Source organism: Balearica regulorum, chromosome 2 (genome assembly GCF_011004875.1).
Source record: "Balearica regulorum gibbericeps isolate bBalReg1 chromosome 2, bBalReg1.pri, whole genome shotgun sequence".
NCBI classification, from domain to species: domain Eukaryota; kingdom Metazoa; phylum Chordata; class Aves; order Gruiformes; family Gruidae; genus Balearica; species Balearica regulorum.
Genome location: NC_046185.1, coordinates 15,939,619 through 16,011,707, shown reverse-complemented (window position 1 = coordinate 16,011,707; position 72,089 = coordinate 15,939,619). Strand labels below are relative to the sequence as shown.

The 72,089-nt window shown below is 42.2% G+C and overlaps 2 protein-coding genes across 2 annotated transcripts in view; one reads left to right on the top strand and one right to left on the bottom strand.

Moving 5' to 3' along the window:
* The window catches only part of UTP23 (UTP23 small subunit processome component), a 3,437-nt gene extending 3,180 nt beyond the window's left edge, over nt 1-257 (top strand). Inside the window, exon 3 of the mRNA XM_075743449.1 lies at nt 1-257. This exon is cut by the window's left edge and continues 244 nt beyond it. Coding sequence (XP_075599564.1) covers nt 1-143 — 143 coding nt within the window. The 3' untranslated portion in view covers nt 144-257.
* Nucleotides 258-34,156: 33,899 nt separating this feature from the next.
* On the bottom strand, nt 34,157-59,271 carry RAD21 (RAD21 cohesin complex component). Its single transcript, XM_075743450.1, has 14 exons — nt 59,061-59,271; nt 51,766-51,939; nt 49,750-49,879; nt 47,450-47,549; nt 46,352-46,458; nt 45,253-45,456; nt 44,471-44,596; nt 44,167-44,289; nt 42,767-42,990; nt 42,277-42,442; nt 41,751-41,902; nt 40,562-40,711; nt 39,047-39,130; nt 34,157-35,976 (listed from the first exon to the last, which is right to left on the bottom strand). The coding sequence occupies exons 2-14, from the start codon at nt 51,907-51,909 to the stop codon at nt 35,785-35,787; spliced, it is 1,902 nt and encodes a 633-aa protein (XP_075599565.1). The 5' UTR covers nt 51,910-51,939; nt 59,061-59,271; the 3' UTR covers nt 34,157-35,784.
* Nucleotides 59,272-72,089: the final 12,818 nt, after the last annotated feature.

The following is a 72,089-nucleotide window of genomic DNA, read 5'->3' as shown; positions in this document are numbered from 1 at the left end:
CCCTCAGCTGTCTGAAGAAGAAAAAGAAGACGACACAGGAGGGTCAGGAGCCTTCTGCTGAAAAGAAGAAAAGAAGAAAAAGGAAGCGAAATAGGGTTAAAGCAGAAGCTCTGCAGTCGATGCAGAAAAATGAAGAAGAATAAACCCATCTTTGTAAACAATGCAGGACTTGAACATTGTTTGAACTTTGCAAAAAGAAAGATTAATATGCAGTCATGTGAAATCAAGTTGTTAATAATAAAACTTATTTTTATGAGGTGGTACTGCTTATTACTGCATCTCAACATTTGCAGGTTATTGTCCTCATAATTTATTCTGTTGTTTAGTAATTGGTGTTTGTGACAAAATATTCAGGAACCCTCACATTTCGTTATTCTCTCCAGCATCTCAATTCATGCCAGAGAGTTCACGTGATCAGTAGCAATTTTTTAGAAGTGCTTCTTGGGTTTCATCTGGGTTTTGGTGGGATACTAGACTTCTTTCTAAATCTAGGTTGCTATTCGTACTAAGACTAGTTTTGGCAGTTGTTCTGTTACAGAATGTGGAATTGACCTAAAAGAGCATCGTATCTTACTTATTTGTATTATATGAACACAGAAGTTAACTCTTTTGCAAAGTGACCGGACACCCTCAAGAAGTCCCTTCCAGCCTAAATTATGCTGTAAACTCCATGTGAGCTGATACATCTGTTGTTCATGATCTTTCTTTATTAAGAAGATTGAAGGCCATGTGATTGTGTTGGTATTCCTGGCTTTATAATGGCATCTCTAGTGTGTTTGTATCTCTAGTTTATTCTTCCTTTTCAAATAGGAAGAAGGCAACTTGAAAACGCCGAATCACGGCACTGACTGACACCTCGTGCCATCACAGTATGGCACAACTGTGGAGGAGTCCTGAAATACAGCCAGCTCTCGGTGATGGGACTCGGACCCTGTTGCAGTTGTTGCACTGTGCTGGAAGGTTGTGAACGGGCTAGAACTGGGTTGGAGCAGGGAGCTGCCAGAGATTTTTCAAGGACCTGATTTTCTGTAGTAGCTCTTTCTGTACCTTGCATGTTTGGGGGCATTAGGACACAGCAGTGAGTGGCTGAGGTGACATAATGCAGGGGTGTGCAGTCTAGTACGTGCTGTGGCATTGGTGTGCTGTAACAGTGTTCCCAGTCATCTCTTCCCAGACTTTTAACTTTTCTCGGTACATTTCTTAACCAAGATGTAATTCTTAAAAGGAAACCTTTCTGTTTCTTTACCTACATGAGTTTAAGCTATGTTTTTTTAAACAATCCTTCAACCTATGTATCATACGTTTGCAAAGTAGTTGTCATATGTGCATTGTCTGCACAGGTTCTTGACCAACTGGAGTACGTACACACCTGTCCTGCCTGGTGCTTTCTGTTGGGTTTTCAAATTCTAAGGAAAGTTGTTTCATGGAGTTTGAGAAAACAGCTTGAGTGATGGGAATTGGCCAATCTTAGTGGAAGCTGCAGAGTCTTTCCCTAGAATCTGCAGACATTTCCTCCGGCCAGCACAGGAGAGGTGCCCCCCGTGTGCTCTGTGCTGGCAGCACGCTGCGCTGCCGCTCTACCCCAGGTCAGAGCCATCCTCGCAACACAGCTGTTGGGAGTGGACTTCGTTGTTCCGTATGAGAGACCTCACGCACCTTGGGAACTGACTGCAAGAGATGGAATCAGCAAGGAAGGGTGCTGTATTCGAGGTGAAAGCTTTAATTAAAAATTAAAAACAGTCAGGCTCATCGTGGTATTGTTCATACATTGATTGCTAATAGTGAGTCCTCACGAGAAATTTAATAACTCCTCAAAATTCCTTAATGCAGCATATTTGTTCAATGTTTATTACCTTTCTCAAGCTGTCATACTCCCTTCTTCTTCACTTCGGCACAGTGCCGTGTTAATGTAGTTTTGCTTCCCATTCCCCCTTAAATACTGCTTGTATTTCTTCCCCCACCCCAAGCCCACCTGCAGAAACCACTGCTATAAGTAAAGCTTGGAGAGGACAGCAGAGATGGTTCATCTTCAAGATCTCATTCTGAGTCAAAAGTGCATTAAAAGCCAGGAACTTTACTATAAAGACACACCCTAATTATTTACAATAGCCCCTTCCAGTGCTGTTGAAACACAGAGCTTAAACACACTGTTTTTTTGAAGACTATAGAAAGACAAAACCATAATTACTGCAAAACAAAAAGAATATTTTAACAGCCCTTTAATGACTCCCACCTGAAGAATTTAAAACAATATTTATCGGTGTTTCCTTAGTATTTTGTTAACACAAACTGAGTCATGGTGTTGCTATTGGGAAGAACTGGAATGAAAAGAGAGTGAGCTCTTGGGAGAAAAGCTGTAAAATTTGTCTGCAGCATAGCTGCAGCTCTCCTCCAGCGAGGTGAGTAACTTGCCATTCAGCTTTGGAACAGAGCTCCTGCCCAGGCAGTAAGCAGAAGCAATCGGACCATGTGATGTTAACATTTTGAAATTTGGGGAAAAAAAACAAAAAACAACACCCTGATTTCCAAGTAAAACCAGCCCACCAGCCAAAGCTGAGAAGCTGTATTTATATCATTAGATCAGTTAGGCTGAGACCAGCCCAGCTGGCACGGACCAGCTCTGTCCAGGCTGAGCTCCTAGTGCCCACTGCCGTGGCTGCCTGCGGACAGCCCCCGTCCTGGTTGTCAGCTGGGATAGTTTTCACAAGAAGATGGGAGGGAGCACAGCCAGGACAGCTGACCTAAACTAGCCAAAGGGGTATTCCATACCATGACGTCATGCTCCAGATATAAGGGGGGGAGCTGGCCAGGGACAGGCTAGGCATCGGGCTCCAGGTGGTGAGCAAATTGAGTTGTGTATCATGCGCTTTGTATATTCTAAGTCCTGCTGTTGTTATTTCCCTTTCCCTTTGCTGTCCCAGTAAACTGTTCTTATCCTAACTCGTGGGGTTTGCCTTTGTCTTCCCATTCTCCTCCCCATCCCACTGGGGGAGGGGGGGGGGGTGAGCAAGCAGCCACCTGGTGCTCAGCTGCTGGCTGGGGCTGAACCACAACAGTCCTTTCTGGCGCCCAACATGGGGCACAAAGGGTTGAGATAACGACAGATAACAAGCATGTTAAAACAAAGTTGTTATGTGCACTTATATTAGTTAAATAGTTGCTGGTCACAATGGTGTTTTGTTTGTTCACGTGGTTGACTTATGTAAACCTGTACTCACTGTATGTATTCCCTGTGGCACTGTTTATCACCTCTAGGAGAGGGGTCAGGATTCTCATTTTGCTGTACTGTGTAATATCAATTTATGATAACATCAGTGGTCATGAGATTAAGCTGGTATTTGTATGTGGCATTGCTGTTATGCCCGTACCTCAGACAACATCTCAGAATTGATTAATAATTGCACCCAATCTATGGGGAAGACAGGTGGGGATACTTTCTCCTGCTCTTTCACCTCCCCTTTTTCCCTCAGGCTGGTTACAACAGCTTTTGAGAATTTTGAATACTCTTGGGATGTTCAAGCCAGCATGTTCCTATTGCTCTGTCTCCTGAATGTGTTTCAGGTCTTGTTGAGGGTTACAAAAAGTTGTTTTAAGAATACCACCCAGATATCTGCCCCAAGGCTGGATAGACATGGGTGGCATGGCATGTGGGAGAGTATGGGCAAGTATCTAGAGACCTTCTCACCTCCAATGGTTTGGAACTTCACTCCCAAACAAACAACTACAAGACCCTGATAAAGGGATAGAATATTCGAAAGTAAAATGCTGTGGCTATTCCAAGGAGGCAGAACTTACCACTTTGGGTGGGCCCTGGCCAGTATCTACCAAACACTGCTGGATATTAGGCAGCACCCTCAGGGAGAAGAGAGGGAAAACAGAGCGACAGGCACTGTGGCTACCCTGACTCCAGTGACAGGCACTGTGGCTACTCAAACCCTGGTGACAGACACTGCAGCCAAACAAAAAAATGAACCTATGTCAGTATCAGTCACCCCTATACAGAAGAAGAAATACACAGAAAAAATCAGTTCACTTAGTAAGGCATGATGATTGCCCCATCCCTGGAATTGTTCAAGGCCAGATTGAATGGAGCTTTGGGTAACCTGATCTAGTGGAAGGTGTCCCTGCCCATGGCAGGGGGTTTGGAATTAGATGATCTTTAAGGTCCCTTCCAAGCCAAACCATTCTATGATTCTGTGATGAACCAGGACCATCACGAGACCAGGAGGAAGAGGCAGAACCAGAGGTAATCACCCAATTGCTGTCCCTGGGTGATCTGCAAGATGTGCAAAAAGATTTCAGCTGCCATCCAGGTGAGCACATCATTACCTGGCTGCTCCAATGCTGGGATAATGCAGCCGGTAGCTTGGAATTAGAGGGTAGGGAAGCCAAGCAGTTGGGATCCCTGTCTAAGGAAGGGGGCATTGACAAAACGATTGGAAAAAAAGACACAAGTCCTCGTCGCTGGAAGCAACTTCTCTCAGGTGTGAGGGAAAGGTATCCTTTCAGTGAAGATGTTATATGTCATCCAGGTAAGTGGACCACCATGGAGCAAGGTATCCAATACCTGAGGGAATTAGCCATGCTGAAGATGATTTATTATGACCTGGACAATGCTCAGTTATCCACAGATCCTGATGAAGTCCAATGTACTCAACCCATGTGGTGCAAGTTTGTACGGAGCGCACCATCATCATATGCCAACTCACCGGCAGTAATGGACTGGAAAGGTGAAGAGGCACCAACAGTGAAAGAAGTGGCTGGCTGACTCTGGCAATATGAAGAAAGCCTCTCTTCCTCCCTCATGTCCGCTGTGGAGAAGCCTGTACAGACCAGTATCTCAGCTATTAGGAGTAAGCATTCTTCTGCTCAGGAGAGAGGACATAGAGGCACCCTGTGACTTTACCTGCAGGACTATGGAGAGGACATGAGGAAGCGGGATGGAAAATCTACCTCAGCCCTAGAGGCACGGGTATGTGAGCTGCAAGGAAAAACAATCACAAAAAGGGATTCTTCCAGGAAAAATGCCACTCCAGTTTCCCACGGGCAGTTCCCCAGACTGAGTGGCAGGCCTGATTATACTTAAGATTTTCTTGAAGGGACTTATAAAACATTTTTACAAGAAGTGGGTAGCAAATACAATGAGCAGGATTAGAGAGGCCCTGCATCCAGCCAGGTGGAGGACAAGGACAGCTGGGTTTATTGGACTGTGTGGGTCCAATGGCCTGTGTAAGGGACGAGCCCCAAGTGACTGTACTGTGAGCCTGGACAATGCCCCGATAGAAGGACGAAAGGGAAGACATGGGGAGGGGCCTGGTGCCACTTCTCTTGATTTGCCCTAGAAGGTCACCTTATGCCTTCCATGCCATGGAAAAGTACTGTGTCTCAACCACTCCTAGAACTGGGGCCAATGAAGAGGGACACGTACAAATCTGTGGGGGAACTCACTCTGCACCGACTACCCCCGTCAGCAGGTCCAACGGGGGGTCGGATCTCTTTTCCTCTCTATCTCTTTCTCCTTTCCCTCAAAGCTGCTAAGTAGCGCAAGGCCTACCTTGATTTCCCATAAAGCCACATAGCTTAGATAGATGTAACTGTGAGAGTGTCAACATTAACAGAATATTTGTTCTCTCTCTCTGAGTGTTATCTCACCTTAATCCATACCGAGGGGATTTGCGAATCTTAGTCACTCCCCCTTCCCCACAGATGGGACCTGACAGCCTGGCACATAAGAGCCGCAGGAGTACGAGGCTGTAGTGGACACTGGTGCACAGTGTACCCTAATGCCATCGAGCCATGAAGGGGCAGAACCCATCTGTATTTCTAGAGTGACAGGGGATCCCAACAGCTAACTGTACTGGAGGCCGAAGTGACTCTAACTGGGAATGACTGGGAAAAGCACCTCATTGTGGCTGGACCAGAGGCTCCGTACATCCTTGGCATACACTACCTCTGGAGAGGGTGTTTCAAGGACCCAAAAGGCTACCGGTGGGCTTTTAGCATAACTGCCTTGGAGTCAGAGGAAATTAAACAGCTGTCTGACTTGCCCAGTCTCTTGGAGGACCTTTCTGTTGTGAGGTTGCTCGGGGTCAAAGAACAGCAGATGTGATCACTATCACAATGGTGCACTGACGGCAATACCGCAGACTCCAACCAGAAGAAGGGTTTCAAATGGGGCTCTAAGTAACGACAAGCCTTTGAACAAATTAAATGGGAAATTGTTCACGCGGTAGCCCTTGGGCCAGCCTGGGCAGGACCAGATGTTGAAAATGTCCTCTACACCACAGCTGAGGAGAACGGCCCTACCTGGAGTCTCTGGCAGAAAGTACCAGGGGAGACTCGAGGCCGACCCCTGGGGTTTTGGAGTCAGGGAGATGGAGGATCTGAGGCCCGCTACACTCCAACTGAAAAAGAGATATTGGCAGCATATGAAGGAGTTCGATCTGCTTCAGAAGTGATTGGTACTGAAGCACAGCTCCTCCTGGCACCCCAACTGCTGGAGCTGGGCTGGATGTTCAAAGAGAGGGCCCCCTCTACACACCATGCAACTGATGCTACGTGGAGTAAGTGGGTCACACTGATCACACAGTGGGCTCAAATAGGAAACCCCAATCGCCCAGGAATTCTGGAAGTGATCACGGACTGGACAGAAGGCAAAGATTTCAGAATGTTGCCAGAGGAGGAGGTGACACATGCTGAAGAGGCCCCACTGTATAATAAACTAACAGAAGATGGGAAGCCATTTGACCTGTTCACTGATGCGTCCTGTCACATTGTGGGAAAGCATCGGATGTGGAAGGCTGCTGTACGGAGTCCTACACAACAGGTCACAGAAGCTGCTGAAGAAGGTGAATTGAGTCAGTTTGCAGAGGTGAAAGCCATCCAGCAGGCTTTAGACATTGCTGAGCGAGAAAAGTGGCATATGCCCTACCGCTATACTGACTCCTGGATGGTGGCCAGTGCCCTGTGGGGGTAATTACAGCAGTGGAAGCAGAGCAATGCAGAGGCAAACCCATCTTTGCCAAATTATGCTGCCCAGTTAGAGAAGCTGGTTGTGAACGTATGTCACGTAGATGCCCACGTACCAAATAGTCGGGCCACTGAGGAACATCAGAACCACCAGCAGGTGGATCAGGCTGCTAAGATTGAAGTGGCTCAGGTAGATCTGGACTGGCAATGTAAAAGTGAATTATTTATAGCTCGGTGAGCCCATGACACCTCTGGCCATCAAGGAAGACATGCCAAATATCTCACCTGGCTTAGACAGGTGCACTCTTCACTGGGTAAAAAACTGGCTGGAAGGCTGAGCCCAGAGAGTTGTGGTGAACAGAGTTAAATCCAGTTGGCGGCTGGTCACAAGCAGTGTTCCCCAGGGCTCAGTTTTGGGGCCAGTCTTGTTTAATATCTTTATTAATGATCTGGACGAGGGGATTGAGTGCACCCTCAGTAAGTTTGCAGATGACACCAAATTGGGTGGGAGTGTCGATCTGCTTGAGGGTAGGAAGGCTCTGCGGAGGGATCTGGACAGGCTGGATTGATGGGGTGAGACCAATTGTGTGAGGTTTAACAAGTCCAAGTGCTGAGTCCTGCACTTTGGTCACAACAACCCCATGCAATGCTACAGGCTTGGGGAAGAGTGGCTGGAAAGCTGCCTGGCGGAAAAGGACCTGGGCGTGCTGGTTGACAACCGGCTGAACATGAGCCAGCAGTGTGCCCAGGTGGCCAAGAAGGCCAACAGCATCCTGGCTTGTGTCAGAAATTGTGTGGCCAGCAGGACTAGGGAAGTGATCGTCTCCTTATACTCTGGCACTGGTGAGGCCGCACCTTGAGCACTGTGTTCAGTTTTGGGCCCCTCTAGTACAAGAAGGGCACTGGGGTGCTGCAGCATGTCCAGAGAAGGGCAACGAAGCCAGTAAAGGGACTAGAGCACAAGTCTTATGAGGAGTGTCTGAGGGAACTGAGGTTGTTTAGCCTGGAGAAGAGGAGGCTGAGGGGTCTCTCTACAACTCTCTACAACTACCTCAAAGGAGGTTGTAGTGAGATGGGTGTTGGTCTCTTCTCCCAAGTAACTAGTGAAAGGACAAGAGGAAATGGCATCAAGTTGCGTCAGGGGAGATTTAGATTAAATATTAGGAAAAATGTCTTCACCAAAAGAGTTGTCAGGCATTGGAACAGGCTGCCCAGAGAGGTGGTGGAGTCACCATCCCTGGCGGTGTTCAAAAAACATGTAGATGTAGCACTTCGGGACATGGTCTAGTAGACATGGTGGTGTTCGGTCAACGGTTGGATTTGATGATCCTAGAGGTCTTTTCCAACCTTAAGATTCTATGATTGTACGATTTAGATGGGCTCATGATCAAGGGGTGGACTTGACCATGGATGCTATTGCACAGATCATCCATGAATGTGAAACATGCACTAGAAACAATCAAGCCAAGTGGTTAGTGCCTCTCTGGTATGGGGGACGATGGCTGAAATATAAATATGGGAAGACCTTGCAGACTGATTATATCATGCTCCCACAATCCTGCCAAGGCAAGTGCCATGTGCTTACAATGGTGGAAGCAACCACTAGATGGCTGGAAACATATCCCATGCCCCATGCCACTGCCCGGAACACTATCCTGGGCCTTGAAAAGCAAGTCCTGTAGTGACATGGCACCCCAGAAAGAATTGAGTCAGACAACGGGACTCATTTCTGGAACAACCTCATAGACAGCTGGACCAAAGAGCATGGCATTGAGTGGTGTATCACATCCCCTGTCATGCACCAGCCTCCAGGAAAATCCAATGATACAATGGACTGCTGAAGACTACACTGAAAGCAATGGGTGGCGGGACCCTCAAACATTGGGATACACATTTAGCAAAAGCCACTTGGTTAGTTAATACTATGAGGTCTGCCAGTCGAGCTGGCCCTGCCCAATCAAAACTTCCATGTACTGTAGAAGAGGATGAAGTCCCCATAGTATGCATGAAGAATATGTTGAGGAAGACAGTCTGGGTTAGCCATGCTTCTGGCAAAGGCAAACCCATCCATGGGATTGCTTTTGCTCAAGGACCTGGGTGCACTTGGTGAGTGATGCAGAAGGATGGGGAAGTCCATCCAATGTGTACCTCAAGAGAACTTGATTTGGGGTGAAAATACCAATAAATTCAATTGTATGATGTTAATTGCTACATAACTGCCATTGTACGTCATCACTACTACAATTGCTATATGCTGTATCATGGTATTACAATAAGAATCACCCAAATTAATGAAGGATGAACTCTAATGAAACCGAGCAAAGTGCAGCGATGATGGAACTAGGACTGACTGCAGCAACTGGCACCCAGCAACTTCCTCTATATTGTTATCTTCAACCCACAGACCATGGGCATGGACCACACCAGATGCACCACAACACCACGAGCTCCGGCTGCAGCATGCAACAATCCAACATCACACACTATTGTTCCTGCCCTGAGAGACTGTTATGACAGATGGAGCCCAAAGTCATGGACTAAATGAACTCAGCTGACATTTTAGAGGGATGGCCCATAAACTAAGGGAATGATAACTGTGTGTATATATATTTACCTCAAAGACAGGAAAAGAGGTGGTGATTAATTGGACAGTGTAGGATCTGGGCATGACATAGATGGTATAGACTAAGGGGTGGCTAATATGATAGAATTAATTTTCACAAGAAGCTGGGAGGGACAAGTATATAAAGGGGGCTGGCCAGGGAGGAGGGGTCACTGCTCAGAGACCAGGGACTGGCTGGGCATCGGTTCTGGGTGGTGACCAAATTGCATTGTGCATCACCTGCTTTGTATATTCTTTTATAAGTATTGTTGTTGTTATTTTCCTCTCCCTTTGCTGTCCTAGTAAACTGTCCTTATCCCAACCCATAAGTTTTACCTTTTTCTTCTGATTCTCCTCCCCATCCCACCGGGGGAGGGAAGGAGTGAGCGAGGGGCCAATGGTGCTGAGCTGCTCGCTGGGGCTGAACCACAACAGCCCCGAGTGGATGCTCCCTGCTCTCTGGCTGTGCTGCCTCTTCCTGCCAGGATTTGCAGGAGGTTTAGCTGGCCCAGGCTAGAAACCATTCCGGGGTCCCTCTAATAATTCAGCAATATGAGCCACTGGGAGCATCCCTAGGCATTGTGTAAAACACCGCTGTGGAAGTACCTGTAGTGCTAACTCTGCCGTTGTAGGTGTTCAGCTCCATGTTCTGCCCAAAGCCATGGTGGCCAGACCCACTCCCTTATTTATCAACAAATGGTCTGGAGATCTGCCCACGTCTCTAGTACAGACAGGGTGCCCAATGTGACTTTTCTAATAAAGTTTAGGATCGTCTTGCTGTAGCGTGTTGGAGGGACTGGTTTTGGTTTTGAAACTGCAGAAAGCCAGAGGTAAATAAAAAGGAGCATGAACGAAAACTTCTTTGGAGCTATTGATTTCCTCTTTTCTCAGACAGGATAAATGTATACCCCGAATCCTCTGCAGTACCACACTAAATCTTCTTTTTAAAAAAAGAGGGAAATAACTAGTTTTGTACAGTACAATGTATGCGACGTGCAGAGTAATAGAAGAAGAAAACAATAATCCTTCAGCCACAGTCTGCAGAGCATTAATGCTGAATTTAGGACAGAGTCTCATCTACCAGTGGCAGAAGGTATTTACCCAGACTGCCTGCCAATTCAATTGGCTGGATTTATACGTTGGTGTGATCCGGTATTGTACAATAAATCACTCCCTGAGCATCTGTTAACGACACTAAATAGATGAGTTAATTAGAAGCTTCTGGAACCTGGGATGTTTATGAATCATTAAAGTAAATATGAATATGGTATGACTTGAAGAATAAATATGTTCTGGTGGTGAGAGGAAAATAGGATGTCCGGAGCAGACCTGCTCATTTGTTTTCACCTGCACTGATACGGTGTGAATGGCTTCTCTATCAGCTTTAGAGCGTTCCTGTAGTTTCTTGAGCATGTTCTGTCAGATACTAGATGAAGAACGTCAGAACAGTACCATTATTTATACTCATTGCATCTTTCATATAGACGCTTCACAAGCAGCTACTGTATTTTTCATACCTCTGTGTGGGCGTAATATCTCACACAGGGAGCAGCCAGAGATACGGGGAATGAACAAATAAGAGCCCCAGCAGGTCTTATCATTTACAATTTTGTGGAAAAAGATTGCAGTGTATCAAGAGAGAATGACAGAAAGCAAAAGTTTTTGTGCCCAGAGAGTCAGGAGTGAGAGAGAGACTGCACTTTGTGATTTAGGAATGGCCTAACTAATGCCAGGGGAGGAGGTTGTGATGTATTTCTGGTAATTATTAAGTCTGTACACTCTGAGCCCCAAATTTGTCTTGGAGAGCTCAGCTGTCTGCCCACGGAAGCAGTCATTTTGCAAAAGTTGCTTCAGCTTGTTACAGAAGAGACAGTCTGGGCTCTCTTGGGGAAACTTTATTTTCTGATTTCTTCTGCAGTTGAGAGGGAGAGCATGCAGCTGCGCTCTGTGTATGGATACAGGGAAACAACGAAGCTGTTAACAAGGGTCCAATCAAAAACAACCCAGAGCCAAGAGCTGGGAGGAAGAAAAGAGACAGTAGATTAGTCACTGGAATTTAAAAGAAACCAAGGAAGAAAGAAAAATATATATGAGGGTTTCTGGGTGTTAACTGGTGGAAAGAATCAGTCAGTGGTGAAAGGTGAACCAGAAATGGCTTAGCTGTCAAGGAGAGTAGGGAACAGAGTAATAAACCATAAACAAATAATAATAAAAAAAATATCTCTAATTCCCTTAAGAAAACTTCATTGCCCTTTCTGACTCAGTTTCTGCCTTTTCAAAACCCGCTCACAGATCCTGCGTTGATAGCCCGAGACTTCCCGCAGAATGTAGGTCTCATGATGCCAAACACTGCTTGTCTTTATGGTTTTGCAATACTACACACATTGCAGCACTGGCAGGTTTGCAGCCAAATCCTTCTTCTGTAGAGCTCGCCTGACATTGCACGTGGCTCACTGCCCAGCACGCAGATACTACATCCAGGAGCAACCTTATTCATGCCATTATTGATAGGGTGAATCCGTGTAGTTAATTGCTCCTGAGGGTACTCACAGCAATAGCCTGGGATAGACTCAGGCTCTTCTGGTTGTGGAAATCATGACCCAAAGCATGGTATGGTTTTTTTTAGTCTAATCTCCTTCCAGGAGCTCAGCGGGGGACTTTAAAGTTTCTTGTTGCAGTCTTGACTTCTAATTGATCCAGAATGATCTTTTTGCCATGTTCTTTCCTCTGGGGCCAAAGATGCTACTGATTTGACTCTTCAGGGCGGTTACTCTTTCAGACTGTCTTGGAGAAACACTAAGAAAATTTTTCACTTTGTGAATTGGCACCCATTTCGACAGGCAGGTTTTCAGGAAAAATGAAGAGAGCAGTTTTCTAGAATTCCTGGCTCCTTCTTTCCACCCCTGACCTCTCTGTCAGCTCCCAAGAATACAAGCAGGGCTGTTCCAGGATGGTCCAAAAATCTGTCTAGCCCAGCGTCACGCCTCCAATAGTGGCTGAAAGCCGTTCCTCAGGAATAGGAAGAAAATAGATAAAATATTTTTTTGGTACTTCCCCAGATGACTTTCCAACTTTCTGACAATTTTTTAGGGAGTTCCTGACCCAGGAAAAATATTTTGTTTTTAATAGCACACAATGATTTTCTGTTTCACTAATTTGTCCAGTCTGTCCTTGAGACCGTGTAAACTCGAAACCTCTAATTTTCTGTGGTAAGGAGTTGCACAATTTGAACACATCTTATGAAAAATACTTTCATGTGTCTGTTTTGAATGTAGTACCTACCAGCTAGCCCTTGTAATGGATGAAACATTAGGCAGTCATTCCTTAGTCATCCCTCCAATGCCACTTGTGACTGCATAGCCCTCTGTGATATTTCCCCTCATTCCTCTCTTTTCCAGGTTGAAGTGTCTTCTGCAGCACTTAACAGCAGCAGCTAAGAGGAAAGCAGATTTCAACTTATTCAAGCCCACTTGAGAAGACCAGAACGTCTCCACTTTCTGCTGGATGTTCTTTGAGGAAGAGTGTGGACAAGAAGAGTCTTGTGAGAAAAGGCGCAGGACAGGAACTCTACATTCAGATCTTGGTTTGTCACCCACTCCTCAGGTGCCTGAGCTAAATGCCATTGCCCTTGGATGTGTCTTGGCTTCTCGCCTGTGAAATGATGGTGTTAATACTTCCCTGAGCTCCCAAGCTCTTCAGGGGTTGGGATCACTATCATGCATAAGCCAACTGGCTACTGCACTGACACTATTGTTAAGAGTCTTTGCCCAATATAAGATACGCCCTAAATAAAAGTCAGCTGTACAGAAGACTACAGTTGTAACCTTGTACCCTAAAATTAAGATGTAACTGATAATTTGAATAGAATAGAATCATAGAATAGCCCAGTTTGGAAGGGACCTCAAAAGATCATTTCATCCAACCTTTCATGGGAAAGGGAGCCTGGATGAGATTGTCTAGCACCCCGTTCAATCACATCTTGAAAACCTCCGGTTATGGGGATTCCACCACGTCCCTGGGGAGGTCATTCCACTTATTGATTGTTATTGCTGTAAAAATTTTGTTTCTTACATTGATGTGAAACCTCTGCTAGTGCAACTTGTTCCTGTTGCCCCTTGTCTTCTCCAGGTGGCTCCTTGTGAAGCAAGAGTCTCTGTTCTCTTTGTAGCACCCTTTAAATACTGGAATACAGTGATGAGGTCCCCATGAGCCTTCTCTTCTCCACGTTGAAAAGACCTAACTCCTTCAGTCTTCCCTCACAGGGCAGGTTCTCCAGCCCTGTGATCATCTTCGTTTCTCTCCTTTGGACCTTCCCCAGTCTGTCCTCATCTTTCTTGAATTGTGGGGGCCAGAACCAAACACAGTACTCCAGGTGTGGCATGACAAGCACTGAGTAGAGTGGGATGATCATGTCTCTACCACTGCTAGTAATGCTTCTGCAGATGCAGCCCAGGATCCACCTTGCCTTCATTGCTGCAGCAGCACACTGCTGACTCATGGTCGGCTTGTTGTCCAGCAGGACCCCCAGGTCCCTTTCAGTGATGCTACTCCACAGCCACATAGATCCTAGTCTGTACTGGGCTCTTTGGCTATGGCATCCCAGGTGCAGGACGTTGCACTTGTTTTTGTTAAACTTCATACAGTTCTTGCTAGCCTGCTCTGCCAGCCTGTCAAAGTCTCTCTGTAAGATGGCTCTGCCTTCTGATCTGTCCACTTTGGTGTCATCAGCAAACTTGGTAATCCCATCATCCAGATCATTTATGAAGATGTAGAAGAGCGTGAGACCCAGTATCAATCCATAGGGGACACCACTTGTGACAGGCTGCCAGCCTGAGTGAAAACCATCGATCGCCACCCTCTGAGTGCAGCCTGTAAGCCAATTGTCTACCCATCTCACAGACCACCCACCCAATCTGTATCTTGTCAGTGTGTCCTGGAGAAGACTGTGGGAAATGGCGTTGAACATTTTGCTGAAGTCCAGGCGAACAACATCTACTGCTTTCCCATGTCGAGAGAAGATGTTATTTTGTTATAGAAGGTGATTAGACTAATCTGGCATCATTTGCCTTTGGTAAATCTGTGCTGGCTTTTCCCAATCACCTGCTTCATTTGATCAGTGATACTTTTGAGGAGGACTTGTTCCATTACTTTCCCAGGCATTGAAGTAAGACTAATGGGCCTGTAGTTTCCCGGGTCCTCTTTTGGGTCTTTCTTGTGAATGGGTATGACATTTGCTGTCTTCCAGTCCACAGGAACATCCCCTAATCTCCACGACTTTTCAAATACTGTAGACAGTGGCCTTGCACTGAGAAGTAACTGGTTTCCCTGCCCTGTTTAGCAATGGTCCTATGTTTTCCCTGTGCTTCTGCTTACTGCTCACGTATTTCTTCTTGTTCTTGACATCTTTGGCCAGTTTCAGTTCTAGCCAAGCCTTAGTCTTCCTGACTGCCTCTCTGCATGCCCAAGCAAGGTTCTTGTAGTCCTCAGTAGATATATGGCTGCATTTCCATAGCCAGACTCTTCCCCCAAGTCATCTGACTGTATTTCTATCCCACTTTTAGACCTCGCCTGTCAATATCCACAATGATTTTTCACAATGAGAGTTGCTTGTTTACATTATTATTTTTTAATTAGATGATAACCTGAATATTTAAAAAATTATATAAGGTTTCTGCATCATCATTAGAATCCTTACAGAACTGCAGTATTTGCTTTTGAATTGTGTAGAAAAGAATTCAGATATATTGGTGCCATAAACAAGAATAATACCATTGATGTCAAGCTTGAATCAGAGAGAAATTTGCACAAAAAAATCCAAGATCGGTGCTATCAGAACCCAGGCAGACCTGCCAAGCTTCTGAGCTGAAGACAGTAAAATTAAAATGGGGATATGGCATTCATACAAATCACTGCTCTATGCCCATCAGTGGACTTTTTTTCCATTTATCTAGCTTTTTGTGATGTCTGGGGGACTTGATTTCAAGTCTGTATTTATTTCTTAATGCTAGTGAGGACTAGAACATTGTTATATATGCTTGACCATATCAAAATGGCAGACAATTAGCTTCAGTTATATAGAATATCTGAGGGATGTTTAATTTATTAGAATTTTAATTGGTCTCTGTGTGTAATGGACTAGGAAAAGGTAAGAAATAAGGCTGCATAATTAATCTGAAAAAAATCTTGTTTCCTCCCCTCATTCCTTCCTTTTCAACTATTGAGATTTTTTTAAATTTGTTGTTGTTATTTATAACTTATTTAATTATCTGCTTTGGAATAATTTTTGGTGGGTACTTGCCAGTTTACTAATATTCACTGCCCACTACCTGATGGTGTCACAAACACACCATCTGTTCACTTGAGCCTTCCAAAAGTCTCTGAAGTAGCTAGCTGACTCAAACTGCAGGTGGTAGAATTGCTCAAAAGATATAATCACCCAACTTTGAAATAACAAAACTTTTCTTTCATGTGTGCTTCCTTTAAACTACATTTGACTAAGGCTTTCTCAGCTACCCTCCTGTTATATACAAGCTTACTGCCACCACAAACAAAGCTGGTACCATTATGCTGAAGAAGACTAATGCCTTGCTTTCACATTTTTTTATTTCTGAAGGATTTCTCAGCATTTTTTTCCATGATTAGGCCAAAAGGGTGTGTCCCAGTCCTGGACACATTTCTCTTGATACTCTACTCACCTGCCTAGTGGTAAGCACCACTTGTTTGGTATATTTGAGAGTGACACAAACACCACTTATCTTTGCTGTACCCCCGCACCAGCATCCCTGCATCAAAGCCAGATCCCACCAGCCTTTACATCTCAGTTCTCCTCTCACTCGTCCATCTCTTTCCGAGTTCCCTCCTCTCTGAAAGCCACAGAAAATCCTGTGGTGTTTAGGTGCGTCAGTCTTCTGCATGGGCATACGAGGTGTATGGACAGTGAATTGAACAGAGCTGCCGCTTACCAGGTGGAGAACAGGAGTTTGGGGATGCATTTACATGTATGTGTACATTGGGTCCAGAAAAGAAAACCTAACCTAAAAAAGGAATCAATAACACTAACAGTTACTAAATTTAAGTATATTTAAATTACTAAGTTCACTTTAAGTAAAAATTTAAGACTGGAAATTCTGCTCTTCAGTTGAGAGCAGAGGAACAGCTGAAAAATGTAGAGTCCTGAAAATATTTACTCATCACTAATGCCCTTGGTTTTATGCCTGTCCTTATTGACTGTCTTGCTGGTAAACCTTTCCAGCAATGGGTTTATGATCAGCATCTCCCCGTAGAATCACATGAGAGTTTCCCAGTTGCCCCTGGGAAACTACCCGGTATGTTATCTAGAACAAGCTCCCCGCCAGTGTTCAGCAAGTAACTCACACCAAAGTACTTAAGCACATTAAATGACTTTTTAAAACTCGATCTTGATTCATCCTTCTGCCAGACAATGGCTGGGAGAGCGGATCCGAGAGCCAGGAGCACTGCGTCAGCCTCCTGCTTGTGCAGGACAGTGCTTGTGGCTCGGCTGTTTTTTGGCTGCTGTGCACTTTCCTTCAGTTACTAATGAATTAATCCCTGTTAAAACATTTTCAAATAAGAACTCTCAGTAGGTTACAAGAATAATAATATAATCCTTTTAAAAGGAAAAATAAAGCAATATTTTTGGTGGGATAGTGGATATCTCTACAGGCTTAAACTCTGTGAAACAGCCAGTGTTATTTCTGCAACTGAAGATTAATTTCTGTGCCATTATCAAATGTAACCCTCGAGGAATTAATTGCATTTGTATCTCATATCAAAGTCCTATTTATATAATCAAGCAATCTGGAATAGATAAGCCCCTTCTTGGGAAACCTCTGCAGCTCGACAATATTTGACTTTGCCTCAGACAGGTTATGGCCCGCTGGGAGCTGAGGAGCTCACTAAAACACCATTTGTAATGCAACGTGACAAATCCCGGAGCCAGGGCGATAATCTCTGCAAACTCTGTACAAACAGTCCCTCTGTCGCAGCAAAGGTGATTAATGGGCTCTGCAGAATCAGCATATGGCCCTCTGTATTAATTACTTCAGAGGGCCGCTAAATGGAAACCCCAAAGCCTGCAAAGACTCCGGGGAAGGCTGGGGAATTTGCGAGGCCAGGCTGGACACGGGGCCCCACGCTCTGGCTGCGGTGGGAGGGGTGTGAGGCAGCCTGAGCTCCCCCCGGCAGCCCCGGGGACGGCTGCAGAGGCGGCGTGGGGTGCGCGGGGTGCAGCTCCCAGGGAGCCCTAACTTTGGCCGTGCTCAGCGAGCGGGATCACGTCGGCTGGTCCGGGGTGGGCATGCGGGCACTGAGCTGCTTCGGGCTGCAGCTCTGCTCCTCCGGGCACTTCTTGTCCCCAGGTCAGAACCAGCGTGCTGGTGGGTGAGAAAACCTCCGCTGAGCCTGGTTTTAAAGTGAAGACAGGGGAGCAGTCAGGTGGGGACCGGGAGCTGGAAGGGATGTGGTCATTCAGAAGGGACTGTGGTTTGCAATATTCTCTCTGTCTTTGCCATAACTGACGTGATTTAAAATGCATAGGCCCTTTGTAAATTATTGCAGCTCTACTGCAACGAGTGAAACCGTGCCAATTTATCTCCAGGGAAGATCTAAGCCTAAATGTTTTACAGAGAAAGAAAGGAGATGAGGAGAGAAGTGTGCATTTATCTTTCCAGTACGTTCTCTGGGCCTCATCCAAGGGGAAAACTTCTACATCTTGTCTCAGAACCTTTAAATCCCGGCTGTGGGACTCTGGTTAGAGACCCCCATGGAAAAGTCTTAATGAATTTACCATGGATTTTTTTCTAATTCATTAAAAATATGTCAAATCCAGTAAAGCACACTATCCTGCCTGCCTATTTTTCACTTGTCCCATAGAAGTCTATGGCAGGGATATCATTGCCTGCCCATCTCTCTAGAGTTACCGGGTGATGGCACAACCCCAGCGGCTCTGCCAGATGTGATGTATTTATGCCCAGCAGGCTGACCTCCCAGTCGTTACACCGTAAAAGCGATTTCAGCTGGAAGAAATCATTTGGTTATTCTAACTGCTCGATGTGATCCGGTGACCACACAGGACTTCGCTGCGCTCAGACAGGAATTATATCGATTATTGATAGTACTACATCAGGTGTGGAGCCACCCTGACTAAGAAAGATTTGACTCTCTCTCCCATGTAATAGCCTGTGCCTGTGACGATGGACGTCAGCAAAAGAGGGGCACAGTTCCCTCCCCTGTGTTATACACAAGGAAACAAAGGCAGAAATAACTTTTCCAGTTTATATGCAAGGGGTAAAAATAACAGCATTTTGGCTTCCTTGTCTTGTGCTTACCATAATGTTGTAATCCATTCTTAAAGAGTGTGTTCATCTGACGGTCAGCCTCTTAACTGAAGCAATGCACCAAAATGGATAAACATAGGAAAAGATCCCTGCCGGGGCACTTTGCACAGGAGGGTGCTTAGTACTGGGGCGGGGCGGGGGGGGGGGGATGTTAAGCGTAGGGAAATGACTAGAACAAATTTTCACTTGCTCAAAGCACCCACTCATTAGGCATTACACCTGATTTCTAAAGGCACTGATCTGAGTGAGAGTTAGAAACTCAAAATCTTACAAATCAGCTGTAAAGACAGTAGTAAAAATCCTACAAGTTATCTGTCAGGATCTTCAAGCATCTTTAAAAATGGAGCTCTTGAAACTTCACCAGTGAAGCCTAAACTAAATCTCCACAGGTAAAAGCTCACTGTGTTCCTTGCACTACTCTGTCTTGAGAAGAAAATGCACAAAATGTTTGGAAAATAGCATAGCATTTAGCTTTACAGAGTATCTTCCCCTGAAATTGCCTGCATAGAGGCAGGGCAGCAAGAAAGCCGCAGCAAGGAGGCTGAGGCCTCTCTTCTGAGAAACAAGACAGCTTGAATTTTAAAGGGACTTTAAATAAAAAAAGCAGTAAAATAAAATAATGATTCCAAACTGTTCTGAAGTCTTGCCACTTATTTGGCTGATTAGTGGGCAGGGAGGGCAGGGAGGGCAATCCGTGTAGGGGCACTTAGCCCAGAAGGTCTGGAGGGAGGATGCATCCTTGTGGGATACGAGGGACATCCACACGAGGGGCTTTCTGTGTGCCATAAACAATTTAATGGACATTTTATACTGGAATAACAAATTCAGAGTTGTGGATATATTAAAAAGAAAAGTGTCCCGTGGAATAGGGGAATAGCCTTTCCCCAAGGCAGACAGGTCAGGGGAGCAGCACCTGGCGGTTTGGTGATTGGAACAAGTGCTTGGGGAAGGGAAACAGGAGTTGGTCTGGGGGCAGCGGGGTCCTCTCTGTATCACTTCTTCTGTACCTCATGGAAGGAGTCTTTATTCTTCTCTGGGAAGTTTCTAGCTTTTGTGGTATTCGGAGAGAACGGTTAACCCGTAACCGCTGGCAGCAGCCAAGCACGAAGAGGCCATGTTAAAGAGGAACCGCTGAGAACTCTCTAAATTGCATTTCCTCAAAATGAAACAGGATGGGATTACAGCATCTTCTTGGCATGGGCCTAAAACCAAAATGATTCTTCAATGGCTAAATAATTTCATGCGCTGGTTAAGCTACAGCCTGCAGCCTCAGATGGAAGGGAAGCTGGCTTTTCCTTAAATTCTGTCCCTTGCTCTCACGAGAGCTTGAAACACGACTACCACAAAATAATTCCTTCCATTGCCAACCTCGGACTCCAGTTTGATTACTCGCTGCATTAATTTAGTGATTCCGTGATTTGAACCCATTGGTTTATTGATTTAGTCTTAATAGGAACCCTGATGCAATCATAGGATTGTTCCATTTTTAATTAACTTAGCAAAATTGTAGCAGATTAACCCTCGCTGCCTTAGAGTAAACTCCCTTGCCTATTCTTTTCAATAAAACCCATTTCAATAAAATCCACCACACCAGTTTATTCTATCAGACTGCTCCATGGGTCAGAAGCCCAAGTGCTCATCTAATTTAGAATAAGGTATTTCCAGGCCACTTGATTCTTCCTTCAGATTAGTATGAATCCCTCATATAATACATGGAGAGTGAGAGCGGCACAGAAGGGAGCATGGAAAACAAAGCTGAACAGGGGAAAAAGACCTGTTTTCTCATACTACTTATTTTTCCAGAAACATGCTATTGAATCACATAATTATTTCTAACTTAACTACTGACAGGTAGAAAAGATTCAGAAATACAATTTAGGCATGGACAAAATAACTGTTCTTACTGGTAGATGGATTTCCAGTTGTCGAACTATTCAGTAGGGCGGCTTTAAATAATGGTCATAGTTCATATTTGTAGGGTACCCTACAGTCTGCTCTGCTTTCTGTCACATTTGATAAGGAAATAGTCCACTTACTGTATTGAAATTTCAACTGCAAGCCTCTGAGGAGAGTAATCATACATTTTTAGGGCATTTTTCATTCTGGCTATCTGGTGCTATTACTGAACTTTTCAACTAGTTGCCCATGCTTTTTGCAGCACGATCAAACCTTTTATTTCTTCCTCAGCACTCTTTGTGTTAGCTGTTACTCACAGAAATCTCCAACACTGGATGCCCAGAACAAAGCGAGGCTGCACAGTCCAGGCCTGTGGACCTCTTTTCTTACTGTCACCGCATCTTAAACAGGGAGCTCCTACACTTACTGTCTGCATCCGCCCGGCGCTGTCAGAAAGGTGCTGGTTTTCTCCTTCAGTTTCCCTGGCCATACAAGTATTATATTTACACCTGGTACTCTTGTTTGTATGAACCGGAGCCGAAAGAACTCACCGCAGGCTGAACACATGCATTTGTAGATGAAAAGCTCGATGAGTTGGTTCTCAGATTTGATTTTCTGAATCAACCAATGCAGAGCAAGAAAGAGGATAATGGGTGTATTGTTTGCCTAGAAAAAGTATGATGTCTATAAATGAAAAGTTGGGTAAGAAACAACCAGAAATTACCAGCATGTTGATGCAACTCCATTTCAATTTCCAAAACTACAAACAAGAAAATGAACTGCATCTCAATGACTTGTAAAAGAAACTGGGACATTGACTACAATGAGCTTGAAGCTGCTCTAATGAAATCATTCCATCAGATGCGTGCAAACAGCCGGAAGAGGAAAACAGCTGGTGTAAAGGCCCTGGGATAATTTGCTCACCAAAGTAACAGAAACTGCAGAAATATGTCAAATTCATGAAGTTTCAAGGAGAAAAGACAGCTGCTGACCGCACTAGTGCAAAGGAAGAAGTGGCTGCCAAAAAACCCCAAAGGTTATGAGCCATGAAACGTCCACAGTGTCAACAAAACAGCTCCTCTCTTCTCAGCAGCTCTCGCCAGGACTTTTGCCACTTCTGGGAGCTCGCAGAATGGAGGCAGACCGGTGGCTGGAGGTTTCACCGAGCTGGTCCTGCACGTTCACGGAGACGGGAGCCTGCACTGATGAGACGGCTGCTCCAGGCCAGCCCCTGCTGGTCCTGTTCTTGTGGCTGGGATGCACTGGGGACTGCTGGGACCTGCCCTGGGACTCTGCTGGGACAGCGGATGATGGGGAGGAAAGGTGGCTTTGGTCGGCCCAAGGCATGGTTTGCCAGGAGCCGGTGCAGCAGCCCCAAGGCTTTTGTTTTCCTGGATTTGATGTATTATTGTAATGTTGTCAATATTTGAGCTAATTTTTGATGCAGAATGAGTCCATCTGCTCCCTGCTAATGGAAATATTTCATTTATCGTCACGCTTTTTCCAGTTTTCAAACTTAGGCTGCTGAGAGAGTTCAAAGGTAATCCTGTGCATCTTGTGAGTGGGATAGAGCAAACAGAGAGGCCACAGCCCTGCTAGCTCACCCACTCATCCCTTCACAAATCCACAAATCCGTGCTTTCCTGATAAAGTGCTTCACAAACGAATGTTGTACACCAAAAAGATTAAGCTTTTGAAATGAAGGAAGCAGCTGGGTCACAGCTTGATGTGCAGTGGATGAAGAGTAACTGGAAGAAAGAAGCCTGTTTAATATCAAATACAATGGGAACTTTACAGCATGTTGTAGGAGACACTTGGTTATTTTAAATCTTGTACAATGGACCACTCTCACTCTATTCACACACACAAGTAAATTAGATGATACTTAATTTTCTGTATCTCCCATGGAAGAGCGAGAGGCTGGGTCACCTCAGCCAGAAGAAACATGATTCCCACGAGTCCCCACAGTTTCAGTTCAAAGCTCAGATCAATAAGGTATCCCTGTGCCTTAGAATAAAAACTTGTAAATATGTACTTGCCACCTGATTCTCTTTGTAATATAACCAGGGGGTATGTCTCAACAAGTGATAATTGGAAAACAACCACATGTGAGAAATCACCTTCCTTCAGAAAGGAGACAGCCAAAAATAGAACTGAGCAGATCACAGCCCTGGGCGCTCCAGGATCTTTCCACATGAATGAGAGCGAGTGGAAATGAAATGGCAAAATCAGAGCTGATGACAGCCTGCCCGCCTGCTAGATGTGACCTGCAAATGGATTTTAAAACATTTCCAACTACTGTCACAATTCAGGCTGCATATCCTTGTTACCTGTGCACAGAGGGACATTTTAGAGGGAAACGGGTGGCTTTTTTTCTGGCTGTACCTCTTAGTAGGTATGAGGTATCCCCGAAGTCCTTGGCTTGGTCTGTGGTATCTGCTATGCATCTTTCTGTTCCAAGCAGTCCTACTTCAAGTTCAGCAAATCATTTTAGGAATAATTAAAATTGCCATTTCCATCAGATGTGAGTGCTGTGCCAGCCTTGGCTTGGTGCTAGGAAGCAAGATCTGTTGTGCAGGTTGGAGCTTGGCAGAAGGAAGTGGGCAGGATGGGTTTCAAGACAGTAGTGGGGTTTAAGAGCAGGAGACCAAATCCAGGGTCTATTCAGTCTCATGCCCTGCTTTCAACAACAGCCAGGTAGGCCAAGATATCCCAGATAGCTGGGAGTCTTCTTCCAGTAATGTGTCTGGTCACCAGACTGACCACTACACAGTCAGGTGTCTGAATATCAGGGCAGCTTATTCAGCCTCCAGAATGTTTTCTTTTTGCTTCTGACAAAGTGGGGGGAGAATGAGATACACTCAGAGGGGATCAGAGAGCCCCACCGTGCCTGGGTTGTTGTCATATCTGGATGGAAGCATTGTCCAAGGAAGATGCAATTTTGTCTAAGGAAGGATTGAACATCCCATCTGAATTCTTGCTGTTTGACAGCAACTACAACCATTTCCTACAAGAGTTTTTTTAAGGTACCTGTTGAGCAGCACAACCTGATTAGAAGAAATCCAAATTGCAGGATTCAAGGACAAGCTTCTGTTACGGCACATGCCCTCCTCGCCTGCCATCACCACACCAAACACCTTGAGAGGAGAGTGACCGTGAAGATTTTAGCTGAGCATGGAAAGAACTAGCAGACAACAGCTACACTGGGACAACCAAACAGGAAAAGAAAGTAACAGTGATCAGTATTGAACCATGACATTCACCTGGCGACCGATCCTCTGCCTTACTCCCTTTGGCCAGCGAGCAGCTTGTGCCGAGACAGGCGGTTTGCCCACGTCTCGCTTGAACCCCAAAAGACACCATCGCTTCCATCTATCTTGTTCAACCTGCAAAAAATTAGGGGGCTATCTTCCTTCTCATACATCACAGGGATGTTTTCTCTAAATGAGCGAAGTATACGGCAAGCTGCCCTTACAGTTACGTGCACATACGGGAGTAAAATACTTTGTCATAATTTTTGCCAGAACTTTCCGAGTATGCTAAGAACACTAGGAGATTTTTTTTTTCTGATTCCATTTACTGTAGGAACATTCTTTTCCCCCTGTTTTATAATAACCCTGCTCTGAAGGTAGGACATCAGTTGGATTCATTGTACTTCATTTATCAAGTTTGCAAAGATACACAGAAGACATCTCTTGAGAGATGGGAAGTTCTGACACTCAGAGAAATAAAATTTAATATCTACTTTGCTGGTGTAATGGAAAATTTTATTACTTTCAGAAATATATTTCAAGTTGGGAGACAAAGGTTTTAGGCAGATCTTTCAGACAAAATTGTGTTTTATTGAAAATGGATATAGAAGTAGATTAAGTCTCTTCCATACATTAATGCAACGTACTTTGGTCTGCTTCAAGAAGTCTGACTCTGTCCAGCTTGTGAAAAATGAGCTTGTATAACTGATAGTCAAGTTTATCAGGGGACATCCTACAGGTGTAAGGCCAGTGTTTATGTTAAAGCAGCCTGAACACTGGGAATTGTCTGCGAAACCAGACAAAAGAAAACAAAACTAGACCATTACAAAATCCATAGTAACTGGAAAAAAACCCCAAACATATGACAAACGCCTGGGCAAAAATCTCAAAAGCTGTAAAATAATGCAGCAGCAGTAGCTTCAGCAGACAAAGTGGAACTGATGTCTTGGAGACATAAGCACGGTTTTGTCTTCTGCTCTTCTGGTAATGCCTGTATAGTCAGCTAAGATTTGATACCATTGCCTGAAAATTAGTTCATGTTTCAGAGTAAAATGCCATCCGCTGGTGTTAACGCTCTTCTTACTTGCCAGTAGACTTGCAATGCAGAGCGGGCAGGACGTCATCAGTGAACTTTAGCTGTGGTGAGTCTGTTACTTAGATGGGACTCTCATCACCAAGAGGGTCTGAGATAGCCATCTCAGTGCCACGACAGATTGCAAAGGTAGGTGCAGCACAACCCTGTGGTGGGCTGTAATTGGCACCGCTGCTAAGGAGATTGGCTGCCCCAGATGCTGCTCTGCGACAGTGACAAAGTGCATCAGACCTGCCTGAGCCTCCAGTAACAAACAGGTTGAGAAATGACAGCCTCCAGAAACAGAAAATAACCTCTTTCTAAAGGATATCAGGGAGTGATGCTGTTGTTAATCTGGTACCATCAAAAAAAAAAAAAAAAAAAGTCTAAGAAGCTCCTTGACTTCGTGCATGGCCAGTGCATGAATGACTCCTTGCCCAGAAGGTGTCCTGACACAACTGTCTTGAAGTGAACTATCTTCCTTCCTGCTGGTTCTCTTAGGGCCAGAAGCACTAGGCTCTTCCCTACGTCCCTACGTTCTAGCCAACTGATAGTGTTTTGTATCATGGGCCTAGATTGGCAAGCAACAGTCATGTACACTTTCAACTTGATGGACAATTGAAGAGGATTCTGAAAAACTGGAATGTCATTTGAGCACTGCTTCCATTGCATCTACAAGAGAAAACAAGAAACAATGTGATTCATATGGGGAAAAAGCAGGAGGGAACTCTTTTATGCTACTGGAGCTAGGTTTGTGGTGCTTCGCTAAGCTAAGCCTTGCTGTTGATAGCAGATCTGTGCCAGAAGTGCCCTGGGATGGGAATTTATGGGAGTGGAGAGAGAGTAATTGCCAGAAAGGGTGGAAATAATAGTCCTCCAATGACTTTCTTGTAAAGAACATTCCCTGCTGGGCTGTTTCCTAACTGGATAATTTTAAATGAGATGTTATATTCTCTGTCCAGGATATTTAGCTCTTATGGGTTGTTTATATCAGTTGAGTAGTTTGGGTGATTGCCTTTGCTAGCTGTGATTATCTGCAGGGGAAATTTATACTCCAGTGCTGATCTCCTAGCTACCTCGAGCCTCCTAAAACCTTCTGAAACCTCCCCTTGCTCAGGAGCAGGCCTTCCCCGTCTTGCCTGGCTGTAAACACCACCCTGAGAAGCACAGATCCTTCAATAGGAAGCTGGTGGCTCTTATTGCCTGCAGTTGCCACCACTTTTTGACCTTGGCCTCTGGGATTTCAAATGAAGGCTCCAAATAAGCTAATTAACTTAGATTCAAATCAAGAAGGAATAGGACAATTACTTTCAAAGTTTTGCCACATATCTAAATCACATGAGAGCATTTTTAAGATGTAATCTGGTTCTAACTAGCAGGGTGAAGGGATCCGAGAAGCCTCTTCTGACTAGAAGACCTTTCAGATTTGAGCATAGAAGAGGAAGGGAGTAGAAAGTGTCTCAAAATCTGTTTTCTATACAACTAAACTTCTCCATGGCAAAGAAAGCATATGGTATGAATGCAGAAACTCATTAGTGCAGACCTTTGGGAGACACCACGATTAAGCAAAACAGAGCCAGATGAACATTTGAGAGAAACAACAAATTGCCAATGCTGGAGAAAAATAACTGAGAGCCAAGTGACTACAGTTGCAGACTCATGAAAAGAATATTCAGGAATGTGATTTCTGAGAAAGATTTTTTCCGAGAAAGGTTTCTGGCTCCGTGAGACCAATCCAGGCACGGAGGGAATAGGTTAGCTCAGTCCGCAGTGGTGGTGCAGACAGATATTTAGGTTGGTAGCAGATAGCTGACGACGTTTTTCTGTGGACCATCTCCAGCTCATGTTATTTTAAATATTTCAAGAATTTAAGATCCTTGCCTAGACTGTTTAGATTCTTGGTCCTTCTTTTACAGTGAGGTCCTCTAGAATTAAAATATCAGTGCAGAAATGCCATGAAGACAAGTTTCATTCCCCTTCCAGAAGGAAATATGGAGTCACGATGGAAGATAAATACATGTGACCTCACACACATCCTTCAGTCAGCAGGAAATTAACTCCTTTAAATCTTCTTTTCTTGGCCTTTTGCCCACTGTTACATGGCTTTCATCAAGAACTCATACCTACCAGACTATATTGTGCTTCTAAACCCTAAGCCTGAAAAAGAAGATCTAATTTAGATGATTGGAGGAAAAAAAATATGAGAAACTGCAGTTTTTAAGGGATTATTTTAAATGTTAGCTACCTCTACTGCATTTAACGGGTATCTAGAAGCTGGTTATAGGAGTGTGTGTTTTAAACACGTGCAGACTATGTATTGTAGTGATGATTTGTCAAATTATGAGCCAATTAGTTCTGCAATCGACCTTCACAAACGTAGCGCCTCATTGCTACCTGTATCTTCTGGTTAAGCTGGATTTCTCTATCCTGTGTTCGGAACAGAATTATTTTGGACAGCATTAATTAGAAGCTGAAATTTTCAAATAATATACAGTTTTTGTAGCAAGCCAGTCCAATGACCTTAAAACATTAATTTTTGCTTTAACTGTCAGTCCCAGATTTACTGTAACATTTTAAGTTACCTCTTTGGTTTTAAAACCTGGTGCTAACTTGGTACTTCTCCATTGGAGTAGGTGGAAGAGTCATAGATGAGAATTCCATTACTCACATCTGTGTAATGTACAGATGAAACCAGATGATTTCTGCTTAAAAGTTGCATTGTTTTCACATTCCTGCTATAAAGCATAAAGACATCTTTTTTTGCCCATCGCCATGGGCCGTGTCCTGGTATTCTAGCGTAGGTCTTACCCAAGTGATGGAGACCTAACTGTACATCAGTGACTTTGGTGCAAGGACTCTGTCCTAACTGTGAGGCTCCTGGTGAGAGATGCTCTCTTCATCTTACTCCTCATCTCTGCCTGTGGCAGGCCATGCTGGGACGGGGAACAGAGTATTGGCTTTCCTGTGCAGCTGTGACACGCTTGAAGTGGCGAGATGTAGAAGTGAAAGGGCGGGGCACACTCTTTAGCCATCTGTACAAGGTTTTCTCACATGAGCTTCACCCTGGTTGGCCATCATCGGGCTTTCTAGTAGGACAGGCTGGGAAATTGCTGTGCTGGAGAGGAAGGAGAGCGGGCGCTTCGTAGTCTTGGTGACTTGTCAAGTGGAGGACTTGTTCATGGAGGAGTGTTTACACACATGTCCTTGCACAGCGCATCCCTTGTCAGCTCCTATACATGGAGCAGGCAAACCCCAAGTCCAAGGCTGTCAGGGAACTCTTGGCAGCTCACAGTTGAGTACCAGGTTTGGGTCTGCCCCATAAGAGCATCCATTTTCCCTTTGGGCCAAGGTTTTTACCTGCGTACTCAGAAATGATGTGTGAGCTGGTCGTGACACTACAGGAATCCAACACCTTCTCGAATAAAGCTGTCTCCCTCAACCAGACACAAAAAGTGATACCACATGGGTGCCTATTTTCTTCAGAGATGACAAGTTATAAACCACACATGCTGCATTGCCATGTATCCAGGCATTTTGCAGCCCAGCTCTTCTTACCATAAGGAAAAAAGCGTCAGGTTCCAAAAATTGCTGTTGTGTAGTTGTTAACTAAAACCACTCATGTTAATACAAAACCAGAAGTACCACACTTAGGGAGTAGGACCATGTAACCAGGAAAATCTAAAGAGTAAGAGCAGTCTCGTCTTTCCATCCAGTATGGTAAGCATGTTTTGGTTGTGTTTTTCCCCTGATGATGCCTCATTTGCAGGTGAGGTAAAGGTGTGCTTCGCTTTCCAATACAGAATGAGCACAGGTAGCCTTGGTTCCAGAAAGCTGGTCCTTTGACGGAAAAAGTCTTGACCCTAAAATTAAGGAGAAAACTCTGTTACAGCTAAAAAACTGGGCCTCAGGGACCATGGAAGCGGAGAGGGGTTTTGAAGAAAGACTGCAGAGATGGCGTGTGCATGTTTGTACCCGTGGAGCTTTTGAGCAGGCGGGTAACTTTGTCATGCCCTTGTCCTGGCAGCTGGGCTGCAGACCCTGGCTGTCACCCTGCTGACTGCACCTCCACAGCTGGCAGACCTTAAGCTTCCACCTCGATTGCGATGAAAACCCACAGTCCTCTCGTTTTTAGTCCAGCCTCAGGGCTGCAGAGTCCTACGGCTCAGCTATACGTAAGCCTGGCACATCTGGCTGGATTTGGTACCCGCTGTATTTCCCTTGGGGCGTGAACGATCTGCACATCCCCCTGAGCCATAGGGCCTTTTCCTAACAGAAACAGCACTTACTGAGTCATAAGAACAAAGTCTGCCATAAATGCAAAATAAGTTTAGGTGAGGTTATATGCGTGCCTATCTAGCTAGACCTAACGCTCCTCTCAGGCAGGCTCAGCCTACTTCTCCCTGGGCTCCGTGTGTTGGCAGCAACCTGCGTCAGCCCGCAGGGGAAGAGCTCCTGGTGACCAGGACAGGGAATATGAGCTGCACCGAAGACTTCTCCGCAGTTGTGTGCCCCAGAGACTGGTGCAGCCATTTCACCCCTGCCAAGGGAACAGCGCAAGTGGGACAGGGGAATGACGGTGGCTTTGCTGCTGACGTGAAGGACAGGTTAAATATTCCTGATGCATTCTTCTCACAGGCGGCGGGTCTGCTCTTCTCAGGCTTGGTTTTAAATCTTTTTAGTATTAGGACTATCTGCTCAGCTCGGAACAGAGCCTTGCTGTAATTCCACAGGCTCGGTGGCAAAGGCAACAGAGATCCCAGCCCCAAATCACACCGCGGGGAGCAGCTTGCCACAATTAACGAACTGGAACTACTTCTGACAGATGTGAAGATGAAACTTAGCACTGGAAGGACCCGGCGTCTTCTGCACTTATTTCAGTCTTGAGAAATGATCAAGGAAAACCTGCAGCTTGCGTTGCTAAGTAGCTGCCACCATAACAAACCTTTTCATGCCTTTTCTGGCTCATTGCTGCCTCCCTCAGCATCATCAAGACTAGCTACAAGTTTGCACTCATGTAATTACAAAACACAAAATGGTACATTTAGGTTATTTTCAGGGTCTCTCATCAGTTATTTGACCAATCAGAGAAACATTCCTAAGTTAAGCATCAAATTTGGCTTTTGAATCCAAATGCTAAGCTGCTTCTCCTTCTATTTTTTCTCACAACATTGACTGTGGTTTCTTATTCCTTAAACATCAGCATTTCTTTTGTTTCGGAGATTAGTCCCATAGTCAAGGAATATGAGAAGCAGCTTAATTTGTACAAAAACAATTTTAGCTGAACTTTTCTGCAAAAATGTTCAGCAGTGGAACGGTTTATTGTATCCTGATCCCTTCGTTTCAGAGGTAACAATCCGCTGCGATGTGTGGTACACGCTGCCGGTGAAGTGCATGTTGACTCTAATTCTGGCTTAGTCTCCAGTAACGGGAGGACTGGTTATATTAACTTTCACAAAACGAGCAGAAAGCTAGTGCAGACACATCCTCTGGCAGAGGCTGAACTTGAGGTCTGTCATAGAAATACCCGATTTGAGGGAGAACGTTCAACTTTTGCCTTGGAAAAGCAGAGTATTAACACTGGTGCGCCAGCTGATGGTAAACATGCCAATCCACCAGTTTTAGCCAGTGCTGGGACTCCTGAATTCAAGCAGTATTATTGTGAATAATTTTTCTTAGACTGATTTAACACACATGCAAAGTTGGCACAGCCATCCAAAAAAGCAATCCTCACCCCTTCCCTTCTCTGTTCTCCTGCCTGGTGCTTCTTGCGTTATGCTGGCACAAGTTTCTGTATGGCTGCCCAGCGCGCAGGATGTAGGAATTGATCCAGCTGGAGAAAAAACCATGTTTCTTTTGGTGGGTTTTACCCTGATTCAGTTCCCACCATCCCCAAACTTAGCTAACTAAATTGTACAAATAATTGCCAGCGCTACCTGGGCACTGCAAGGCAGGGAAGGGGAAAGTATTCCAAGGAAGCAGGTAGCAGAACAGTTTAATTTAGAGAGGAGTCCTTGCGTGGAGAACACGAGTGGCTTTAACCCCCCATCTGCTCTAGAAGGATGCGAAGTGTCACGAGCAAATCCTCCTTTCTCATCGCGTGCATTCTTGATCACCGTCAAACAACATTTATAAACATCCTTGATTAAAGGTCAACCACACAGCCCTCAATTATTTAGTGTTAGTTTCAGGCTATGTTACAGTGTTTAATGCTTTATTGAAAACAAAAGTTGGGCAAACAAGAAGAGCAGGGGACTGGGGAGGGGAGAACATGTAGAGACTGAGCTCACGACAGCCAAACTGCTTCTCGTATCCGTCCTGGCTGCTGGGGAATAGTGAGGGCCAAATGAAATGGGAGGGTGTGTTCTCCCAGAAAGGTTCTGGCACTTTATTCTACTTATAACACAACATTAACATTAATGTTTGGCTAATATGAATATTTTCTCCTAGCTGAATTTTTGGGGGTTTTTTGGACTCTGCATGGAAATATTTTGAAATAAAACAAATGTAAAAACTGCTCCTGTGAGAATAATGAGGGAAAAACCTTCCCTTTTTCTACCTCCTCCTCCTCTTGTCTCCCAGTGGCTGTATCAGACATTTCGAGGGTGGCAAGAAATGTAGAGAGAAGCGTCCTTTTTTCCTTGTGTGTTGAGACAATCTATGTCCCGGTCCCTTAGCTTTTCTCTTTTCATATTGCAGAAGTTCACAGTATATAGCCTAGCCAATTCTTGTAGGTATAAGAAAAGAAAAATCTTTAAAATACGAGAAGCAGGAACATGATAACAACTTGAAGAAATATCTTCCACAAGTAGTGGACACTTGAGAGATTTGGAAACAGAAAAACTTACCAGAACCCCACTCCCTCCCAAAAAACCATCATCTGTTATGTTCTACCAGACACATGTGTGGCAGTGGGATGACAACAGGGAGTGGAAAATAACCCTTTGAAGTTTTACTTCCAGAAAAGGCAATCTAGTGTCTGCAGAAGATGGGTACAGCTCAACATCCCTAAGACCATACACTTGACCATCCAACAAAGTCCCTGAAGCAAAGTAACACATGACAGCCACCACTTCGAACAGGTTGCCAACCAAGTTGGTTTAAAATCCTGAAGTCTAGGTTCCAGTGATACCTTCAGCCAATACTTTTAGCTGAGTTAGAATCTGCCTTACAAAATGTCTTGTGAATTAAAAAAGGGTCCTCTACTCATATGCTTCCCAGAAGCAGAGCACTATTTAACCTAAAGATGTAGGGAACAGTACCTGCCCAACTTCTCCCTCCCACCCAGTTGGGAGGAGACCAGCGCTTTCTGCAGGGACAGCTGCAGCAGGATGGCTTCAAGATGGTCAGACATGCAGGGCAGAACTCATTCAACAACTGCATCTCCTTGCAGGAATATTTCCTTAGATTCATGAACTGTTCTCCTTTTCACCCACCAAAAAGGAGTAATTTGGAAAGGAGCAGTCACTGATGTAAATACTTAAGATTTGCAGACAGACCAAACCTGCTGCCAGCGGGGAAAAGGGAGCAGTGAGAGGAATTCGGAGCAGCGAGTTCCCTCACTAGCGTGGTGCAATGCTACAGCCAGACACACCAGAGACATTCCAGCCCGAATGGTAAAGCAGCACAGAATATAAAGTTATCGATCAAATCTAAATCCCTGAACTCACTGAACTGCTAGGAAAATGGCTTCTTATCTAGTAAAAACTAACTGAATGCTTATGGTTAATTCTTTTAAAACTGTTTAGACATTTATTTGAAGAGAAACTGTAATAAAATACAGATGCTGTACTTTTTTTTTTAAGTACTCCAGTATCTTTATAAAGAACAGCAGTCATAAGGCAGACAGAATAAATGCTGTGCAGCAATAGCCTTTCTGCAGCTCATCTGTCTGCACAGAAAGAGTAGGGCTCACGTAGATAGAGGAGAGAGAGCAAACACTGTCCATCACCACCCCTTAGACCTCATTCAACAGCTGATCAGCGTGTTACTGCGAACGCGCTTTCCAAGGCACCTGACAAGTCTGTCAGTATGACTTGCAGGCCACGTTCAAACTGAGCAACAAGTCCTGCACATTATAAAGCAGAGCTTGCATCCATCGCCTCAGATTAGTGTAATCGGGAATATTAATTTGTGCATAATCAGCTTGTCAGGAGTGTTGATCACAGTGGTGTAACAAAGAGCAAAACTGATGATAAAAGTGTCTTAGATGACTGATGTAAGAGAAGGAAGAGGCAGAAAAGCTACCTTTCATTCTAGTCTGAGTACCTGAGTTTGCATACTTCTCTCCCTTACAGAGTTTCAACCAAAGGAATGAAAAATCCAGCCCTCATTGTCTGGTGCAGGTACATTGTACACACGCTCACACACTCGAGCTAGCCCAACGCAGGCCAGCCTGCATCCCGCGAGACTCACAGCACAAACAGCACCAGCCCGACTGCTCCCACAGGGAGCCCGAAAGCGGCGCAGCCACCTGCACAGAGCCCACGTTAAGTTGTATTGGACACAGGCTGGTTTGTCAGCTTCCAGACAGCTCGCGTTGACAGAACTCCTGACCCTGGGCTCTGTGAAAGCTCTGCCTGTAACAGAGCGATTCCACGGTAGACGCGCTGCTTCTGCGGGATCTACCAAGAGCACAGAACTTCAGAAGCACTGAGGTACCCAGCAGAGGCAGTTCTAGAAGCAACGGAACAGCAGAGCTAAAAGAATTCAAGCTGGATATGTTCTGGCATTCCGAAGGGACTGGCATGGAGATGAATCACATTTTATAGACAGTCTCCCCTAATTTTCCACACAGACATTCCTAGCATAGAACGCTTGAACTAAACCACAGTATGGCCAGTGGAATAACCCTTCCTAATGGCAAGAAATCTATTTACATATTCAGGCTTTAAATCTCTCAAAGAGCTAAAATCGTTATACTTCCACTCCTAAAACCAAAACAAGCAACCCCTAACCGCTAGGTCCCTACTACATAACTGAAAGGTGTTCAAACAAGATACAGAGCTAATTCATAACAGCTTATAACACAACTTTTATTAGAAAAGTTATACATAACAGCATCAACTATTTTCAAGAATATTAACCTTGAAAAGCAACAAAAACAGACTAAAAATGTGTAACAAGAAACTAATGACCTTTTCTATAATTAAACATTCAAGTTATCTACAATGTCTCTTTTTACAAAGGGGAAAATCATGGTTTTACAGGCACATCATGTTGAAAATAAAGCTGCAGTAACTTTATACAATTAAGTTTTTCAAGGACTATTAAAACATGGTCATCATGTAGTCTCAGATTTTTTAAACATTCACATAATTTTACAGTTGAGTATACACTGAAATTTCAGAGTCCCAAAGTTATTTCACAAAAGTGCCAACATTAAAACCAGAACCTTCAGTGTGAATAATTTTGCCCTAAAAAAAGTTAAGACAGGTTTCCATAATCAACATATTCACATAATTTCTGGTGCTACCTGGTCTAACAGTAAAGCTTCATTCTTTTAAGTAAAATCAAATGGGACTTCTTTTGCAAAACTGATAAAATGTTTTGAACACAGGAGTGTGCATTATTGGGAGAATCGATACTAAAACCATAAATATATCCAAAAAGCCATTAATACACTACACAATTAAGTGGAACTGTGCCCGTCTGTACTGTATATTGAAGCCTGTTGCCCTTTCAGTACAGGTGGTATATGAATTTAGCATCTTTACAACAGCAATCTGTTCAACTTCTCTTATTCTTATCTTCATATGTCTGCTTAATAAAAATCAGATAATTTACAATCTAGAAGTCCGTTTTAAAAAGTCTGGAGTTTATATACAGCTCTAACAAACCTAAAGCATTTTGATATCTTAAAGGTTTAAATGAAATGACCAGAGTTTTCATTTGATGCTTATTAACAGTAATTAGCCATTATCAGTAGTGGACCGTAATGAGGTGATAAGTGAAAAGGAATGTTTCGTCTAAAATGCTTAACACATGTTCCGTCCTTTCATGTACGTAATAGTATCACATAGAGGAAGTGCTTTCCACAGACACCCGTTTCCCCTTAGCATCAAGGGCTACAAAAATCTGACTGCAAAAACGCAGTGACAAAGCAAGCCAGCGATATCAGGCACTACCTTTCATATTGGCAGCTGTAAGAGACCCACTGTATGCACAAAGATCTAGGGAAGGGGACGAAAACTACTATGAGAAGCAGACTGAACATTTTAGACGAGTTTGGCAAAGTTTTTAATCAGAAAATAGGTTGGCCATTCAGGTTTACTTGTAGAGGTTAAAAATATCACTATTGAATCGACTAGTCAAATTATTGTAAGACATTTTCATTGATACTCAACATTACATGCACCAATATTGCACACATCTGCTCTGAGTTGTTAAAACAATCTTCATCTGGGTCCTTGAGCTGTCTGGTTTCTGCAGTTGGAACTCAAGCCACCCACCCAGCAGTTTCACTAAAGATTTAAAGTGGTAAATTTAAAATACAAAAACCAAAAATACCCAAAAAGAAAACCAAGGACTTTATACAGACAATAAAATCTAAATTTTCTGCAATGGTCTTGTGGGCCCTACAGATGGGGCAATACATGTACGCACTAGTGAAACGAACACTAGCTCTGCTGCAGCTAACCATTCAAATAATATGAAATCTGGGACCAGGTGTCGCAATGATGTCACTGTAAGGCTCCTCCTGTGTCAGCTCTATAGCTTGCTGTTTTTTAAGTACCAGGAAACTGTAGAATTTTGCAGCTGCTTGTTTTCTATTCGTATTTCTGCACAGCTCAAGCAAACTGATAGATTCTGCTCCAGTCTTGGCAAGAGCTCTCTGAAAAACACAAACATTGATACCACAAATTAAATAGAGAACTACATTTCACCAAGAATGTCCATCAGCAAGATTCTGTTTGTTGTCACCCCCAGGACACTGCAAGGGACTAGGATGGACTCAACACGTACATAAAAATATTTCTATATGGATCTTATCTAAATGAAACCAAGTAGGCTTCCCAGAGATGTGTGAAAAATCAATCTTGAATCCATGCAAGTCACATATTCCAGAAACACTGTAGTATAGCACAGGATTTTCTCTCTGCACCAACAGCTAGCAGTCTCTTTTGACTATGGGACAAATTTTTAAATAGGAACAAAAACCCCTGTTTTATTTCTCAAAAGAAAAATAAGCAAGATTTATTGTTTAAAACAAAATTTCAAGAGCTAAGGTTCTTTAAAAGATATGGAATTTTCCCAAGAAGAAAGCCTGCTTATTTCTAAAAATGCTGTTTGTCTGAAACTAAGTACCCAAAGTCGCTTACAGTTTTTTCAGTCTTGGCCAGAATATAAAAAAAAATAATCAGAAAAATACATCTGTTTGCTGGCTGGAACAACAACTGACGTCTTCAATTTAAAACAGAACTGTCTGCTCTGGAATATCTACTAGATGAAAAGATATTAGGCTGGCCAAACCAAATTACTTTATATTAAACAGATCTTAACTTCAAATCTCATTACAGACTTAATGTTTCAGCCATCCAGTGTGATGCTCTTTTGGGCATATGGGAGAAAGAATTGGGAAAAAAAAAAGCTAGATAGAGTCCAAAGAAAATTCTGAAGCTCTTTTCAGAAACCGTGATGATTTTCAGAGAGAAAAACATTATGCAACATTACTGACTAAACATCTGTATACTTTAAAAATTATTTTTCAGCAACAATTGTACTGCTTTGGGCTGGGACAGAGTTAATCATCTTCACAGTAGCTCACATTGTGCTATGGTTTGGATGGGAGCAAACGTTTTTGTTTTGGAGCAAATAGGCTGGGGGTGCACAAGGAGTTGGGAGGGGACACAGCCAGGACAGCTGACCCCAACTGACCAAAGGGATACTCCATACCATATGACGTCATGCTCAGTAATAAAAGCTGGGGGAAAGATGGGTACGTGCACATTCGGGTTAGGACATTTGTCTTCCCAAGTCACCGTTAGGCATGATGGAGCCCTGCTTTCCTGGAGCTGGCTGAACACCTGCCTGCCCATGGGAAGTGGGGAATGAATTCCTTGTTTTGCTTTGGTTGCCTGCGTGGCTTTTGCTTTACTTGTTAAACTGTCTTTATCTCAACCCACGAGTTTTCTTGCTTTCACCCTTCCAATTCTCCTCATCCCACCAGGGGGTAGGTGGGAGCACGGCTATGTCATTACTGATTACTAGGGTTAAACCACAACAACGCTTTAAAACAATCTTACTTAAACTAGCAGAGTTCTTGCAGATGTGCAAAAGAACTAACTTAAATCACATTAGTTTACAATGTAACCTTTAATTAAATTTAAGTGTATTTAAGTGTCATAAAGGCTATTTATGAGTTTAAAATTAAGGTTTCATTGTTTAGAAGTGTAAGCAGGAAATTCTTAAGATAACTCTAGTATTTTCCAGAAATGTAAAGCTTTTTCTTGATTATATCATTTTTGAGAAACTTAACAGAACACAAAATACTACAAAATCTCAATTTACTGAACACTCAGCTGCATTTCTCCCACCCCAATCCACTATACAGGAGTTCAGAGATACAATAATGACAATGAGCTTTTATCAGCAGAGACAGAGCCTATTAATTTCACAGAAAAATGAGGACAACTTTGCAAAACAAAAACAGTTTAGAGAATGGAACTGAAACAGTTCAGTGACACTAGAATCTCAGGAGCTGCCAAAACATTTAAGGGAAGAAAGGTGTAGGAACCACAAACTAGACTGAAAGGCAAAGGTAGTCCAAGAATATATGAAATACACACACAGAGACCTACATGCAAACAGACAGCAGTTTGCACTGAAGTTCAAGTGTATACTAGGCATGTTCAATTATCTTATAAAAAAAAAGGGCCATGAAGCTGATCAGAGGGCTGGAGCACCTCTCCTATGAGGACAGGCTGAGAGAGTGGGGATTGTTCAGCCTGGAGAAAAAAGGCGGCTCCAGGGAGATCTAATTGCAGCTTTGCAGTACCTGAAGGGGCCTGCAGGAAAGCTGGTGAGGGACTGTTTATCAGGGAGTGTAGTGACAGGACAAGGGGGAATGGGTTTAAGCTGAAGGAGGGTCGATTTAGATTAGATGTTAGAAAGAAATTCTTTACTGTTAGAGTGGTGAGGCACTGGAAGAGGTTGCCCAGAGAGGGTGTGGATGCCCCATCCCTGGAAGTGTTTAAGACCAGGTTGGATGGGGCTTTGGGCAACGTGGTCTAGTGGAGGGTGTCCCTGCCCGCAGCAGTGGGGTTGGAACTAGATGATCTTTAAGATCTCTTCCAACCCAAACCATTCTGTGATTCTATGATTCTATGAAAAAAGCTCTTTAGTTCTAGCAAGCAAGAATCGGTCCTAAAAATATTATCTGTCTGTGCAGACTGAAGCCACACACTGAAAAGTAATGCTGCGCCTCAGCCAGATTCCCACAGCTGTTGTAGGTTCAGCTTATCATAGCATGGAAGTTTTCAAACTAGCCTAGCTGGGAATAAACATCCTGTAAAATAGTTTTATCCCTAGACCTTGATGGAGTTTGCCTAGGGTCATGTAACACAAAGTCAGCAGTGCTAAGGTTTCATTAAAACCACAATCAAACCCAATTATTTTAAAATTTGAATTTCTGGGAGTCTTACTTGCACACCAAATGTAGACGTAAAGGTTGAAAAACAGCTAAGTGAACAATTTTACTACAAATGTTCTTTGGAATAAAGTGACAATTATATTATGATTTAATCAATTACAAGCTTTTTTTCTCCCTCTAATGCACAACTATTATTTTAAGTCTGTAGAGTCTACTGCAAAGAAAGCTCGCTCTTAACCTTTTAACTCAGGTCAAAAGTGTCAGTAGGCACACTCAAAAGCTACTTTAACATACAGTAAATTATCATGTGTACCTGAAGTCCATGAAGCATTTGTTGAGTCCTCTTGTTCCATCTCCTTTCTTCTTGATCCTGATCACCTCCTGTGCCGTCTTCTTCCTGCAAGCAGTCAAAATTCACACATTTACAAAACAATAATCTTTTAATCCACTGAGTTATGAAATGAAAGAGGTATTTCTAGATATCACTACAGCTTTTTCTCTTTATCAAGCCAGAAGGTCTAGACAACTTGAGTCACAGGATACATCTAGGAGAGGGAGGAAGCAGGACAAAGGAAGACACGTGTAAGCTGATGTACCATAGTACGGTTGCCTGCCACTATGACTGTACCTCAAAATGTTATGCTGACAATTAGTAAAACAAAAGTTCAGTCATGACAGCTAAATGAGAAAAGACACTTCAGTGCAATGTGGGATTGCTAGTACTGGACATGGTATCAACAATGCTTTTATTTGGCAAACATTATCAATGCCAGACATTCTCATTTTGCTGTGGAAACGGAACCACTGAGAAGGAAAGTAGGCTGTTCCTAAAAGCTGCGAGGGCCAGCTGCTTCACAGGACATGGGGAGCTGAGTGGTTACAAACACCCACACAGAACAGTACTTGTTTATGGAAGGTGTGTTATATATGGCTTTGTAAATAAGAACTTTATTTTAAATCAACAATTAAAAAAAATCACCGCGTAAGCGACACATGCAAGCAGTATCTGCTTTGTCTCCAGTCTTAACTCAAGAACCTCAAACTGTGCAGAAAAACTGTTTGGCCAATTTTTTTATTTCTCAAAATTAAGTCAGCATGTATTTCTTCATTGTACTACTTTTAAAATAACATTCCTCTACATCCAGCAATATGCTGAAGCGGTCAGGCAGCTGGACTAGATGATTGTTGTAGGTGCCTTCAAACTGAAAATATTCTGTTTATTCTAACAGCTCTTTACATTGCTATGAAAATAATCTTGACCAATCTCTGTACATGCGACTTGTTACAGAAGAAAGCTTCACATGTCCAGATACATTCTTTTTCCAACAATAAACCAGTTTTTTAAAAACTAATTTAATATTATGCATTTTGGGTGTAAAATAAAAAGAATCAATGAAGTTTGTTTTGATATCCACAGAATATTAAATATTGTAGCTAAGAAACAACTGCAGTTATCGCATTTTAAGACATGGATGGTTTTCTTACAAGAATCTACTTTTATTAAGTGGCATGAACTATTTAAAATGGAACCATGAAACTAAGTTCAGAACTTCTTGTCTAAGGCATCATAAATAGAGTGGTTTAATCCAACCATGTGTGAGACCAAGCAGAACCCTCTAATTCAAGAGAACCCTCTAGTTCAAACAGGAATGTATATGCAATGTATAAAATGGAATAATATAAATAATATAAAATGGTCATAGAATAATTCTAAAAATCTACATTTCCAAAGGTTATCATTTCCCAAGTAAGGACTTATGTTATTTAATGAATCCAGAGTCAAAGTGTGCTGGGAAACACACAAACCCTTTCTACATAGAGTTCTTACCTCCTCCTCTTCCTCCTCTTCTTTCTCCTTTTCCTTCTCCTTCTCTTTTTCTGGCAGAAGTTCTAGCTCTGGTATTAGCTGGCAGATGTTTTGGGGCTCCTCTGGAGGCATTTCTACAGGTGGTATTTCCAGCTGTTGTGATGTTGGATGCTTTAAAAGTACATAATACAGTTAAACCAATAGCATCATTTTATTGGTGCTTTTACAATAGAATGTTGATGCTACAAACCAGTTTCACAAAATCCCAGGTCTCTAAATCTTAGTCATTTTTCAGAATTTTTCATTTTTGAAAAATGAGAAGCAATTTGTTTTGCTGTCCATACATGTATTTTTAATCCTTTAGATTCTACTCAAACCAGAAATTATGACATCACAATAAAGAAAAAGGCTTTCCAATAACTTCACTTAGTCTACCATCCAAAATACTGATCTCATTTCTTGGATCAGCACATGCAGCTTTAAAATCCCACGTAAGCAGATGCAGTGCTACATGAACACACTTTAACTCACTGGAACAAGACATCTTAAAAAAATCAAAACATTGTTCTTTGCAATACAAGCATGAAGGAACTAAACCAGCACTGTTCTCACCAGGTAAGCGTTCAGAAAAAAATACACCTTTCATTTTGTCCATTTCCTCTCCCCTTCACAAACATGGTTTCCTTTCACACTGCATCACAGCTTTTACAGAAGAGGTAGATATAAGCTAGTTTCCAAGTCTACTAGGAAATCTTTCCTAAAGGTCAAAGTTTTTCTTTGAACCCGTAACCCTGGCACATTAGCACTATCTTTAAAAGGAATTTTGGGCAGCTAGCACAATCCTTTCTTCATCAGCAAAAGCCCTTCATATACACTTGCCAAGCAGAAGAACTTGATATCTTTGTAGGCAACACACTGTACTCCTTCAAGACTTTTTCTGGAGTAAACAGTGCCATGTCTTAATCCTACCTACATTTCAAATGTTTCAGTAAGCTTTTCACTTAAGAAAAACACCATAAAGACTACCCAAGGACAAAGATTCTGATACTACTCCAGCATCTCTCACAACACCACAGAAAGCTAGTGCCTCAAGTGTGTGTCACTTCCTGCTCAAAGACACTACCCACTTCTCATTCTCAAAAAAGAAAAAAAAAAGAAAGAAAAAGAAAAAAAAAGAAGAAAAAAAAAGAAGAAAAAAGATCTTACTCACAGGTAACACTGGCTCTGGTTCTACTTGCTGCAGTTTGCGTTTAACACCTGTTTGAGGTGGTGGGGGTGGCATAACAGATTCATCCAGGTTGGTTCTGCTGCCTTCCATCATAGATTCTTGTAAATGACTTGGTTCTTCCAGAATAGGTTCATCTATATTCCACAAAAAAAACCCCAGTTGTATATACTTTAATGTAATTTGAAACTGAACCAAGTCCAGTCTGTTGTTAATTTAGAATTGAGCACTCTTAGCAGTCTGCATAGTTTTTGCAGTGACAAACAGAATTGGTACAGATGTGCATACAACCCAGTCCAACCCCCATTTAATCCACTGGATCAAACTGAATCTCTAAGTGACTTCTAGGAAAAAAAAACACTATTACAAGTCACAGACTGTATATCAAGCTAAACAATCATTATAAAGCTCTTTGCTTCATTCATAATCTTTGGTGACTTAATATTAAGGACAAACAAAAGAGAAAAATAAGCTCCAAGGGAAAGCAGAGCATCTTTGACAAGACACAAACCAATGACATCTCGTTGCTGCTGTTGCTGTTGTTGCTGCTGCTCCTCTCTGGGAACCTCTGGGTTTTCAAAGTCTTTAAGGAACTCATCAAGGTTGTCAGCTTCTCCACCTTTCCTTCTCTTTCTTAGGTCTTCTGGTACCAGGGGTGTAAGACAACGAGTAAAGAGCTAAAGGGGAAAGGTTACATTATTCACTATTGTAGATCTCAGTGTCCTTTATTTCATTTCAGATCAAGTAATTATGGGCCATCTTCCTTTCCCACTTTTTAAGGTGCTCTCCAACAGTAGTAACATTAAAAAAAACCCATTTATTTCTGTAACTGAAATATTTTAAGCATTGGTGTTATCTTAGTTGTTTTAATGAGGTTTTTTTTTTAAATGATGAATACTGCTATCGCTATATCACTATTCATATGCTGATATTTACTATATATATGAGCCACAATCCTGAATATAGTCCATTTAAAAATGAACCTGCACAAAAAACATTACCTTCAGTAGCCTGTTATTCCACAAAGGCTGTGCAGGCAGAGAGAAAAGCTTTTCAACTCCACCAGTTTCTTTCCACATCATCAGTTTCTTAGTAGGAGGTGCCAAGTCCAAAGTAGTAACAATATCAGAGTAGTCACTTAATTGGGCTCGAATAGTCTTGCTATCCAGTTCTTTCACACTGTCCACAATCAGCTTTCTCTTCCTCTTTGCTTTGGTTTCCTTGACTGTTGAGATTTTTAGCAAGTAATGAACGTTAGATCAAACAGACACCACTTGGTAGAAGAATCTTGCAGGTTCTCTATAGGTCTTACTTGCTCATGATAAAGCTGCCTCAAGAATCCAAGGTAATGTTAGCTTTGGGAGAAGGAACTATGAAAGGTCAAACACTATGATTGCTGTCCCATAACCTACAAATTCTTCTGTGTATACTTGTAGTTCTACTGAATCTCCCTAAGCCTCAATGTCCTCAGCTGCACATGCCTCCCTCCCTCATAGCTTGCTCGACAGGCTGGTGTTCTTCTGGAGCAAACCCCCAAGATGTAAGTTCCCTCTGACCAAAGTCAAAATACCACACCAACTTTTTCCCCTAAGTCCTGTGTGAGCTTTGGCAGCCTAAGTGTGGGTGTTTATCTTACCTGTATCTCTCATCCTGCTCTAGAATGACTCTATTGTAAATTGCTTACAGCCTGGCACGCTGCAGCAGACCCTGAAGCTCTGGCAAATGCTATCTTTGCTGGTCCCAGCTGATTAGCTAGGACCTCTGTTGCTCACTTTGCCACGAGAGGGCAGTGCTAGGGCTTTTTAATTGGCCAAGCAGTTAATCAGGGCTTGGAGTTCAGTCTGAAAACACAGGACAAACTACATTTTTTCCAGATTTTTTTTAAAATAAAGCAGGGATCTGTTTAGAATGAGCCAAATACAGTACCAGTTAAAATAAGAAAGTGTCTTGTATTAGAGAGAGAGACAAAGAAGTTCAAATACAAAGATGTATCTCCCAAATTCAGCAATTCATTGAAGTTCGGTCACTCCTGGCCATCAAACATAGCATTACCAAGAATTGTGCTGCACTACAGATACTGTATTAGAATTAAAGACATAAGTTAAATTCCAACTCACTGTATTTTAACTAGCATGTTTATCCAAAGCTACAGTATCATGCCACTACACACAGACTGCAGAAACTACAAACTAGTATCCTCCAAGACCATCAATTTAAGCTACCTACCTGGAAAATACTGGAAGGCTACTGTAAGAATAAAAGGAATTCAGCACTTGGTCCCTGGCTTCTCTTCCAACTGAGAATCAGAGTCAGCAGCAGTGCTAGACATTCATTTCCACTCCATCGAGCTAAGGTGGTCTCTGATGACCCAAGTAAAATATTCCTCAAGTAGCTTACTCACCAGTTATATCAATGGGCTCCAGAGCAAAAGCTTCCTCTTCATTGGGAACAAGCGTTGTCTGATCAGTCATAGTTGGTAATGGTTCAACTGGATCTACTGAGTCCGGGCTGTCTGGTCCGCCCACTGCCAATTAGAACAAGTATCTTGCACTACGTCAAAACATTAAGAAACTGTGCCATGCTTCTCATCCCCTCCTTCACACCTTTTACCACATTTCATACTTTTGAAACATGTTTTTAAGGAATTAGGGTCTCAAATTAGTTGAAAACAAATAATTCTGGATCTAGCCCTAGATCATACTCACTTGACACATTATCATCGTCATCCATATCATCATGGGGAGGTTGCTCTGGCATCATCACTCCACTTTCTGAGAGTGCAGGTGGGTCATCAAAAATCCCACCATCATTATTACTGAGAAGTTTGTCATCTGAAATAACCATATGAAAGAATCAGTTTTGCATCTGCATGTTCATGAAACAAATATAGACAAATTTATAAAGAAGTACAGACAAATTTATGGCAACACAGATAAAGACAGTGCAAAGGTTAGAGAAACCTACACTCTCAATGCCGACACAAAAGCAATTACAAGTGCTTTTTCAAGGCACATTTCAGCTCAAATTTTGAGCTTACAGATAACCTTTATTACAACACACTTGCCACATATTTGCATCTTACTAGGTTTCTTCGCACTTCAGAGAAGCACTCAATACAATTCTCAACATACTAATTAAACGCTTGGAAGGAGTCAAAAGAACAAGAAGAGTTGCATATTGATTCTTCTCTAAAGAACATTACATATAGAACGGAACAAACTCTGGATGATTTAATTTTACCTCATTTGAAATCACAGAATCATAGAATGGTTTGAGTTGGAAGGGACCTTAAAGATCATTTAGTGTCAACACTTCACATGCTATGCATCATCTGTATTGCTGTAGCACTCACAAACCAGAACTCCACTGCTGAAGGCAAAACTTAGAGGGGGAACCTTGGCAACAAATGAAACATCCCCCTATCCCCCAAGAACTAATTATTGAAGCAGAAGGTAGGACAGAGGAAACCCAAATTTCTCAAACATACCCAATATTCCACCATCATTTCCTTCTCCAAAATTATCATCTTTGTATTGGTCTTCATATTCCAGGTGATTAGATTTCTCATTGAGGTGACTGGTGCTCTGTTCAGGTTCCAGTAGGATATTGGTAGCACTGGTGCTCACTAGCATGTCATCCTCAAATGCACTACCTTCTCTCATCATCTCACGATCATCCATCCCAAAGTCTCCTGCAAGAATACGATTTCACTGTTATAAATGCTAAAGAACCAAGATGCAAGAGACTTAGCTAATCAATCAGCAAAGGCCCAAATGTAAGACTAAACTTCATTTCAAGTTATCTTAACTACAGACTTAATGACAAGATGTAAGGAATTATGCCCAGCAATACCATAGTGAAAATACTATTCAAACAATTATAAACACTTCCTCTTCAAAACATTTTATTATACTTATTTGAATTGATTTTAGCAAGATCGTACTAAATTTTAGCTGCACCGAAACCAAAGAATTCCAAAGAATTCAAAAAAGTTGTACCTTATGCCTCGAGATTAGGCTTCATGTACAGAGAACAAACCAATACCAAATCAACACCACCATGAATACCTAGATCATACTTTCAAAAAGATTACTGAGTTATGGATTACATTATGTACTCTGGAAGCTAGATATTCAAATACCACTGCCTTTGGGCTTTGATTCAGATCTTCGAACGCTGTCCTTGAAAAGATACTGAAAGAAGTAAACTAGTCACCACTGACTGCTTCAGCAGCTTTAGAAATCTTGTAACAGTTTCTGACTGAAAACATGCCTATGATTAAAGCAGTGGCTGACTTCACATTCACATCACATTTTGAAAATTGTAATTGACATAGCACTTCATTAATGAACCTGACTGAATATTCTTCAGCTTTATATAGGCAGCTAGAAGCTTGCTGAATATTAGACAACAGGCTTTTTGGAAAAACGAACATGTACAAACTAAAAATTAGATGTATGGAAATACAGCACATTTGATCTAATTTGTTTTGTACTTTGTGGGAATTCCATAGTAATTGCAAAACCGTAACTTTACAGTTATCAAAACTAGCTTAAGTAACACATAATAACATATGAGATTTTTACCAAAATCATTATCCTGGAGGATACTGATGTTGCCTACTTCTTCTCTCATTGTAATTTCTTCCACTCTGCTCTGGTTCAAACTGAACTGCTGGGCCACATCAATATCACTTAAACAAATAGAAAGTAATTATTAAACATCTGCATTAAAAAACCAAAACCAACCAACAGATAAAGGTTGCTTAGATAAATGAAATCAGTTCCTAAGACATACACTATACACTTAAGTCAGTTAATGAAAAAGCTGATGGTATATACAGAATAGAAAACACTACTTAAAACAGTAAGACCATTCAAGGTTGAAAACTATCATCGAAGTTGCATTAGCTTCTGGGAATCGTATCAGTAACCTCTCTTACTCTTTGCTACGTTGGGGTCACTAATTTTAAAGGCCAAATTAATAACTAAGAACAGATTTCCCCTGCTTCAACTTCAAAAGTTATGAATACAATTTATCAAAAAGCATATCTAGTAACAGTACCAAGTTAACGCTCTGTGGTGTGTTCAGGTAAGCTTCTTAGCAGAACACAGAATTTTTATGTAGTTTGAAATTAGTATATAATCTAATTTGAATATAAACCAAATAAAAACAGAGTAAAGCAAACTGTATCCCAGAAATTCCATTATGAATAATCCAAAAGAGCAACATCATTTTATTTTAAAGATCAAGAACTATTCAAGTTGTAAACTTATTATGTTTACAAGTAATCCATTAGTATCAAAGTTTTAAGAATTAAAAGTGCCACTACAGAAGGTCAACAAGGACTTTTCCATAAAACTAATCCTAACCTGAGAATGTATGTGATGTAGAGTGCCTTGCATAGGAAAAAAAAAAATTATAATACATATCTGAGTTTTTCAAAAGCTTCTGTAAGAACAGCTTTAACTTTGGTTAAAATGACATGCTACTATGAACTTAAAATCAATACAAAGATGATTGTGTACTTGCTTGGTATATTATAAGACTTAAGAATACAAGCTACCTACAGACTTTTTTTTTTTTAAATTAAGCAATGAGTTTGCTGTTTAAAACCAGGTTCTCCTCAGCTAAAATCAAACACCATTTGCATGGAAATAAAAAAAAACACAAACCAAGCTTACTCTAGATCAGGAAGTGGTTGGTCAAAATCATGAAATTCCTCAGGTAAGGTAATAGCATTGTAAGCAGCCTCTCTGTTTTCCTCAGGCAAATCGACAACCCCTGCAGAGAAGAACACTCAGATATGAGTTCCCATTCCTGACAAGGACAGTGTTTTTCCCTTGCCTTCAGCATTGTTCTCTCTGTATGAGCTTGTCTTTAAATTGTTGAACTGAGCCGATGCCAGACACCTATGAAGAAATCTTAGATAATGTTAGTATTGAGAATCAGTCTAAATTTAAAATACATACCCTCAAGCCCTTGTACTGTTTTGTATAATGTTTTGATAATGTTTGTGTAGCACAATGCAGAGCTGTGCAGCTAACACAGGCATCATATTTCATCACAACACTATGCAGGTACCTCCTACGAAATCATTTTATCATGATGCCCCAGATGAGCTCTTTAGTCCTATATTTCGGTTTGGGTAAAGCAGCGGCAACGCAGCAGCCTGGTTTGGGTAAAACAGTGGCAACACAGGAGGACTACTTTACTATTGGCCATTTAGTCAGTTCAATTAGCTCTGGAAGTCCCAGCACAGTACTGACTGTACATGGGCCACACAAACTCTTAGGCTTCTGCATTTAAAAGAGCTGGATTACCCAAACCACATACATACCTTTTATTATCCTCCCGAGATGCTTAATCTGCTATTCAGTGGGTATTCTCAGAGCATGACTATCAGATTAGGCATCACACAAACAGTGCCAGTAGTTGGTGCCTCTCTTTTATTCAAAGGCTTAGAGGTCAGGACACTTGAAAGTGTGTGGGAAATGCAGGTTCAATTCCTTCTGTAACTTGCAGAAGATTTGAGCTCTGTGTTCTGCCTTCTGACCCACACAACACAGGCAATTGTGAGGTACAGATACTTCAGAAACACTCTACCCACTGTGTTCCCCTCTGCAATGGATAATCAAAGAACCACTGTCCACAGAGACCAGGAACAAGCATCAGTCTGTAGTTTACTCATCTTGGTACTTGGCTAGGAATGAAGAAATCTAGTCCATCCTTTCAGGGCTATCCAATATTTTTTACCTGTTGGTTGCTCAAAATAAAACAAGTAAATGATTCTCAAGGCAGACAGGATCAAGACAATAGCTAAGCCACAGAGGTGATAAAGTGAGAACAAAGACAAGTGCCTCAACTTGTTTCAGGTCAGCATGCCACTTTCTGGACATCTTGTTTTAAGGTGCTTCACCTACGTGCACTCTGTTGGGAGTGGGAAAATTGGGAAAACAGATTGCCTTGTGAAATTAGACAAATTTATGTATTCTCATCACCTAGACAAGTTAATGCAATAATAAACACAAAACTGGCAACAGTCAACAAATTGCCACTGGAAGTTACATAAAGTTCAATGCCTGAATCACAACATGAAGATCAGGAAATGAAGATAAAGGCATTATATACTCTAACTTTCCTCAAATTTACTGTTGCACTGGCTTTCAAGAGTTGCCCTTTTTAAAAAGTCTTCCTTAAGTTCAACTTTTAAATCTATTACACTCACAAACTTAAAAAGGTAGAATATGATTCAGCAGCTGTGACTATCCAGCAGCATCACTGCCATAGCTACAGTCCAGATGGAAAAAAGTTTCCCAGGCCAGAATTAAAGAAAACTATCAGCCACGGAAGCCAAGTAATTAATTGCCGGATGGAAAGTCATTTCAGGTATTAATATGGCTCCCTATCTTCATGGAAATATCTTAAGAGTAAGCAACAATAGAGGGGGAAGTTATATGTCACACATACAAAAAGGAAAACATCTTTGTTGTGCACATTAGAGTTCACATTATTTCCAGAAACCAAAATATCAAAGTGGTAAAAAACCAGTTTACTTCTATGTTTCTTTTGTAACTCATGGCAAGGCAGTATTTACCCTTTATGGAAACAAGCTCCCATCTGTGCTTTTATTTAGTACATGCAGCTGCCCCTTTTCAGACTTGTGACAGAAGGTAAAAACCACACAGCTTATTTCCATTTAACATCATACACCAACAACAGCCAAAAATCGTAATTGTGATTTTACTGAATCAGCACTAATAGGAAAAGTTTTCATTCAGAATTCAATTAAAAGATGTTTTTCAGCATACAACTCAGTCATACTGCCAGTCTGAAGCTGCAGTAAAGAACTTCTCTTGTAATCCTGTAGAACTTTATATAAATTCTTCTACAGAGATAGGAAGGTAGAATTGTATATAATGATACTTATTAAGAAGGTATAATAACAAAACTTTTCAGAGAGTGCTTAGATAAAGACAGATACCTGGACGAAAAGCCATCTTAATCTTAATGAAAGCCTCATTACAGTCTGCAAGAAGATATTTTGCTTTCCTGTGGTAGATTCTAACAACGCCTAGTAGGAGATGTCCTGAGGTTCGAAGCGCCATCTTCACCTAAAAACATGTTGCACAATCAGTGAATTAGATGTAGATTTTTGTTTTTGTCCTTTAATGATATTTCAGTCAGCTTTGCATGAGTTTTTCAATAACATCAAATATCCAAAACAAGTATAAAAATCACTAGAAAACTGAAGAAAGAAAGAATGCAAAGTCTACAGTTCTAGATGATACTCTATGTATTACTTAGGGATGACCTGGCAAGTATCAGTAAATTAATAGCAGGTCACTCCAGGAATTCCCAAATACTGCTGTCTAGTTAAAAAAAAAAAAAAGGTGGCAAGACAAAAACCATTTAACCCATTTTACCACATCTTTCTCTGACATCTTTGTTATTTTGTGAAAAAAAAGTGAAAAATACAAAAATTTGGACAGCTGTAAATTATGATTTGGTCAAGTAAAATTTGGTTAAAAACTGTTACTTGTTACTTCTCCACCTTCCATTCTGCAGTTAAGGAGAAAAACAAAGAGAAACAGTACAAGATGTGGGGTGTCAATAAAAAGCATTGCCACATTAAAAATAAGTTTAAGTTCCTTTCCTCTCTAACCTCACTGCTTTACTATGTAATCAAGTGTCTACTGTGGGAACAGAAAATTGATTTTAAAAGAATTCCAGGGAAGAACTCTTCTTAATTACTTTAGTCTGAAAGAGCATGAAACTTGTGTTGAAGGGTACATGGAATAATTGTCTCCCAGAAAGATTAAGCCATACAGGGTTTAACCTCAAACTCTAAGAATTCAAATTTTTTATTCTCTTTCTAATATTCCAGCTGATGAAAGTGTTACACACTTGAAATACATGAAAGAGTGCCTATCAATTTCTCCTTTTTCTAAAAGAACACTGCAGGTCATTAGTGAATCCATGTCCATTATCTTCCTCTTCCTAAATTGTTCCAGAGCTGACGCTGAAGCCAATCACTGTTGTGGAATACTAAGTCTCTGTGTGATTGTACTACACATTTTTTGCTTATACTTAGCAGTTCTTCCAAAATCCAGAATAGCATTATAGAAACATTGTTATATTTGTATCAACTAAAAGGAAAGATAAAAATAAGTTTTCTTTCTTTTTCAAATAGCTGTATTTCTTATAAGACATTCAGACATTGGTTAAGTGACAGAAGTCACAACCATATCCGTCCACTAGTTCTTAAATGGAAAATTTCATTGTCTTTAGTAGAAAGGAAAAAAACAAAAAACCCTAAACGCACACACACATTTAAAAACCCAAGTTCCTCAAAATTTCCTCTGGTTTCACAATAGCCATCCTGAAGCGTTACGTTCTTTCAGTTTTGTTGCTATCTATTCACTTCCCAGAAAACCAGAGACTAAAAGCAAGGCTTTTACATGACAATGTAGTAATTTTATTATATGGAAAACTATCCTATATAACCAGTAACATTACAAGCTACTGTGATGCTCCAGATATTTTTGCTGTAGCTAAGTAGAAACAGGCTTTGAACTTTGGTCACAAGCATACACAAGAATATATTAAGTATTATTTCTATAGCTCCCAATAACAACAGCACTGAAAGAGTGTCACCATATGGCCTTTAAAAGTTAGTTCTTCGAAAGCCTGGGCTTTCCTCTCTTCCAAACATTTGCTTCTAGTTGATGCAGGGTACATCAAGATACAAGTCCTCCATTTATACAAAGCAAAACATTTTGTAACTAAATTGCATGATACATTAGCATTAGAAAGCTGACAAGAAAATACTCTATTGACTCTTTGATTCTGAAGAGTATTTCACATTTGAACAGACCTTTCCACCCTTTACAATAGCAACAATAAGAATTTTGTTTCAGTGACCCAAATAGTAACTACCACCTGTACACACAATTTCTTTTCACTACAAGATAACATTGTATCAGTGTAAAATAGATACCTTTGGTGAAATGATACTCTCCACACTGCTCTCCAAATTACATTCGAAAACATGGGCTTTGGTTAGCTTCTTATCCCAGTGGGCCGCCAGCCAGATTTTGGCCAGTGGCCCACGCTTGCTCAGGACAAAGTGGGCATAGAACATGGTCCCAGATGTCTAAAACAAAGTGCAAACCTATAAAGAGAAAGGCAAAACATTTTTTTCCCTCTAGTTTTTTTTTTTTTTTTATGAGGAACATCCTTGTAAACACACCCTTTATTCACAGTAAGGAAAGCACGTGCTTGCTTTTCAATCATTAAGGTCAGACTATTTGTATAAAATATTTAAGAAGCCAACACTTACAAGCAGTGGCCATGTAATATACCATATATATTTATTGCAGAGGAAATATAAAGCAGGAAGAACAGCAACCAAAGACAATTTACATAATTTAAACTGTTTGCCATCCGGCAAGAAAAAAAATCTTGAATATATTAAACTTTATGGTAATGATAGCAAACTCATATAATGCAAACAAACATGTCTCAGTTTTCAGTCCACAGTAGTTTTCTACTATTTCCATTTCTTTCTACTCTTAATTTAGTAGCTACTACTATACTATATCAGTATATATTCTACATTGTTTTAGTAAAACATTCACCATTATAAAATAAGCAGTCCTAAACTTTTCAGACTTCACCATATTTTCTTAAACAGAAAGTACAGTGATATCTTCATTGTTAACAGACTGCTCTCCGTTTCATAATCCTCTTACTAACGCTTCATATTTTTTGTTCGTGTTGATAAAAATGGTAAGAAAATTGACTGCATTATCCCAAACTTCCTGAAGATTTATTTTTTCTTCTTGCTCCTTCACCAGAAAGACTTTTACTTTCTTTTATCTACACATCTAGCAACTACCTTCTTACAGCTGATAAGATGCCAACATATCAAACTACAGGGAAGCAGAACAGCATGATATCTTATGATCTAAACATGCCAGTTTCATGCATGAGGTAAGCATATGATTCAGTTCAACTGCAAGTTGAGGAAAAAAAAGTTTGCTTTAAAGAGGTAGAAGATTCTCCACTAACAGCTTTTTCTCCAGCAATGTCTGTAACTAGGGAAAAAGCAGTGGAAGAGAAGAACAGGAGAGATGCAACAAGTGCATTTCAGTTTTTCCCTCCTCCATGCCTACAGCAAAATTGCCAGAGGAAGCACAGAAACCTCACAGTAAAAGCAGGGCAGTTTAATTCGGGCAGAACCAGTGCGAGGAACATCAGTTTCTAGCCATAAAAACCCCCGGCGTTTCCCAAATGCGTGCCAACACAACTTCTAAGCAAACGGGGAACGCAGGGCATTGGCAAACATGACAGCCAGAGAGAGATTCTCAGGAAGCCAATTCCTAAACCATACCAATTTACTTGCAGGTAAGAGAAACAAGTTTCAAAGCATCTGGGGTAGATCTGTTGATATTTATAGGGTATGCTTCACAAAAAAGGAGCACAATTGTGACTTCTAGAAAAATAAGTATAGGGGCAAAAGAAGCACTGGTATTAATGCTTCAGTGAAAGCAGAGCCAACCACTAGATACCTGGATAACAAATTAAATACTGTAGATCTAAGGGTAGATCGCTGAAAATAAAGGCCAATAATATATTTTTTGCGGGTTGTTTTTCTTTTTTTGGGGGTGGGGAAGGTGGTATGTGTGTGTTTTGTTTTAATAAATGGGAGTTGAAGGAATGAAAGGGATAGGACAATTATGTTTGTAGTGGTACCATACTCTACACTTGTACCCGCTCATAGGTATCATTCGACATGCAAGATGATGAAAGCAACAGAACGGAGTTGTTTGGACAACAGAACTGTTTATCAAGCCTATCTGTCTTAATGACAGACTGGCCACTGAGAATGGCCAACCAAGAATGGACACAGTGGAGAGATTTAAAGGAAATAAAGGTCATGTTCAGCTTCAGCTCGAGTTAACACAGTAGGTACAAAGAATTAAAACTACTCTTAGGAATGAAGCTGATAGCTTTGAATCACAACAAAGCTGCAGATTAACAAAAAGTTAAAATGCCATTTTTACTTGTTGAGATTGTGTGGAGAGCACTGCACAAAGATGGCCATAAGCAAGCTTTTCTAGGAAGCACAACAGAACAAATTTGGAAGTCGCCGTGATCAACAAAAGTTATCAAAAGGAAGGTATTCTAGTCCCCCCTCAGTGTTTTCTGAAAGACATCACACTGGCTCAAAGGCCAGCAGATTATTCAATCCCTTGTGCATTTTCAAAGGCCTCACAATATTTTTGTATATGCAGAGACATAACTTTGCAGCACAGCATTTTGACATCTTGAGTTGCTACACATACACTGCTCTGGTAACAGCAGGCCTGTAAATTACCTCTAGATGTAACAGGGGAAAACATAAATATACGGTTAACAAAACCACTTGTATTACTCCACTAAAAACTTCCAAAAACAGTTGCAAAAAATGTACTTTGATTCATGGAGTTTGGCACAATTATTCACCAATGTTCTACCATCATTAAAACATGTAGCATGGGCTTCACAAAACTTCAAATATAATTAACTGTAACCCTGAAAACATACTGAAGGTTTCCCGTTAAATCTGGAACATACTATTTGGACAACTCAGACAAACAACTTATTGCTTTAAATCCCAGATAGCAAGGGTAATGCAAGAGTTAAGACACACAACTATTTAAGATAGCTAAGAGGAAAGAAGGTTCCCCAAAAAACTGAGGTGTCAGGATCACACTAAGACTAATGATTTCACAACTTTTTTTTTTTTTAAACCGACACATTAAATTCTTTGTCATTTAACTGACAATCCAAGTCAAAGTACTCCCCATAAGGGGGCTTAACATATGTGAATGGGTTTCAAAACATATGCTTCCTTAGCAATTACATCAAAGAAAGAGGCTGAAAACCATTGCACCAAGGAAAGGCACAGAAACAGTAAGTGGTCACCTGTGTTTGTAGCCTTTCCTAGGTTTGACTACCACTCAGTACTGGAGTTATGGATCAAGCCTAAAACTTGCTTGTAAGACTAATGAGAAGATTATACTACATGTGCAGGGTACTTAAAACTTTTGGAGTGAATCAGAAGCAAAAATAACTACCTTCTGACAGAGGTCATCTGTTTCTCTTAACCCCTTAATGAGGCCTTGATACAGCAAAATACATGAGGAGAAACAATGACAATCACACTAGATAGTTTTAAAGTGTGCTTTAATCTGAACTGTTATTAATAATACTTCTATTGCCCAAAGCACTAATTTCCTGTCACAATATGAGTCTCTGCCACTTCCAAATTCCAGCAGATGCTCTGCTCTGTATGGTAATACCTGGATTACAGCAACTGTACAAATCCCACCTTTATGGTTCTGAGCTGCAGCAGTTCAGCTACTGTTGTTTGGAAAATCAGCACAACTGCCCAAAGCAGGCCCCAATGGTTGCTCTCACTTTCTCCAGATATTTTTGCTTCTTTTCAGGTAATCTTTTTCCTTATTTCAGGCTTTTTGTCTGATTTTTAATTCATAGGGCAGTATACTGATGCAGTGGCATAAAAGGAGAAGAAATAGATTTTCTGGCATAATTTGAGATTGGGATGAATGTTAGAGGAATTAAGAGTTTCTCGAAGTGGCAGAGTGCTCATACAGACACAAAAAACATATGTTGTTAGCTGCAAAAGCAACTCATAAGAATCCTCAAAACAAAAAGGGTAGCTGACAGCTGTTAAAAAGCTTGTAAAGTAAAATATAACTTTTAATTTTTGAAATTGACTGGATTCGAACCAGGACCTTAAAACTTGTTCTAAGAACTCATTTTTCGGTCTTGCTTGCATTGCTCTAAGGCAAAAATAATCCATACTCACACAAGACCAGGTGGGGCCAAATCCTGATCTTTGTGTTTTTAAAAGACTTTAAACTTGATTTTAATTAACTTTGAATTTGCTTCAATGTGCCACAATTGACCTCAGGTTCCTCTGCCTAAATTGGTCCTCAACAATTGTGTAATCTTATTTATATTTTTCCTTCTATAGAAATGTAAAAAAAAAGGCTATAATTATATACACAAAGTAACTGAACCCATAAAGCAAAACTAATACAATACAGATAGTATGCAGGGTCTGATCCAGAATCTGCCTCCTTCATGCTCTCATCCAAGTATCAGGTATTTGATCCTCCCAAAGAAGCAACAAGAAAATTGGATCAATGCTACCTACAAACTTCATCTTAACCATCAATTCACAATTATTAAGTCTTAAAATCCTTGTGCATATTAGAACAGCTAACTAGCTAAACTTTGAAAAGCACTCTCATGTAGCTGGAGTCCCATCCTTCAAGACATTCAGAAAGAAGCTTAATGAACAAACAGTTGACAACAATATTGCAGACAACTGATATTCACCGTATTTTGACTGTGGTTAACTCTAGCCCATTAAATCCACTTGCCTGTTACTCTACTAGGTCAGGTTATGTATACACACACACCAGATCACAGGTTAAGTTCAATCTTCAGTTTGCTTTATTATCACCTACTTTTGTTCAGAACCACATTCATTCACTGATCAGCAGACAACTTCCATACAGTTTAAAAATCAGCCAGTCATTTCAATTCATTTGTTCTTATGCTATCCTTCAATCTCTCTTCTCTGCTGGTTCCCCCCCTACACAGGTATTTTCTTCCTGTGCCGTCCCTGTTTCTGTTTTGCTAAGCCAAGCGAGCCCTGGGTGATCTGGGGAAGAGTGAGCTCATCCTGTGCACCTGCAGCAGAGTTGACCCTGCCAGACTTCGGAAGTCCAGAAGCATTACTCTGACCCTCCAATTGTACTTGGAGTTCTTCAATTTTCACTCATAATCCTTCACTATACAGCCCTTCTTACATGTCTGAAACTTTCCTGGTGTGGGCACTTACTAACATTGTCTCACTAGCAGATTTCATTAGCACACTGAATACCTGGTGCCACTGAAAAAAAAATTTCGTCATAGGACCAGTCTTCACAAACTCCACTAATAACTCCTCTTTTCAGCACTACTTTATTTCATCTCCTTGCTTCAACCACCTTTATAATTCTCTGGTTAATCCTAATTTTTCTGAATTTTAATATATTTCTTTGTGGCACCTGCAGCTTTCCTGAAGTTCAGTGCCAAGTCACCTCAATTTCTTATGTCCACAAAATCAGTTACTGAAAAGATGAAATTGAACTAGTCCAACTTGACATACCATTGATAAATGCATACAGCATTTTCCATTTGTCTCCTGGTCTTGTTTTTTTCGCCAACATTTTTCCTAAAATCGTACCGCTGAGGTTGCACTACCAGGTCTGTAATTGCTCAAAACACACCACTCCTTACAGGAACTGCATTTGCTGTTTTCCAATTACAACGTACTACGCACCTACATAATCAAATTGCTCGAACCAGTGCCCCACTAAAGTTACTAATTCAAAAGGCAGATCACTCAGAATTATTGTACAGAGCCTCAGATTACTGAACCCTATGAACGCTGTTCCCCACCCCACAACTCCATTTTCATATCTAAACCTCAGCAAGTATCCTGCCCTTGCCCCTAGATTCAGTATGTCCACTCATCCAGTGGAAAAGAATCTTTTTTAATTTTAGGCCCTATCTCAATTATCCCAACCTGTTTTGCGCAATTTTGGTTCCAAGTCAAACTCACAGAAACCTTGTATTAACAGTCCTTAAATGTATATAAGTTGAATAACAGAATAGAATTCCTTATGTTACTCTGTCTTTTGCAGCAGTTATTCCTCTGCACTGTTCACCCAAAGAACCAAAATGTAAAAAAAAAATAACTAACATTCTGCCTCAAAGAAGTTAAACTCGTGTATTAACTGAGGCAACTATTCTGATTTCTGTGGGAAATCCCATGATATCAGAAACCCTGATGGCAAGACAAGACTAATTTAATTGTGTGGTAATTTAAGTTTATTGTAGGTCTCACTAACTTTTTGCTCCTCCTTTTATTCTCTCCACCACACTTACTTCCTCTCCAGTTAAAACTCTAGATCAGTAGGCTTTGTGTTTCCAAGTTTCACAGAAGGTCAAATATTTACAAATGAACCTTCACGAAATAAAATGCAAGCTTGGCCCTACTAATGCTTTGATGTTTCCCCATTTTTGATGCAACGAGTTTTACTGAGAAAGAGATTAATCAAAGCCTATGCTTACTGCACATGTTCACATAACATGGGCCTAAATGATAACGTCTCCAAATTTACAATGTTTTCATGTGTCTAAATTTAACGAAAAGCCATTTTCACTGAAACAGTGCTATGCCAATTAGTCACAGTGACCCCAAACTTCCTTTGTTATTGATCAAAACACACCACCTCGGTTTATATTTAACAGAAGCTTTTCATTCAGGATCAGAGATAAATCTTGAAAACTATAGCAAGATTTGTATCAGTGTCCACAGAAGCTGCTAGAGTAAGATCTTAATTCTTCAAAAGGCAGGCATTTTTAGAGGGGTCTTTTATTTGCAGATCACCAGCCACGGTGCCCAGAAGGTAGTTCATGTTACTAGTGAGGATCGCACGAACATTCAAGAGTCTGCCGTATCCAAGTGAGAAGTTAAATTACATTAGAAAATAAGAGACAGGCAGACAAAACTTTGCTCCTCTCCCCCTCCCCAGATTGCAGCCGCCCCGCGGACCCTTCTGCCAGCCCACAGCTAGGGACCTTTTGCATTATTCGGGCCATCGGACCCCGACAGACTGCTCCCTCGGCCTCCCCGTGAGCCGGATCCCCCGTGGAAGAGGGGAGGCCACTGCGCTTCCGCGCGTGTGACCGCTCCAGCATTACAGACCATCTCCACCACGGAGCGCACGCCCGCCTCTGCCTCCTCCCCACTCCCCCCACCTCGGGGTCTTGCCTGGGCCGCCGCCAGGCCGCAGACGGGGCCCCGCTGCGCCCGACCTCGGCGCAGGTCACCCCAACCTCCCCGCCCCGCGCCCCCAGCCCCGGCCCCGCCGCAGGCTCCCGGGGCGGCTCTGCCGTCCTGCCCCTCCCGGGAAGCCCCAAGCGACGCGGCGCACCAGGCGGGCCCTCCCCTCCCGCTGCCACTCGCTCGTCCCCGCCGGGAGGGCTCGGCCAAAGAAGCGGCGCGGCCGTGCCCAGCCGCAGGGGGCCGGCAGCCGAGCTCGAGTAGGCCGGCAGCTCCCCGAGAGCCAGGCTGCGGCCGGCCCCCACCATGCCCCTTCGGACGACGGCGGCAGCGAACCGGGGCGTCCAGCGGGAGCGAGCGCGGCCGGAGCCACTCCTTACCCTGGTCCGGGGCAGGGGGAGGCTGGTGCGGCGGCTGGCGAGGCCGGGCTCGGTAACCGCTCCGCTCCTCCTCCCCGAGCCGAGCGGCTCACTCAAACAAACAAGATGGCGGCCGCAGCCCTTCCTGCCGCCCAAACCAGCCGTTCAAATCGGCAGGATGTTTACTGTTAAAATGCCCCCTCCTCCCCCGCGGCCCCGGCTGCCGCACACTGCGCCTGCGCCTCGCTCCGTGCCACGGGCCGCGAGAAGGCGGGCGCCTAGTGGGAACCAGCCAACTGCGCATGCGCCCGCTCCCGGCGCTCCAGTCCAGCGCGCAGGGCAAGGGGCGGGGCAGCGGAGCTGACGAAAGGTCGGGTGATTGACGCCGGCACGCAGGGGCGGGGCGGGGCTAAGGCAGGGACGGTGTAACTGCGCCTGCGCCATTCCCCGGTCCGTGCGGTGCCGTTCCGGCGGTCTCTGGCGAGCGGCGGGAGGCGGAAGAGGCTATTGGGCGGGCGCGCACGCGCGCGCGGTTGCTATGGCAACGTGCGGCCGCCGGGTTGCCCCGTTCGTTCGCAGACCCGGCCGCTCACCCGGCCGTTCTTCCCCGCGGCGGCGGGGCGGAGCAGGGGCTGCGTCCCGAGAGGGGTCAGGCAGCCCGGCGGGCAGCCTGCCTGCGGAGTGCCCGTGTGCCTCACCGTGGCTGTGCGCCCCGGGCTGCTGCGGGGTCGGGCCCGGCCTGGGGACGCCGTTCCCTCGGGGGGGGGGGCAGAGCACAACTTGAGTCCGGCCTGGGCTGGGCGTGTGGCGCAGCCTGCCTGCATGAGGGGCTCGGCTCTCTGGGTACCCAGCAAACCAAAAGCACTGCCTTGAAGGGGACTCTGAATTTGTAGCCAAACTGTTTTAAAACGAAAGCCTCATTTAAAACAGACGTCTGTCCCTCTTTACAGCCTCCTCCTTAAGGATGTTAACGCACCAGGTCTTTCTGCGCTTTCCAGCTTAGTCCTGCTATCTGGGACACTGCACACTGTGCAGTTCACTTTGTGAATGCACACCCCGTGTGTTTTCTTTGTTTGGAGTAACTTGCTTTCAACAGGACTTAGAAAGGTTTTCTTGTTCCTACCTTGCTAATCTGTGATAATTGCCTATGGTGTAACAGGGAACTGCGGCTACAACTGAACTTAAGCAGGAGTCAGTGACTAGGTAAAAGGAATGGAAAGGAAAAACCAAGGAGGCTGGTTTTGGGAATAGGATTTTTCTGTTCTTTTCTCTGAGGCACTAGGAAGTCTGAAGCTATGCATACATAACATTCTGGATCAACAACAAACAGTCTTTAGCCCAAAGAGACCCAAAATACAAAGACCTTGTTAAAATAACATCTCAGAAATAATACTTTTTTGTGTAATGAGGCATCAGTTTACAAAAACAATGTTAGCATGCCAAGAAAATCTCCCTGCCATGGGTTTAAGAAGTGTTACTGCTATTTGTGACACTCAGATAATATTATCTTAGTAGATGATAACATCAACAAATAATATGTAAAAACATGCAGGCTCAGTCTTTCGATTCCTCAGATTCAATTTTGCAGATTTCAGCATTCATTTTCTTTCATACTGTTTACTAGGACCTTTATTCAGAACAACCATTGATGCTCTGTATGCCCCACCTGGAGTTCTGCTAGGTATAGTAATGTTTCAAGGGCTTTTTTCTGCAAGAAAACATCTGCTGTATCATCACTATTTATTCCCTCATCTGTCCCCATATGAAATGAGGTAGTGGCCCAGGCACTGAACCAGGGCTATAGGTCATTGGACCACTGATTAGAAACTTAAATTAGTTTAGCAGTGCTGATATACTGGGTTGTATAAAATCCACCAAAAGTACAGACCAGCAAAGACATCATTTGCTGCTATAGGAAAACAACCACTCACAGGGAAAAAAAAAAGCCATACCAGTAAAATAATAGCACAACTGGATGAGTCGAAAATTTAAACTCTTCATACCCTGACCTACGTTATTACTGAAAAGTCTATAGCATAGCCTTGCTTTGGGTCTTGCCATGCTGAGTACTTAGCTGAGTTGCATGCGTTTTAATAAGAAATCCTTCTTTCTCTATCTCAGCAGATACTGAGTAATAGTGGATTTTGGCCAAAATTGCTTTTCTAGCTATTATTGGCCAGTGTGTGCTGGTTGCCTGTCTAGAAGCCCTACATCCTTATTAGCCTTTGACTAATAGCAGAAATTAATGATAGGAGAGAATTCTGATCTTTTATTTTTAATTGTCACTACTATTTCCTTAATTATTGCCCATTTTTTTAATAAAATAATAAAAAATGGGTCTCAGATTGTTTTCCTTGTGCTCTATACCACTTGAGCAAGCAATTCTGTCTATAAAAGACATCCTTTTTTGAAACCAAACCCAGGATGTTTAGCATTAAGTTTTTGGTAATACCTACGATGTAATTAAAAGCGTAAAGCTAGTACACAGGTCCAGGCTTTTCCAGGTGATTCTCTGTAGTCAGATTTTGCAATTCTTCCAAAGTTTAGTTTCCCATCTTTCCATACGTAATTATTATAGGGCTTTAAAAGTACATACTTCAAAGAAGCAAGTATATGCAAATCCTGGAGAGTTTATAGTCTAAATTTGGCTCAATTTAAATCTAAAGGATTTGAATTGTTATCACATCTGTTTCTCATGGCGGTATGTGACTACTGTGAAGATCAGTCTGTAATCTTGTCCTCTAATTTATTCTTGAAATTATTCTAAAGTGGTGCCAGTCTAATTTAATGTGGCTTATTTTTTCCAAGGTCTTTTAGTTTGGTGTTTTTCTGCTTCATCTAACAAGAATGCTTCCTTCTGTCAAAATTAAAATCAAGACAGTTCATTTGCATGGTCCAAAACTAAGGTTAATTGCCCGATATAAAAATGTTTCATTTTTACTGTGGAGATGAATGCACTTCATGAGCAAGTTTATATTTAAACTTCAGCATAATTTTCAGATATGCTGTAAAAATTAAAACAATTGTAGTACAGTAAACACAGAAGACCAAAATACAGTGTATTAGAACTCATGTCCATTGGGTTCCATCCACTGATCTATCAGTTTCAAAGAACATAAATGAGCTGTCTTCATTATTGATCATATATTAAATTATTGCATGACTCCTTGAGATGTTTCTGATTAAGTCAAATATTTTTCAACAGTAGCCTTTTGCACTTTGGTTCTCATGAAGAGCAATTCTTTAAAAAAAAATAATTCTCCGTTACTAATGTTTGTTTACAGTTTTCACTCGGATTGGAAAGTGCCCTGAACGTCCTGACCTGAGACAGACAGTGTAACTCATCTTCCCACCCCAATTTATTTTTTCTGAAGAACTACCACAAGAAAAGCAGCACACTGTTTGATTTGTATGCAGCACTCAGTACTTTGCTGAATTTCTCCTCTGGCTCTGCTCAGGCACATGCATTCCAGATGGTACTCAAAAAAGCAAGCTTATGACTATTATGTACACTATTGCTGGCATATAGCAGATCACATTATGCAGTGACATTTAGAAAGAAACTGAGGCAAAAAGCCTATTTTCATTTCCAGCTTCGATCAAGTGTATCTATCAGGCAGCACACCCATGATTTTCAAGTACAGAACAACTTCGTATATAAATAACTTTCTCTTAGGAGAAAGGACTACATGTTATAATTCCTTTTGAATAACTGAAGTAATCATTTTTTTTCTGATAAACATTTTCCCTTGAAATTTGAGGTCCAGATCCTAAGTCATACACCCATCCTCCAGTTCCTTCCAATCATCTAAGCTGTTTTACCCAATGACTTCCAAAGTACTAGCAATGTGGTTGCTAGACAAATTGCTTTTTTGAGCCATCAAAGAAGAAATTCAGGACAGTCAGAGTCACGCTTCTATCACGTGAAGTAAAAGAAAAAATACCCTAATTTGTAATGTGCTTAGAACCTGTGTGCTCTAAAAGCTTAAACATTTCAAGGCAGATAATCCAAAGTTTGTCCAATGTGTTGGACCTTCTCTGAGGAACAATGTCAACCTCTGTTTACAGCAAGTCAGCTCTGCTGCAGCTGTAGAGAAGAATGGGATGTGCCAGGAAGGGACCTTCTTCAGCAAGTGCACATGGACAGAATTTCCATCTGTAAGCCAGGACTGCCTTTGGGTGATCCATAGGTGTAACGGTGTCTGAAACTGGCACTCAGCTGCCACCACAAAATCAGCATGGTACTCTGTTCTGAACATTAGAAGACAAACATTTGCACTCTAGCTGGTACTTTAGACTTCCTATTTTCAGTATGAGCCACCTCACACAGATCCCATGTGAAGTACATGAAAGATGGGAATAACTGAAAACATTGCAATTCTTGCCACTTCGGCTTTTTGTTCACAATATATACTTTTGCAAGTAGCTCCAGGCAGAAAGATTTTCTGTTTGCTGGGAATTCTTTACATGGCAAGTAAAAGATGTTTCCTGCCACTTTATTTCATTTGAGGAACACCAAGAGATAAAACAGGCAAAAAAATGGGTCTAGATTTGTGAAATTGCAATGGAAATTCAGCTCTTGGCATGTGCTAATACTCAATAGGTAGAATGTTGTTAAGATCTGACATAGCAAATCATGCACCGCATAATCAGTACAAATAAACTTGTTTGTATTGAGGTTTTCAAGGTTTCCATAATTTTATTTCTTAGAATGGAAAGGATTTTTTCCCAGCTCAGGAGAAATGGTGCAAGAATTTCAAATTATCTATAGACTCAGCATTCCTGTACCGGCCTGTTTGATTCTATTATGTATCAGCCCACTTCTGCTAAACAATTTTTAAAAGATTTAAGTTTGTTGTTATTCAAGAAGAAAACTTGAAAGCGTCCTCCTTTTCTCCTCCTAACATGTTTTGTTTCCAGTAAACTGAAATAGGTGTTTAGCCGTTTGTAATATTAATTTTCTAGAAAGGCGCTTTTTTTTTTTTAAATTGCAGCTTATCAGATGAAGTTTTTCTTGCATAGTAGAGCTTAATAGGTTTCAAATTTAACCAATAAACACCAGTAATGTTTTCTTGGACCCGAATGTTTCAACCTTCTTCTCAGTTGCAGTCTTTCTCCTCTCCTGTCTTCTGTTACGCTCTTCCCACACATTTCTGCCTTTCTCCTCCCAACCTGCTGGCCGCAATTTGTGGTCATTTCTAACTTCTAAAGTTGATCAGAAGGACGAAACTGGTGAGGAAACTGGCTAGCAGCACAGGGGGACGGGGAATGGGGGTTGTGGTCAGTTCATCACATGGTGTCTCTGCCGCTTCTTCATCCTCAGGGGGAGGACTCCTCACACTCTGCCCTTGCTCCAGCGTGGGGTCCCTCCCACAGAAGACAGTCCTCCATCGACTTCTTCAACATGAGTCCTTCCCACGGGCTGCAGTTCTTCACGAACTGCTCCAGCGTGGCTCCCTTCCATGGGGGGCAGACCTTCAGGAACAGACTGCTCCAGCGAGGGTCCCCCACGGGGTCACAAGTCCTGCCAGCAAACCTGCTCTGGCGTGGGCTCCTCTCTCCGCGGGGCCACAGGTCCTGCCAGGAGCTTGCTCCAGCATGGGCTTCCCATGGGGTCACAGCTTCCTTCAGGTGCATCCACCTGCTCTGGTGTGGGGTCCTCCATGGACTGCAGGTGGAATCTCTGCTCCCCATCACCCTCCATGGGCTGCAGGGGGACAGCCTGCCTCACCGTGGTCTTCTCCATGGGCTGCAGGGGAATCTCTGCTCTGGCGCCTGGAGCACCTCCTCCTTCTGCACTGACCTCGGTGTCTGCAGGGCTGTTCCTCTCACATCTTCTCACTCCTCTGGCTGCTGCTGCACAGCCATTTTTCCCCCTTCTTAACTATGTTACTCCAGAGCCACTACCACCACTGCTGATAGGCTTGGCCTTGGCCAGCTATGGGTCCGTCTTGGAGCCGGCTGGCATTGGCTCTGTTGGACATGGGGGAAGCTTCTAGCGGCTTCTCACAGAAGCCACCCCTGTAGCCCCACTGCTACCAAAACCTTGCCACGCAAACCCAGTACAACTATAATGAATATTCTTACTGCAAGGTAACCTTCTTGTGGGCAAGGCTGAAGTCTTGGGAAAAAATGTGGAATAGGGATTCTGAATCAAACTATGTAACATTAATGGATGTTGAGCAAGGTTGCCCAGTGGCATAAATCAGCCTGCCATTAAATCAAGTACTGGGAGTTAGTAGAGATACAGTATTTCGTATCAGATAAGCATCAGGTCTTAAAATGTTTTAGGAATTCAAAGGCAGTTCTCTTACTGAATGAGCTTTTTCTCTAGCTGTGCACTTTTCCTTTGTCAGTTCTTACATTTCACAATTCATGTTTGCAGTTGCTTTACTCTTATAAGTGGTCATTTAAATATTTTTCAGTATGAATATCTGGGACTATCTATCTGTTGAAATTTTTTCCTGGATATTTTACTGTCGTATATAGGTATGGCTATATAATTGTTTCTCTGATCAAGTAGAACAATTAATTAAACCATTTAAGTGGGCTACATGATTTACAGAGAATTATGTTAGAAGTTAGAGCAACATGGTGGATCAAAATAGCTATTAAATAAAGAATGAAGCCAAATGCTATACAGTATAATAGCTATACTATCCAATTTCTAGTACTATTAAATGTGAGCATAGTTTCTGTCTTTATAATCATGAATTATATGTAATTATCATAGAATCATAGAATCATAGAATGGTTTGGGTTGGAAGGGACCTTAAAGATCATGTAGTTCCAACCCCCCTGCTGCGGCCAGGGCCACCCTCCACTAGACCAGGTTGCCCAAAACCTCATCCAGCCTGGCCTTGAACACTGCTTGGGATGGGGCCTCCACAACCTCTCTGGGCAACCTGTTCCAGTACCTCACCACCCTCACAGTAAAGAATTTCTTTCTAACATCTAATCTAAATCGACCCTCCTTCAGCTTAAAGCCATTCCCCCTTGTCCTGTCACTACACTCCCTGATAAACAGTCCCTCACCAGCTTTCCTGTAGGCCCCCTTCAGGTACTGGTAAGCCACAATTAGATCTCCCCAGAGCCGCCTTTTCTCCAGGCATATTTCATGGTTATGTATGAAATTATATTTTAAGTATGTGTAGTGTAGTTTCTTCCAGGCAATAAATATCTGTAGATAAATGAATCATACTTTATATGAAGGGTACATTTATAAATACTTCATGTGGAATTAATAGATTGTCAATAATATGTTACAAGTAAGTTGCAGCTACATATAGAATAAGGTAAAGGTGCCTGGAAGCATATAAGTGAAAGATGTTAGAGATTTTCATATACCAAGGTCATAAGCAAGCTATAGGTATACTGGCTGTTATGGTGGTCTTGAAGAGTCACCAAGATGTAGTTTGATGTACATTTGTAGACTGATGAACCATAAGAGTCTCCTCTGGTTGTCATTCTTCTGTGGACAAATGACATGACCTGGAACAGATCTAGGATGATTAGGGCAAGCTAGGGAGAGATGCTCAGGAAATGGAGCATCTCTTTCCATTTGCCCTCTACTCATTTAGCCTTCATTCACCTTCTCCATTAACCCTCTGCTTGACACTGGTGAGGTCACATCTCAAACACTTTCTGAAGGCTGTCCCTGCGCCATAGAAGGGAATTGTCAGCAGACTGCAGAGGACTACTAAACCATTTGGTGAGTGGAGTATATGGTGTACGAGGATAGGCAAAGTGAAGTGAACCTCAGCCTAGAGAAGAAAAGGCTCCAGTGGGCTGTAAGAGCAGTCTTCCACTACTTGAAGGAGGCTTTAGAAAAGACAGGGCTGCCATAGTGAAAGAACAGAAAGCAGCAGTTGCAGGCTGCAGTGAGGGAAATTTTGATTTAAACAAGAAAAAAAGTTTTGCAATGAACATGGTTTAGCTCTGGAACTGGTTGCCCAATGGTCTCTGAATCTTTGGCCTCGGGAGATTTTAAAAAAATCAACTGGCTGAGCAGGAAATAATGTTACGACATTATTAACAAATCCATGGGAGAGATCCTGTGGATGTGAGGGCCTTGGGTGGCCAATTAGCCTTAATCGCCCTGACGGGCCTCATCTGGCACCCCCATCTTCTTCCCAGGGTCCCTGGAGTCCCATTTCTGCTCAGTCCTGCCTGGGCCTTCCTGGGCTGACCTTGGACCTGACCCATCACTTTGCATTCATCTGATGGTCACTGGGTTGTCACCAGACCCTGTTCCTGTCACCCTTGGTCATGGGTGGTGGGAGGGTGCCCAGTCGGTGAGGGCACTGCCTCTGCCTGTGCGTGGTTACCCTCAGCTCCTGGCTCGTCTCCCCTCGTGGCGCTCCCCAGAAATGGGACTGGATGGTGATTTACTTGAAAACAATACTGAATTCATTCACACACTCTCACACTCCCGCAGACAACATGTATACCCAGGTAGTCTTTCCAGCATGCAGGCATCAGAATGCTTGTATCCAAGTGGTCAGTCCAGGAGTCCTGTTGAAGGACAAGGACACTGGCTATTGAGACCTCATCTTGTCTCCTGGTCTCTTCTTAGGTTGGGAACTATAAGCTGATTTTTGCACATGCCTTTTTGTACCCTTTAGGGCCTCTCAGTGACAAGTTTCTCCATCCTATCCCACTTCTCACGAGGTGTCAGCATTTACTCAACTGTGCTTTGTCTCTGATCTGGTGTCCTGAGAAGCTGATATCTGTGTGCTAGGATTGTGATGAACTGCTAATCTCTAAGTAAGTGCCTTCCATATGAGGTCATTCCTATTGCTTTTCTCCTGCCTTTGATCCCTCCTGCTGCTGCTTCCGCACCCCATGATGTATCCATGAAGCTAGCCGTGGCTTGAGCATCAAGGTTGGACTTGATGATCTGCAGTGGCTCCTGCAGTTTACCTTTCTTACAATTCTGTGACATAGTCATACAATGCAGCCAAGGATTGTCTCTGTGAAAAAAAAAAATTTTTTAGGATATCTATCTCCTAGAAAACATTTATGATAACAGTACTGAGCACCAGGGATACTGGCCTCTTGGGAGTCTGTTATGCGAGTGAAGAAGTGAGAGGAATTATGATGAGTGGAAAAGACATCTGGTTTTAGCACAAAGAAAACAAAATCTAATTAAAAAGTACACAAACAAAAAAAAAGGAATAGGTTAAAGAGTTGGAAAACATTGCTAGCTAGAAGAAAGTATTTATATTAATGAAAAAAGATATAGAAAGTACAGTGTCTCATCTGTCTGGGACATTGGATATAATCAGTAAAAAGCAATTGGAGCATCTATACAGTAATTATAAGGGGCTTACACAAAAGAAAGGAAAGAAATTAGAACAACGAATGCAGAATATGAAACTAGATATTATAGGAACAACAGGAACATAGTGAATAGCAATCATCTTTGTAAAGCATAAAATGTTCAGAAATAAGTAACTAGAAATCACATCTTTGGAAAAAATGTTAAAGGCAATTTGGAGTGGAACAGATTGCTAAATGCTAGAGCCCGTAAGTGGGTATCCCCTATAAAAGGGGATACAAAAAGAAAAAAAATAAGATTTACTATCCCTTTTGATGATTGATTGTTAAAAAAGAAAGTAAGTTTCGTGAAGAGAGCGAATGAAGTTTGCCAGAGATCTCCCTCAGGTTTCAATTTAGACATATATGCAATTCACTTAAGTGTTAGTCTGTCATTCTGATATAGATTGGAGATCAAATGGTAAAATTTAAATATTTCTGAGCCTGGTATCTGACAAGAACATGCACCAAACAGCCACAGAACCAACCAGAATGGTACTATATTAGATTTCCTTAGTGATGTGATGTTATTGAAAAGGTGGTCGTTGAAAAATACTTTGAAATCAGTGAACAGAAATTAGTTCAGCCATAATTAAATGGCACTGTAAAAAAAAGCAGCTTCTAAGGGCCTCAACTGCAAAAGATAAATTGATGTGATGCCATCTATGTAACATGTCCGTGAAAACAGAAAATGCTACCATCAACGGTACCAGAGTATTTCCAGTGGAGGTACTGACAGAATGTCAATGAAGTCTCACTGATGTCTGAAATTCTGTGGCTATATCTGTATTAGTAAATAAATGGCTCATAAGCTTAATTGCATTCCCCCTTCCCAGCTGCCACGCCTAAAAGAGAAGTCCAGGATTCGTTTCAAAGCATCTACTGGGAGTGGCCATGACTTGTGCTGTCCCCGAACTGTGCGTTGTCTGGAGGGGTGCTGGATGGCGTGGGCTAACGTTGTGCCAGGGAACAGGCTAGCCTTCCCATAGTATGGATGGTCCTGTACTTATGTCCTCATGCCTTCATACCACATACTTTTTTATTGGTATAAATGTCACCTTTAGAGCTTTCCATTCCTAGAAGCACAGACTTGACATGCAGTACTGGGAGGTGGGAGTACTGAGAGAACCAGGAGAAGAGGGAACCTGTTTATGTCAAGAGAATAAAAGGGATTGGTGTATTTAAGTTAACGAAACAAAAGCAGAGAGGGATATGAGGGGGTTTTGGCAAGAGGTAAATGCCAGAGAAGGTGAAGATTCAGTTCAGCCAACTGGCAGTAATGACTCAAGGACAAACATATATAACTTTTTCACAGGAAAACTGAGGCTAGAAATTAAAATTTCCAAACATCAGAAAACTATGACTCTAGGATAGGAAATGCAAGAGTCAAAAGAACGCCCTAACTGTTTTTTTAATGTAAAGCTTGGTCAGTTTGTGAAAGAGGTAATGCAACGTGATTGGCAGATTGTTTCCTATTCGACGTTCCTAAAACCTGTGATTTTATTTCCTACACCTTTACAGATAATCTCTATTCAAGAAGAGCATTTCTATTTCAAATATGGATAGCAAAAATGTGTTTAAGCTATTTTGTTATCTTTTCAGTACAAAAAAAAGCATCAGTAATTTGTCTGAGCTGTGACCTTTTCTAAACTCGTATACTGTGGTGGGGATGATTATATTTATTCCTAAATTATACTATGATGGGCCTAGTTCTGAACCGCTTTCTCAATCACAGCTTCCCGTAAGCTGTGAGAATCTAGTCAGCAAAGGAGCAAAGCAATCAAACTGAGATCAAAAGACAGGAGGGGCTGGGTCTGAGTGGGAGTTAGGCAAGGCATACCGTAAGACAAGTGATAAAAGAGGAATACACACACTGGTAGCCTACCAGAGACCCAGGGTGCCAGGAAACAGTAAGGGTTTAACGCCTCCGGCCACTATCCAGAAAGATCAATGGAAAAAAATCTTATTTACATCTTTGGGATTTGAAGCTTCCGATAGAGTTTATCTCACTTAAGTTGTCCAAAAGTCCTATGTTTAGTCTAAGTTAACAGACTAGGCCTTCTAGCCTTAAACAAAGTCAGTAAATGGGCAAGACTGAAAAGGAGACGAGATCATAGCCTGCCCCTGGTTTGTAACAGGCTGCTAAGTTTAGCCATTAGCAAAAGCTTACAGTGGAACCTGCAATGCAATTAGAAGGCAATATTTATAAAATTAATAAACAAAACCATGAAGCATCTAATGCAAGACTGACCCATGGCTCTCATGGTCAGACTCAGGTCAAGGGCTAAGTGAGATACATAAAAAACTTGATATTTATGTAGATATTATACTCACATTTAGGCAGAATCCTCTCCAGTACTACTGTGTTATGGAAACAAAGGAACATTTTCTCTTATATGCAGGTTGTCTCCAAACTGTCTGCCCCACAATTGTTCACTACAGGACTTACAGCATTTTCTATTGATATCTATTACTAGTCAATGTTTTATTCTGTGATACTGTAATAACACATTTTGATGTAGAATATACATTGTCTAATGAAAATAGCAGCAACGTGAAAGCAGTAGGAGAAATTAAGATACAGTTCACAATAATAAAAGATGCAGTAAAATAAATTGGCAAGCTCGCCTTCTATTGAAGTGATGCAAAAGATAAAGAAATTCTTGACTCTGATAATATTGTAGGTATTTTAAAATTAGTTCCAATTTGCTGGAAGAGCCTTCATGTTCACTGTAACAGATATATCAAAAAAGCTACAACTATTTCAAATCTAAATACTGCTAGCCAAAATGTCATCTTACAGTTAGGAAGGAAAAAGAGAATTTTCACTTTTTACTGCTGTTCTTCCCTTTGCCTAAAGTGCCCTTCTTGTTGCCACCAGAAATATCTTTGTGTACCTGAGGTTCAGATAAAACGGGGTTAATCAGATCTAAATACATACACGTATATATGTACATATACTTATCACAATTTTTGTGCCCTTCTTGCCAAAGGTCAGTTCAGCAAAAAGGCTTATGTGTGATACCATAATGATTATGTTTAATAAGCAGGAAGCTACATGAGCTGCAGAACTATTTAAATCTCATTTCCTATCAATTTGTGTCTGTGTTACTACATAGTCCCCCTACCCTCACCTGGGAGAGCACCAGCCTCCCTCACAGCCCTTAGCGCTTTGCCTTGTCTTAAAATATTCCGCCTTGTGTCACTTAAGCCTTTTTTTTTTCTTCCATTTTGTCCTCAGTTTCCTCCTGTGGGCAAGGCAAGAGAAAACTTGTGCTGGGGCTGCTTCTGAATGTGCCAGGATGTTCCCTGGACGTAGTGGGATGCTAATTCCCTGGATGTCCCACTGCCGAGGAGCTGCCTGCGAGGCCAAACGGAACAGGTAACTTGAGCACACGTGTCTTCTGGGTATGCAATATTTAGTTCTTCCTTCTTTTTGTATTTGCTTCTGTTCTGAAAGCTTTCAGGAACTTCAGACTGCAGAGACTTTAGTCCCCTTGTCATTATTTTTTTTAAACAGGCCATCTGGTTCAAAAGTTATTAGGGGAGGATTGACAGACATCTTAATTGAATAAGCCTCATTTCCTTTCAAATTCAGGCTAACAGCTTGCTCTGCTGTAGGCAGCATTTCACAGAGAAAGCCAAAGCCAGACCAGTAGGACCATGCTTCTATTATGCCAGGCTCCAAATTCCTACTTCAAGCCATTGGAAAGCTAAAACTGCTAAACCCAT

Coding starts and splice junctions, on each gene's coding strand:
- RAD21 (XM_075743450.1), bottom strand. CDS start 51,909: ATGTTCTATGCCCACTTTGTCCTGAGCAAGCGTGGGCCACTGGCCAAA. Junction 47,550..49,749: donor TAAGATGGCTTTTCGTCCAG/GTATCTGTCTTT, acceptor TCTTCTCTGCAG/GGGTTGTCGATTTGCCTGAG. Junction 44,290..44,470: donor TGACGATGATAATGTGTCAA/GTGAGTATGATC, acceptor TCTAATTGGCAG/TGGGCGGACCAGACAGCCCG.